This window comes from Archocentrus centrarchus, chromosome 15 (genome assembly GCF_007364275.1).
Source record: "Archocentrus centrarchus isolate MPI-CPG fArcCen1 chromosome 15, fArcCen1, whole genome shotgun sequence".
NCBI lineage: Eukaryota > Metazoa > Chordata > Actinopteri > Cichliformes > Cichlidae > Archocentrus > Archocentrus centrarchus.
Window position 1 is genome coordinate 27,767,714 of NC_044360.1, and position 64,848 is coordinate 27,832,561.

The 64,848-nt window shown below is 41.2% G+C and overlaps 5 protein-coding genes, 2 non-coding genes and 1 pseudogene across 7 annotated transcripts; 4 read left to right on the top strand and 4 right to left on the bottom strand.

Annotated features, from left to right (window-relative positions):
• Positions 1-26,979: 26,979 nt before the first annotated feature.
• On the bottom strand, positions 26,980-27,073 carry trnai-uau (transfer RNA isoleucine (anticodon UAU)). Its single transcript has 2 exons — positions 27,036-27,073; positions 26,980-27,015 (listed from the first exon to the last, which is right to left on the bottom strand). It is a non-coding gene; the product is annotated as a tRNA-Ile (tRNA).
• Positions 27,074-30,921: 3,848 nt separating this feature from the next.
• hcar1-3 (hydroxycarboxylic acid receptor 1-3) lies at positions 30,922-34,547 on the bottom strand. Its single transcript, XM_030748519.1, has 2 exons — positions 34,410-34,547; positions 30,922-33,857 (listed from the first exon to the last, which is right to left on the bottom strand). The coding sequence occupies exon 2, from the start codon at positions 33,815-33,817 to the stop codon at positions 32,849-32,851; it is 969 nt and encodes a 322-aa protein (XP_030604379.1). The 5' UTR covers positions 33,818-33,857; positions 34,410-34,547; the 3' UTR covers positions 30,922-32,848.
• A 3,177-nt stretch (positions 34,548-37,724) lies between these two features.
• LOC115793674 (transmembrane protein 229B-like) lies at positions 37,725-40,051 on the top strand. Its single transcript, XM_030748753.1, has 2 exons — positions 37,725-37,826; positions 39,570-40,051. The coding sequence occupies exons 1-2, from the start codon at positions 37,778-37,780 to the stop codon at positions 40,049-40,051; spliced, it is 531 nt and encodes a 176-aa protein (XP_030604613.1). The 5' UTR covers positions 37,725-37,777.
• A 2,634-nt stretch (positions 40,052-42,685) lies between these two features.
• On the bottom strand, positions 42,686-48,231 carry haao (3-hydroxyanthranilate 3,4-dioxygenase). Its single transcript, XM_030748273.1, has 10 exons — positions 48,066-48,231; positions 47,806-47,884; positions 46,611-46,694; positions 45,632-45,738; positions 44,691-44,780; positions 44,561-44,604; positions 44,324-44,469; positions 43,359-43,427; positions 43,153-43,235; positions 42,686-43,018 (listed from the first exon to the last, which is right to left on the bottom strand). Exons 1-10 carry the CDS (start codon positions 48,152-48,154, stop codon positions 42,946-42,948), a joined length of 864 nt encoding a protein of 287 aa, XP_030604133.1. The 5' UTR covers positions 48,155-48,231; the 3' UTR covers positions 42,686-42,945.
• Positions 48,232-52,366: 4,135 nt separating this feature from the next.
• LOC115793606 (tropomyosin-1-like) lies at positions 52,367-53,900 on the top strand. The gene has a single exon (XM_030748654.1). The coding sequence runs from the start codon at positions 52,479-52,481 to the stop codon at positions 53,505-53,507; it is 1,029 nt and encodes a 342-aa protein (XP_030604514.1). The 5' UTR covers positions 52,367-52,478; the 3' UTR covers positions 53,508-53,900.
• A 509-nt stretch (positions 53,901-54,409) lies between these two features.
• On the bottom strand, positions 54,410-58,116 carry LOC115793608 (protein FAM49A-like; annotated as a pseudogene).
• A 988-nt stretch (positions 58,117-59,104) lies between these two features.
• Positions 59,105-59,177, top strand: trnaa-agc (transfer RNA alanine (anticodon AGC)). The gene has a single exon. It is a non-coding gene; the product is annotated as a tRNA-Ala (tRNA).
• Positions 59,178-61,462: 2,285 nt separating this feature from the next.
• On the top strand, positions 61,463-64,454 carry LOC115793609 (cingulin-like protein 1). The gene is made up of 2 exons (XM_030748656.1): positions 61,463-62,145; positions 62,500-64,454. Exons 1-2 carry the CDS (start codon positions 61,948-61,950, stop codon positions 64,069-64,071), a joined length of 1,770 nt encoding a protein of 589 aa, XP_030604516.1. The 5' UTR covers positions 61,463-61,947; the 3' UTR covers positions 64,072-64,454.
• The last annotated feature ends 394 nt before the right edge of the window (positions 64,455-64,848 follow it).

Consider the following 64,848-nt stretch of genomic DNA (forward strand, 5'->3'; position numbering starts at 1 on the left):
CCAAACCCAGGCCCAAACACCGTAACATACAGTAAATATTAAAATGATGACTGGCGAAGATATCGAATATAAACAGAAACCCGCAGAATTACATACCAGTCAATCAATGCCTGCAGGGACCAAATTGGCTGGTACGGGGTTCCCCAGCTACTACCTACAAGCAGTGGCGGATCTAGGATTTTTCTGAGTAAGGGGCCATCAAGGGGCCACAGTATTCATAGAGGGGCCAAGTATTTGTGGTAGATGTGGTGATATAAAAATGAAAGCCATTACATTAAAGTTATGGTAAATCTTATAACCATGAGGTGTAAGAATTCAGTGAACTTATGTGCCATTACACTAAATAACAATATCAGACATTTCATACATTACAGCATTAACTGTTGTTGCTCTCTCTAAATGATTTCTGACCTGATGAAAAGGGGCTGGAGGTGTCCTGCTCCTGACCAGCCTCTGGTCTATTGTGTTCTGCTGCTCTCTCCCTCCTCTCACCCTGCTCATTTTCAGCTGGCAGACTCACTCTTTTGCTCAGAAACTGCTGAATTCCCACCTGAGACTGACCCTCTCTTTTCATATTCTTCTCTATCACTGCCAAACATTATAGTTAATGTTAACACACAAATGCAAATTACAAAGAAGTACATGAATTCCTGTTACATGAATTAGTGAAATGCTAACGTCCATGTCCAAACACAAGAATGGCCTCAGTTAACATTACTCTTAACTAACTTTGCTTCTTAAATTAATGTTTGTCAGACTTACGCTGTGTGACAGCTGTGAGTAAAAAGGGATTTATGACTTATCATTACCAGCAAACTCCTCAAAATGTAGACTGGCATCGATTGTCGGTTAAAAAACTTTCTCAGCGAGATCGTTCAAATCTTCTTTTGCTTTTGTAAGCTTTATTCACACGGGACATTCCTATTTGGCTCATTAGCGCTACTGATGTTTCAGCATGGAATTGCATCCACCTATAATTTGATCCTTGCTCCCAGACAAAGGACAGATGAGTGACAGGACAGGAGCACATCAGGGGGCCAATCAGATTTCAGATGGGGCCAATGCCCCTGTGGCCCCGCCCCTAGAACCGCCACTGCCTACAAGTTAAAAGACAAATAAGCTACAGGATAAAAATCACATTGCAATGAAAGGAGTCATACCATACCCGAAGCTTATGGAGGGGGGGGGGCTCCGAACAAGGTTACCACCAGCGTACTCTGCTACAGCTAGGAGAAACATGAATGAGAACCCAGAAGTGTGTGCGTCACCGAGAGCAAGATCACAATATGGTATTACACGCCACCCTTTTATACCATGACCGCCCAGTCATAGCAGCCAACCAATTAGAATCCATTCTGCTACATAAGCTTAGATCCAGCAACTGGAAGTTAGCTTAGTCCTTAGATTAAGAAGAATTTGCAACAATGCTAGAGGGTTATTGAGCTACATTAGTAATTATGTTCACCAGTTTACCATGACAGTATGCTAATACAATGTGCTAATATGTTCTCATTAGTACACACATTAGTAAACACACAGTACAGCTAATTCTTGTGGAAATGTCGTTACTATTGTGGGTTTCTTGTCACAGAACAAAGTATTGGACCGATTAATGGTACCAAATAAAACATTTGTAATATCTCCAAAGATTTTGAAATGCTGTGGGGAGCTATTTCTACCAATATGCTGACAATATCTTTCCCAGAGCCATGTGAGTTTGGAGGGGAATCCATTTTTAATGGAAGTTTGTAAGCCTTTAATACAGGATTTAATACAAGATCTTCTTTTTGATTAAATTTCAAATTCAGTTTTCCTCATTTGGAAAGTTATTAGATAACATGATAGATATTATGTTAAACAAATACAAACCACTGCACAGAAGCAGGCACCTGTGCTCATGCTCTTCTGCTAAATTTTAATAGGCAGGCCACATACCAGTGTGACAGGCTGCTTTCCATAAAACAGTTAAAGGAGTCCTGTGATCACCTGCGGCAGACGGGTGGAAATCTCATCTGATGTTACATGAGCGCTGAGAGATGGACAGATTGGAAGATGAAGAGCTGGATTCCTCGAACACAATCACCCACAATCACACACCTGAGATCAGAACATCACCTGGAGAGAAGCTCACATACACACAAACACACCCCGCAGAGGCAAACACACTCCACATGTACAAAACACTGAAATGAGTGTAAACTGCACTGGCGTAAACCTCAGGGATTATACTGAATATACTGCAGTGACACCAGACCTGAAAAGCATTGTTGGGATTTGTTTCATTTCAGTGGTCGCATCAGGTACATGGTGATGTTACACAGAAGTGTATGACTGTCCTGGGAGCATCTAAGCTTTCCAGGTAGTCATTCCAGAGCAAATGAACTTTTAAAAGTCAGGTTTATTTTGGATGTTGCAATTCAGGGCCCTCTGCATCAGCTGCTACAGGCTAATGTGGACACAAAGAGTCAGGGTGCCGGCATCCCCTTGTAAGCATTTCTGTGGGCAGCTATGGCTCTTAAGTGGTCAAGGCAGATGCAAAAGCAGTCAGAATGAGAGTGGCATGGCAATCTAAGGTCCTCATTAGCACAGATGATTCAGCCCCTTTTCACAAGGCCATGCTGTGTACGGGAATTGCATGTATGTGTGTGTGCTTGAGTAGGTGTGAGAGCACCATCCATTACAGTACAATGGAAGGTTGTGACCCACATATTTCCAGAGAGTGAATTTGTTCCAGCAGCTCCAGTGTAGGAGTCAAGAACTGATGTATCATTGCACTCCTGCTGCTGCTGTCACTTCAAAATAAACAGCTTTGAATCCAGGTTTAAATTTATGTGCAGCTACTGAATCTCCAGAGGTCAGAGGTCAGCGAGGGAGGCTGCAGGTGACCACAGGTGTGTGTGTGCATGTAATCACAGAGGTGTATTTTACTGGTAGGAGGGGGTCAAAGGTCAAAACCAATAGTAAAGCAGAGACGATGACTGATTAAACCTGTTTCACTGAAAAAAGAAAGAGGAAATCATGTCTGAAATATGTATCTACTATGTTGAACAGATATCAACTGAAGTTGAGCCAGGGCCATGCTTTCCTGTAATTTGTAACACAAGATGGTCTAATGAGTCAGCCAGCTAAATATTAATTCTTTAGCAGCAGCGATTGCCACTGATACACCTGTTAACACAGAGCATATTACGACTGAGACGTCAGCTCAAACGTACTTTGAATTACCGTAATTACGAGACTGTTTCTCCTATCAGAAAAATTCACATGGTTTCTGATAGCTGAGAAATTGCGCTCACACCCAACATTGGGTTTTACAGTAATTCTTGCAGGAAGTCCATGAACAGCCGGACATTTGAAGTGAGTTCTGTCGCCGATGACAGGTTTGGTATTAAAGGGTTAAAGGTACTTTAGTTATTGCCTTCTGCAAGTCATTAAGAGCGTATTCTAATATATAATAGTGGAAATGCATTTTAAAAGAAAAGAACAGCAGCACACATCCACAAACCTTAAAAAAAAAAACCATTAGTAAAAGACTGCCCCCTGGTGGTGGCTTTGGTTAAAACTTGCAGAAGGCAATTACAAAAAGTACCTTTAATACTTAACCGGTTGTTGAGCTTTTCACAGCCCATTGCTACAAGGAAACAACACTGATGATACTTCTTAGATCTGTGATTAAACCATAACAGCAAAATTGCAGGGCTGGAAAACCCTAAACAATGAGTTGAAAGATACTAAAGGGCTTCCAGGAGGAAAAGAATAGAATCAGGTTATTATACTGTGGGTTTGTCACTGTAGCAACACTTTTCCACACTACACATAGTCATTTGCTCCATTGTTAATGTAAACATATTTGTTGGAGCCATTTCAAGGTGTTTTAGAAGGTTTGTTTTAGCCATTGGTGGGGCGGGCCCCCCGGATGGGATGCTATACTGGTGCATGGATGACAACTATAGAGTGAACCTGAAGGTGAACATGCTTGTTGATGCTGTTGTTGACTGTTTCTACACCAAAATTAAAGTTGGATCCTTTTTTTTTAATCATTAATGAATTGATAAAAAGAAAAGGATAAAAGAAAAAATGGATGGTTGGTGGGCATGACCCTTTTTTGGCTTCTAAGGGGAGGAATGCTGGAAAAACTATAAGAACCACTGGCTTGAGCCTTCAGAAAACCCTTCTATAGTGTACCTTAATACCTTTAAGGTTTGGAATTTGTCAGGTATTTTAATATACTTTCAAACCATATACATGTGCATTTTGAGAAGAGGGTTTAGGTCACTAGAAGGCATCGCCAGCTACATAGGCCCAATAATCTCAATAAACATCTTTGATATGAAAAAGCAATCCCATGGGAAAAGCTTTGGTTGCATTACGCTGTTCCTCCCAGCTCGTGACGTTTACATCTTTGTCCAACTTCTACCGGTCTTTCTGACCACTTTCCCGTGTTAACTTAAAAGCTAAGACCAAAAGTTTACTCTTGACCTGGGAAGCGGGCCTTGCGGTGGAACTGTTTTGTAAATGACTTTTTTCCACCTTTCAAACTCAATCTTTGTTTTCAGAATTACTGAAGGGACACTTTAAGGGGAAACTGTTTCATAGCACTTGAAAAAAGGCAAAAGCAAGAATAAAATGAGATGATTGTGTCAAAATACTGTATCATATTATATTTTGTATCTTATGTCAAAACACAACAATGGAAAGACCATGCTGCTTCCTCCCTGCAGCTGACAACTGAAGCTTAACTTATTAGACCCCTTTAATTAATGCAACTAGTGGAACGATGAAAAATAGGCTCCGCTCCCTTGGGTAACCTGAAGCCACACAAGACACACACACACACACGTGCGCGCACACGTGCACACACACACACACACACACACACACACACACACACACCAACCAGCCTGTGTCTGGCCACCTGAAGCATTATGGGATATTGGAACAGCTGCCCCCCATCCTCTCCATGTCTCTCGTTCCCCTCCACCCAACCCCATTAAAAAACTCCAGCTCTTGGAGGAAACACCCACTTCCTCTACATTCCTGAAGGATTTTCCATACAGAGAATAGTAAACAAACCTGTGAACAAAGAGCGGGAGCAGGGGGTAGGGAGGGGCACGCAGACAAGTTAATGTTATTTCCTTTGAGTAGTAAATCAAACTACACGACGAGGAGGAGGTGGAGAAGCAGATTTCTTTTTGTGAGGCTGTGGAGGTGTTTACCATCAGCACTGATGGTAGTAGAAACAGCAGAGGGACCAAAAGGCCTGGGCGAAGTCCTGCACCACCCTCTTCATCCTCCCACTTACCTTTACCCACACAAACACACACCGCCTGGCACCGCAGAGGGAGGAGAGAGAGGAGCTGGCAGGTGGTGGAAGGCCTCCTTATCAGTTTTCAGTATGGGAACCTCTGTGTGGTTCACTGACTCATGTCAAAAATCTGAACCTGACGCAGAGGCAGCACTCGAAAGTGTGTGTGTGTGTGAAAGGAGAAGAGAGAAAGTGGTGAATCTGGAGAAACAGGAAGAGAAACAGTCTGGCGTTAACTGACAAACAGCAAATCAGACGGTTAGACCAAGAAACAGGCAGGCAAAGATCAGATTTGTTAAGTGGTGTGTGTGTGTGTGTGTGTGTGTGTGTGTGTGTGTGTGTGTGTGTGTGTGTGTGTGTGTGTGTGTGTGTGTGTGTGTGTGTGTGTGATGCCAGGCGCCCACTGGCGACATTTAGCATTTTCCCCAACAGAGCAGGTGAGTCTTTGAATTTTCCAGTACTGAGAGGTCACGCTGGCATACAGGTGTTGACTTTTTAAAGTGCTGATTTGTACAGTTGTCAAAAGTTTCCTGCTGGCATGTACACACACACACACAAAATTCTGGCCCACGCACACCACTGGGCATTGAAAAAAGTCAGCTTCCTTCTTTAAAGGTCACTCCATTCACTGCTGAAAATTTCAGAAGGCATGTAAAATCTGACATCCACCTAGCATCCAGAAACAATACTTCACTCCCCCACCACCCCGGTCCTATCTCAGACAATATCGGCAGGCCTCATATAACACAGGAGGCCTGTTAAAACTATGTTCCAGTGTCACGGAGGCTGGCATTAGATGTGTGAATGACTCATCTTCTATCCTGCTATCTAGCAAGAACCTCCTAAATGTGAGTCCTGACCTGCTGCTTGGTCTGATGATGTGCTTTGTTTTTTCATTTTTTTTTTTTCCTTTTGCTCAATCCCTCTGGCAGAGGCCGGAGTGTAGCTGCTGATCCTGCCCCGGCTTGCACACAGGAATGTACTATTGAGAAAGCGCTCCACCGCAAACCCTCCCAGCCATTCCAACCCGTAATCAGATCCAGCCTGTCATCCCCCATCCCCAACCCGTCTCCAATCTCTTTCTCTCTCTTTCTTTTTTCTCCCCTCAGTACCTCTCTCTATCTAAATGACATGCACACATACAGAACACAAACACCCACACACAGAACAAGCACTCAGACACACACACACACGGAATCACAGACATCAATTTGTAGACATGTAAGCTTGTGAAAACACTGTTCCAAAGTGACTAGTGAATGCATCTGATGGAAAGGAGAGGACGCCCACGAAAAGAATGAGCTGATACTCTAATTAAATCAAAGAATTCCTCATATTCATAGCATTTCTTCCATATTTACTTGTAAGTGAGTAATGGATACTATAAAAGCAGGGTTACACCAGAAAGTACCGCAGCAAAATAAGAAAGGAGATGGGAACACGCTAACACAAATACATTATAAGGGAGAGACTTGACACTCAAGGAACCCTGAATAGAAATCTATGGGAGAATTCTAGAAACTCTAAAGATGGCACCCTGCCACAAAGAGCCAATCAAGAGTCAAAAAAGAGACCCGTTATAGCACTGACAAATACACAGTAGTTGTTGAGAATGGTTTCAGGTAGTTACGGGTTTATCTTGGCTCATGTAAATAATATAAACAGATAAACAGTGGTCAACAGTGGTTTATCATTCAAGATTCAGCAACTAATGAAGCTGTAATGTTGATTTGACTGGTGAGTCTATTGAGACTTTGTGGTCACATGATCATTAACCATGTGAGGTTAACTTGTCAGCCATTTTGGATCTGTAACAATCATCGTGACAATGTAGGTGTCAAGTGAATAAGGCCCCAGTAACACAGGCCTAGAGACTGGTCTGCAACCATCTTACAACCACCAACTATTAGATAAATAGGTGAGTTCCCTGACCGGTTGGTGAGTTTTTTCTGGAGGTTGATGGCAGTCACTGAGAAATCGCTTGCTACAGCCTCGTTCACACAGGCCTTACAGATCCATCAGTGACCCCCCCTAGCAAAGGAAAAGTATATATTTCCCAATTGGTTGGCAAAAACCTCTTTGCTATTGCTTTGCTTGATTGCCCCTGTCACCTGTAGTTTACACAGAAAACTGCAAACACCCACCGGCTACCCCCGAGTGGTAGTGAAATTGTGAAAAGTGTGATGAAGGTGCAAACTGGAAATGGAGACTGTTTACCTTCCCAGTAAGAGATGCGCCTTTTGAAATGAGTTAGCTAGAGCACCGAGGATATGTATATAGTTAGACTACAGAAGCACTCTGATCCTAGCCAGTTTGATATCATTTCTTTCTTTACCCTGGCTGTGTTTCTCATGATTGTTTGAATTAATACTGACATATCAAAAATATGAGAAAGTAAGAAGCTTCCCAAGCTAGTGAACATCATCTGGCAAAGAGTCAGTTAGCAAGCTTGGTCACCATGTTGAGTACAGACCGTTTGTTCAAAAGACACAAATATACCACCAGGTTTATAACGGTCTCATTCCTCTTTCGTGAATAATAGCAACATTAGACTTCTGTGAGGTTCTCAACCCTACACACTGTAGCTAAAAGCTAGACTTAGCCACAGCACAACATAACATAATCCAGCATTTAGACTAGAAGCTTGGCTTTTCTAATGATTAGCAAAAGTAGAGTAAGTAACAGGGCTGCTAAAGGAAACTCTGTTATAATTATGGTATGATAATGACATAATTACATAACATCAGTGTGGTTCCTACGGTACCCTCTGTTGGCCACATTCTCTCGGGTTCAGCAAAATTCTACGTGAATCACTTCTATGTATCATCACCAGTTTTTTCCAGATTTTATCACCAGTGGGACAGAGTACATCTTATATTAGACCAACACTCAGGTTTATTTATATAGACTTTCCATAGGTTTTGAATTTCAAATGCGGTTCACATCTCGGTCTGATTCTGACATTTAATGAATGCAGCGAGTTACTTTCCCCACTTTTAATGTTTCATCAGTTTCCCCTGCATGGAGAGTTTTGGTAACACTTGTGTGTATATGATTACAATGACAAATCTATTGTTATAAAAAGTGGTCAGGAGTAAATGTTTCAGTTTGCATGTTTGAGTCTTAGTTAGTCAGTGACCAGTTTTCCTTCCTCTGTCTCTTAAACCTAAATCTCCTCATCTCTTTCCACCTGACTGCTATGATTGCTGCTGATCCTTCCCTCTTCATCTCACCATCTCCAGACCTCCCTCCATCTCCTTTCTCTTTCTGTCTTTTCACTGAGGCGAGATGGGGAATATTTCTTTAAGCTCCCTTTTCTCTCTTCTTCTCTCAGGAAACTCTGACTGCGGGGCTATTTTGCTGGCTTTCAATAAGCTCTTGGATCCTGCACCTCTCTGAAAAACCGCAGCTTCGATTACACAGAATGAAGCACCACACAACCCTGGGCAACCGAAAGGTGTTTTCAATAATTACTTATTATATGTGTTTGGCGAATCAGAAACATCTGCGGCAAATTTGACTGAAAGAGCCCCAAAACATTCTTAAAATAGGAGTGACGCACGCAGGCTCTAAGACACACACGAGCTCTCTCTCGCACACACACTGGATGGCTACACTGTGCCATTGTCAGTATGGGTCTATTTGCAGGCTGTTTTTTTAGCTGGCCACAGCTGCGGAAATGAATATCAAATGTGGTTCTGCTCCCATAAATCAAAACCGTTTGCCGTGTTCTGACTTTCTTTCCCCCGTTTAAAGTCAATTCACTGGGGTAGTGTGCATTACACTTACATCCCATGGCTTAACTCTTTCCTCTTGCAGTCAGAGAGGAGAGTTCAGGAGCTGGAGGTTAGGAAGACATAAGGGGGAAGGGGGGATATAATAAAGCTTGTTTTGAGTATACACCTATTTGAATGCTCACCATGTATTATGTATGGCATCAAAAAGCCTGAGAAGGCAACTTTCAAGGCTGAAAGTGTGGGAAATGAAAGGTATGAAGATTACAGAAGGAATGACATGTAGTGGAAACGACTGTGGTGCTCAGTATGAATAATGTAAATCATTTGGTTTCTCTTCAGTGTTTTCTTTCTGATGTGCCTTTGTCCCTCTGAGCGAGATTAGCCACATCTTTTCACATGTCGGTGTGCTGTCTGGAATAATATGTCTTAGGCCTGGATGTAGTTTTATGGTTAAAATTAGATCTTTAGGTTCAGATCTGTGTATATCTGTTGAATTTCCATAGATGGATGTTTTCCATTGGTTAATGAGGTCCCTTTGAGTCCACATCCCAACAAACAGTACAAACACACAGTCATGTGACCAGGATCACTAAAACCAGTATTAAAGGTTTAAGAAAAAGCTACCTTCAAAATTTAGCTTTCAGCAGGTGTTAAAAATGAACCAGGGATTCAGCCAAACCTGATGGAATGAGAAAAGCCTTTCCAAAGTTTAGACGCCACATCCTAAAAATTCTTTGGATTTAAAATAAACAGGGAACAGTAAAAATGGCCTAATCAGATCACCAGAGCCTGGATACACAGGACTTTGGGATTAACAAAATTTTAAAATAAATCCTAAATTTCAATGTAAGCCAATGAAGGGAGGTATAAATAGGGGTGAAGTGTGATTGCTGGCGAGTTTTGGATAGCAGCCTAGCTGCTGAATTCTGGGAGAATTGAGAAATGCACTTGAAGAGGGAGCTACAGTAGTATAGTTGTAAGAGGATTATGAGTATATACTAAAAGTTATTGGGATATTATACAGTATATGGATTAAAGTATTGAGCAACACAATTTCTTAATCTTTAAATTGAAGTGTTTTCAGTCCTGTTGCCACTGGCAGGTAGAATCTATTAATCATGTAGACTGAAGGAATTCCTGGTTCCTTCAGTCTACATGTCAAAGTATCCTTGGGCAAGATACTGAACCCCAAGTTGCCTCCAATGCATCCACTGGAATACAAATGTGACTGTGAATCTTAGAAAAAAGTTCTTAAAGTCAGAGGATGACTGGGTGAATGAGGCTTGTAGTAGAAAGTGCTCTGAGTGCTCAGCTAGAAGAGAATTCTTGTATTGAGAAAAGCTAAGTATATGTACCAGTCCATTTTACTATTTACAGAATTTGACCATAGGTCTGTAATAGGATACCCAAGTTGCAACAAGTCAGTTTGTGAAATTTCTTCCCTCCCAGATGTTCCACAATCAACATCCAAGATTTTAAACAGTATTATTGCAAAGTGGGAGCATTTAAGAACCACAGCAACTCAGCCAACAAGTGGTAGAGTAGTTAAAATTACAGAGCGGGGTTTCTGAGTGCTGAGGCACACAGTGTGTAAAAGTTACCAACGCTCTGCTGACTCAATAACCGCAGAGTTCACAGCCTCCTCTGGCATTAACATCAGCACAAAAGCTTTGTGCCGGCCCGGGAGCTTCATGGCATGGGTTTCTATGGCCAAGCAGCTCCTGTAGGTGTAATGTGTAGGTAGCCCAGTACTTTTGTCCATTAGGTTGTTACAGTGTTTCTCAGATGAAATAGAAAGGATTGAATGAGATTAAAGTGCTGGTCAAAATATCAAATAAACCAGTACCAAATAATCCCAACATTCTCAGCAGATCAATATTGCCTGCTTGGAGACCAGTCTTTAACAAAGGTAGGCCCAGCCTGAAGCATAGCTCCTAAAATGTTTCTAAAATTAAATGCTTACCAGATAATAGAATAAAATCATATTATTGTCCCATTAGCAAACAAAGCCAACTGCATGCACAACCTGGAGAGCTTTTTTTCCCCAGCTCTTCATTGAATGAAATGACCCTGAAATCAAAGTGTGACAGGAAGACCATCATATTTTTCCAGAAAACACAGACGCATTTTGCTGTGTCACTTTCCGCTGGGACCGGACCTTTTAGGTAATCGGAGACATAACTGCCAATCTTCTGGGGCCCTTGATGGTAATAATAACACCAAATGTGTGTGTGTATGCAGGTGAAGGAGGGCCTACCACTGAAAGCGCCGGAGGTCCTTCTGGACTCGGCTTTACTTCTGCTTTTCTGGGATTAGAGGGGATCCAACACTGTCAAAATCTTATCTTAACCTACCGGCCAGGCCAAACCAACACACACACTCCAGATCAAGCTGGGGGACAATAGACCTGGCCATGTGTTGTTTTAACAGGTCTGGATGCTTGCTAAAGGGGGATTGGGGATGCCTGCTCTGATGTCCAAAAGCCTGGGAGGGTGAGGGAGTGAAGCACTGCCAACGGGGAGTGTGTGTGATTGTATTTGCATGCGTGTGTTCAAGTAGGGCAGGGTGAAGAGGAGTCACATGAGGCCACGTATGTGAGTGTGTATGTTTGGGACAGTGGAATGTGAGGGAGAAGAGGGGGGACATGCAGCAAGGGACATCCCATTAATACCAGACTTAATCTCTACCCTAGGCACACACACACACACACACACACACAGAGACTGACAGCCAGACAGAACGTAGGTTGTTGGGGTGAAATCCATGTTTTCATTCCAACCTAAATGGAAAGGAAGAGGAAATGTTTTTGTTCCATGTAATATAACCAATACCTACATTTACACTGCCAGAAAGACACACACTCATCAGCATAACGTCTTCCTCTCTCTGTTTGACCACTTTTTATAGATTCATCACACTCAGGGCATTTCTGTAATGAAACTACTTTGATCATGAACCATCTTCCCCAGTATTTTTCCACTGAGTCAAATGTTAGCAAACCAAATGTAACCAAACAAATTGAGCCACGTAATAATGAGCGCATCCATACGGTAACAGTAGATATTTTAAGTTCTGAGAACATTTTCAAAAACTCAAAAATCTTACTGGTTTATATTTAGCCGATCTCCCATTCAAAGCGATAATCTCAGGCATGTTCAGATAGCTTCCACAGCAGCTCCTATATTTGGATCCCTCCCTGTGAGTTGCAGTCTGACCTCTTGCACTGTGAGTGCCGTAATTTCTCTCTAAGAGAATAAACATCAACTCCTGTTTCAAACTAATACCACTTTGTCATTGGGGGGGGGGGGGGGGGGGGGGGGGGGGGGGGGGGGTTAACTGTTTGTGTAGAAAGCTGTTTTTAGCAGTTTTTAGTCCACAGTTTCCGAGTTTTCACCATCATGCATCTAACTGAGAAAAGGCTTGATACTCCCAGATCACTCCTAGTAGATGTAAAATAGGTTTTGTTATTATGCTTATTTTCATGTGTTGGTTTTATTACCTGTGGTTCATCTGGTTAATTCCTGGTTGACATGCAGCTGTGGTTTGGCTAGCTTTGATAGCTGCTGTCCCCTACAATTAGCACCTAATTACATTAGATGATGAGTAAGAATTTAAGGACTTGTGAGTGAAGTATTACACCCAATACCTGTAAGTTCCCTCCAGAGTATTGAATTAAAAATACCCACATTCATCTGTGGTTCAACTACTGAGTCACTGTCACGCAACTTTGACCACAGTGTGCGTGCTTTTTTACAAACAAGCCAAAAAATAAGGGTGACGGAGCCTCTGAATGTTCAGCATTTGTATTGTAAAATCATTTCCCAGCAGCAGTTTCCCAAGCTCCAGACTTTTTGAATGCACATGCAAGAGTGGATGGTCAAATAAATTCCAGATTGCACCTTTAAACTCCTTTCAGTGAAAATGACTGCTTCACCCGTATTGTGCTGTCAGGCCTCATAAATTTCCCCTGAAAGCATGTTCTTTGCATGCAGCCTAATGCGTTTAAGTCTCGAGTCTGGGCAACATGTGCAAGCAAGCGACTACTTATGCTCTTCTCAGGCACACGCTGAACCCCACCCTCAACCCCATCTACCCCCCAGCCTTAACTTATTAAGAAGGGCCAATTTACAGCTGATCTTGATCTGTAATTGGCGGTTTCACCAGGAGTGATAATGCAGCAGTGTCAGCCCTTTGCTCTGTAATTAAACTGGAAATTATCTGCTTGTGTGTGCGTGTGTGCGTGCGTGTGTGTGTGTGTGTGTGTTGGTCTTTTGTCATAATTACGTATGTGTGAGAATGTGTATGCCAGTCTCCATCAATATGTGTTTGTGTATACAGTAGGAAAGGACAGAGCCGCTGTGATGTGAAGTTCCATAGCTGTGGCTCCGGCTCCTCTAAGCCAAGAATGGCAACAATAACAACCCCCTGAGCTCTGGAAGGAGTGATGTCAGCCTCTCTCCTCCCTTTACACGCGCGCGCGCACACACACACACACACACACACACACACACACACACACACACACACACACACACACAAAACTGATGCCCCCTGGATCCTTCACATCAGACACTGGCACACCATACTGGCCTACCTTGGCCAATCCTTACAAAACACACACACACACACACACACACACACACACACACACACACACACACACACACACACACACACACACACAGCTTCCTTCGCTTTGCTCTCTAACCCTTCCTCTGCTGAATAGCTGCATTCATAGCTGTCTGCATCGACACATAAGACTCTATTAATAAAACAGCAAGGGCCCGCTGAGTGACACCTGCCCAACCCTGCCAATGTACACCTAAGCTCACTCCAGCAACAAGTGTTATCATAGTCTGCCCTAAGAACGGTGTCATAAAAATATGTTAAAATAAAATACAGGAAAAATAAAGATCCTGGAGGGTCGTTTTCGTGTGAAGGGAAGGGGGAGGATAGTCGCACTGCACTGCAGCTTAGAGGCAGGATGGCAGGGCAACAAGTATAACAGTATCTAAAGCCAGGTGTGAGTGCATGGCCTGCACATTGTAAACGTCCAGCGTGGAGAGTTGGAGGTGATAGCCAGCCTGTATATGGGGCGGAGAAGAATGGTGCTACATAGAGAGCCAATGGAATAACACTAGTGGGAGCATTTTAGCGAGCTGCCGCAGCATGGAGCCAATGGAAAATGAAGCTATGCCATGCTAGTGGATGTGCCAGAGTGAGAAAGGAGAGGAAGCAGTTGATGAATAAGATGATGACGACAATGAAGAGCAGACCTTAATAAAAAAAATGAAAATAGCTGAAAAGGAAGCAAGGGTATGCACAGTTGGTCCCAGAGTGGGTGCTACAGTGACCTAGAATCCATATGGACTGGCTGGCATCATCAGGGATTAAAACTAGTCTTTAATCATCATTGTTTAACTGGGCTGCTAATGTATGTACCACTCTAAAAAAGCAGGTAAAGAACACCTGTCATGGCAGCATGCAGCGGTAACACATGCAAAGGAATGGGCTTAACAAATCACAGCTACCATTTGCCATTTGTCTTGGTAACGCAACATCTTTGGCATTGCTGCCAATGTCAGCAAATTCCAGTTTTAAGACCTCAAAGAGCAACTTCATGCACTGTTTAAATTTGGACACGCCCATTTGACAAATCCAAACAAACGCATTCAAAACTTGGCACACACAACTGCTCCAGTCACGCAGAATTTATAATACTGCACTTACATATGTAACTCACACCCCAGTCTATGGTGGTGGGGCATGACTGCTGTTAGGCTTTTGAAGGGAGGCATGACAGAAAGGGTTTGACAACCACTGGTCTTATTTACGAGTCTGAACCAAAAGCATTAACAGTGACTTCATTCCTCTCCACGGTCACTGATACACTTTTAATTATAAGTTTTCATGCACGTGTCCTGCCTTTACTACATGTGTGTTTTTTTCAAGTCAAACTTTTTAAGTGTGCCTGGCCGATGCGGAACCCCATTTCCAAAATAGTTGGGATGCTTTCTAAATGCCAATAAGAGCATAATGCAATGACTGTCAAATCATTTCAAGCCTGTTTTTAATTCAAAACAGAAGAGAGGCAGCTTATAAAATGCTGAAACTGAGAATTTTGTTCTAAGACCTAGAAACATGACCACCTTCTCTGGGCCTAAGCCTTTCTGAGATGGACGGAGGATCATACTGTTCTCCATTTTAAATTGAAAAGTTGGAACTTTTAGCTGGACTGCCCCCTCATATCAGACATCCCATTCGGAAAGTCAGAGCAGCCACACCAACCCACAATCCAAGATGGCAGCAGCGTGCTTAAACAGGAAGTAAAATGATAAAACTTGTGATCTGTACTGATAGTGTTGTCTTTTTATGACTCGCTGTATAAGTTGCACACAGCACCCACACGCTCTATCCATGAAAGTGCTGCAGCTGTGCAAATCATGGAAAAGTGGAACAATCCGACTTGTGGTCAGCACAAGCCAGCACCCGTGCTGTGGGTTTCGTTAGTGAAAATGGGAAACTTGTACATCTGTGAAAACACCATTAATGCTGAACATGCTATCCTAACAATGCTTATTTCAGAGAAGGCCTTGCTTATCTCAGCAAGACAATACCAAAGTACATATAATAAAATAGCATTGCTCTCAAGAGAAAGAGCCCAGGTGCTTAACCGGCCTGTCTGCAGTCTAGATCTGTTACTCATTTACAACATTTGGTGCATTATGAAACATAAAATATGACAAAGGAGGCCAAAAACACATTGACAGCTGAAATTCTGTATCAAGCAAAGATGGGAAAATATTTTGCTTTCCAAACTACAGCGTTTGGTCTCTTCATTTCCCAAACATTCACAGAGTGCTGTTGCAACTTTTTAAAGATGTGTTACTGGCATAAAAATGAAAATGAACACATTTTAGAAAAAAAACAATAAAAATTCTCAGTTGCAACATTTAACACTGAGAAGTGAAAGTATTGCCAATTAAATACAGGCTTTAAATGTTTTACAAATGATTGCATTTTTTTTCCTTTGAGATTCTCGTGTGAGAGGTCCTTTAACAGGGTTGTAGATCCTCCTTTAATGTTGCTATGGCTGTGGAAGAGGGATATTCAGTCCAGCTATAAGGCCTTAAACTGCCCCTTTTTGGAAAAACCTCTGAATCCCTCAGAACTCAGATATACTCCATATGATACACTTGCAGTACCCAACATATGAGCCCTGGTGTTACATGGGAGGAGGTCAGAGAGGGGATGACAACCTGGAGCCAGAAAACATGAGTTTTCAGCCTGAGTTCTAAGCTCTGCCTCTGATGGGAACATCAAGATCTCTTTTACAGCAAGAGACTGGCCTGTAGTATTTTCACACAACACATGCCACTCTGTGCCATCTATCAGCGCTTAGCTCTCATTGAAATACATGGGATATTGAGAGTTTTTTTGGGGGGGGGGGTTTGGACAGATCTCATATTCTGGCATATTACAGTGCCTGAGCAGTACTATGCAGCACCTGTAAGTCCACTTGCCTTCCTGCCTGTAACCACACTGGGTGGAGGGAGACGGCTGCAGAGTTTTCCCAGGCTCAGCCAAGGTGAATATAAAGGCTGCAGTGTTCGCTCTCTGACTGCATCTCCCGCTCGATCTCTTTGAACTGGGCAGTCATGTCAGCAGCTCCCAGCCCCCAGCCACCATATCGCCCTTCATGTGCCCACGAGGAGTGATAGGCTGGGTGCCGACAGATCCACACAACGTACAGGACTAAGGCAGAGACACACATGCTGGGTTTTGCCCCGTCTGCCAACAGGAGACGCCAATAGAGCCATGTGCAGAACACATGGGAAAGAGAGAGAGCCTGGGTCTTGGCTTTATCTTGCATTTAGCAAGCACAAACTGGATTTGAACCAAACCCGGCCCTTACAACAATAACAATAAATGTCCTCTTCTTAGCATCCCTCCGCCTAATTAAACCACATAAAAGCAGTGCATTCTGCTACTCTTTGCATCTTGCTCTCAGTGTAAAGCAATCAACACTTGTAAGATAGCAAGTAGCCAGCTTTTTAGAAGAAAAGCAGGAGAAGTCTGAACGATAACCGCAAACTCAGCCCCAGCTTCACCGGTCAGCACAGGAAGAGCAGCTGCAGCTGTGCTCGAAGCCAGCAGCTGGATATGATCGGAGCCCAACCTTTGAAAATAAATAAAAAGCACTAAATGCATCAAGTGTCACATCATTTCTTGCTTTGCTTTCTTTAGCTGCAGTCTCTCTCTTATCTGGCGACACATTGTAATTGATCTGGTCCAGCACACCAACTGTTACTAGGATTGAGAGGAAAGTAGAGCATATTACAATGGAAGACAAGTATTGTGTTACAAAAGTATTGTAAAGTAACACAAAACACTCCTCAGAAAATTGAATGCTGTAATCTTTGGTGAGCTTTGGCTCACTATGGATACTCCGAACACTATGGCTAAAGCTAGCAAATAAAAGTTCCCCATCAGGTGGATGAATCATCCAGCAGTCTCAAAGTGACTCAAAGTGTAGGTGAATCAAGAAGACAAAAGCACATCCAACCCGGTACTAGCAAGATGTACCTAGTAAAGTGTCTGGTGAGTGTTTAGCCAAGGGGCGAGCTCTGGAGCTGAAGAATGAAGCCAAAGTGGAACACAGACCGCCAATATATAACTTTACTGCATTAAAAGAAAAAAACAGCTTAGTACAAATGAAACTTTTGGCCTCCGTGGATGTTTCCTCCCTCATAACAACGCTGAGTGGGGCATTGGCAAATCCTAAATTGCCCATAGGTGTGAATGTGAGTGTGAATGGTTGTCTGTCTCTCTGTGTTGCTCCTGGGACAGGCTGACAGGCTGGCAACCTGTACAGGATGTACCCTGCCTCTCGCCCTATGACACGTTCCAGCCCACCCCCCACCCCCATGTCAGAAGTTTTTGTTTCAGTTTTGAAAAATTAAATTCTAGTGTTTTATTAGTAGCGGTGGTCAAAATGTTAATGGAGAGCTGGACAAGGTCCAGTTAAGCTAACATGCTACAAGTCTACCGCTGATATGCCCAGAGCCGGGGACAGAGGTATCTCATACCAATAATGGTAAGTATGTCCAAGGGCCAGAAACCATATGGCCAGCATACTCTGCACTCCTATCTTACAGAGCAGCATTTATTAAGGTTGTTGGATTCATGTAATTGTGTACTTTACAGTCGCGTGCAAGGGATTCATTTTATGGCACAGGATTAAAGTGAAGTGCTGCTTTCTGCCCCTAGATGCACATGTGTCTCTGGGATGACATCCATATGTCCTACAAATAACTCATTGATTTGTTTGCAATGCCCCCACCACCACCACCACACACACACACACACACACACACACACACACACACAAAAATCCTAACAGGCCCATTTGACTCCCTCACAGACAGTCCTACCCCATTACACATTTTATATATTCTAAATAAGAAACCTTGACGTGCAATAGTGAGAACCATATGCTGTCATTTTATACACAAAACTACACATAAACATCAGAGAAGGAGCAGATTATGTATTCGGTTGTAAAAACATGTTAGAATATGCCCAGCCGCGCCAACTGCCTTTACTTAGCCAAACGCACATACACACAGATGCCTATTCCTTCCAACACATACAGTAAATACACAAACACACTAATCAGGCATCCTTCCCTTCTTTTCCGGCCACAGTGACGTTAAGCTGGCAGCGCAGCAGGTAGAGTACACAATCACACTGGCACAGGATCAGACAGTCTGCTTCCTCTATCAAAGGTCATCATTCTTATTTATGCTATCCGTATCTGACTCATGTTGTCGTTGTTACACAGCGAGCAAAAATGGACACAATGGATGTATTATAAATGATCGGCTCCATATTAAGAATTTGGAGGACTGATGAAATGCACCTGGCTCATGCCAAAATGAAGATTATGGTGTTTGTTATAGCAACAAAGCAGCAAACACACAAGTCATGGTGACCGGAGGGAAGTGTGTGTGTGTGTGTGTGTGTGTGTGTGTGTGTGTGTGTGTGTGTGTGTGTGTGTGTGTGTGTATGTGTGTGTGTGTTTATGTGGTAAAAACAGATGTTTTAAGGACTTTAGAGATCTTACACATGTATGTGCGTGTTTATCTGCTTATGCAAACTGTTCATGGGAAAAAATAGAACAGCAATGAAGGAGACAACTGTGAGGACTCACATCTCCAAACTCTCATCCCTCTTCCTGCAGTGATCTCAGGTCAGTCCAACCCAGAGTGCTGCTTGGCTCCAACTCTCAGGAAGGACCTTTTTAGAGATTCTGGCCCTTCATCAGGTCGCACACTATTCCTGTTCCAGAGGACTCTCTGCACACATAAATCAAACACACCTCCCCCCACCTTCCCATACATGTGACATATATCTGGATGGGCAGGCCGGTCTTAGAGGATGTGGTCTCTCACCAGGCACTGTTAGGCCAGAATCCCAAGTCCAGGGGAGCGGGGCGGAGGGTGGGATACAAACAAACCCTCCAACGTGGATGATAATACTCCCGATGCAACCTTTGGAGAAATGAGAGCTTTAAATCTTGCTAGGAATATATAGGAAGATGCAGAACTAAAGGTGGTTCAAGTTTCCTGGCAGTTATGAGAGTGAAATAGTTTCCTGAACATAAAATGAATGCATTCATGTGCATCTATAACACTGATTCATACAACATGTTGCATATCTAACCCAAGAGGCCGTAAATGTGGAGCGAAGTGCTGCAAATCCTTTAAATCCACTGTAATTTCCAAGAAGAATGTGTGTGTGTGTGTGTGTGTGTGTGTGTGTGTGTGTGTGTGTGTGTGTGTGTGTGTGTGTGTGTGTGTGTGTGTGTGTGTGTGTGTGTGTGTGTGTGTGTGTGTGCGTGTGTGTGTGACAGAGAGCGACAGACTGGAGTTGGCAAAGGAGCCAGCCTGTTGGAGGGATGTTTAATTAGGTTAAGGAGGTGCAGCAGGGATGACAGCCAGCTAGCATTATACACCCTTGTCCCCAACAGACACACACACACACACACACACACTTGTTAACTCTTCACTTCTTAAGTGCATCTGGCTCCTGGGGTGCAGCACAGTGTTCAGTCCACATAAAACTTGGACTACTGTTACAGGCTTTCCAGCTCCAACCTGCTGCTGGACTCACTTTTCTTTATTCCTGAGTGAGAATGTGCAGCACAAATTACAAAACCTGGCGTCCTCACATTTATTTTTAGTTTCTAATTAACTTGACGGAGCAAATATGGGACTGTAGAGTAAGTCATCTGATCCTTGCATTTCCTTCAAACATAAAATGTATTTGAGCATGTGGGCAACAACAGAAAATTCAATGGAGTGCAATATTTAAAATTTGCAAGTAGATAAATCACATTGTTCAATCCAGGAAGCGATTTGATTTTAACCAGATGTTAAACTTCCACCTATGACCTGTTGAGGGTTAGCAGTAGGTTCACATCTACCCCTTTGTATGGAGCTTTTACCTATTTGGCATACTGAAAGGGAGCATTATAACAGGAAATCTTAAACTATAGTTGCTTAGCATGTGGCCAAAATGCAACCCTAAATGGTTAGGAGTAAAGTTCAAAAGATATGAATACTTCTATAAAAGGCAAACATGTCCCAGCCTCTGCAGGGTGTTCATAAGGAAAGGTAAAGGTTCCCTCTTGAGCAGTGTTGTATGAGCTGTTGCAAGTGACACAATACACAGTCTTACCAATGTTACTGGTCCACTGTGGCAAGTGGCAGTAATGTGCCAAGATATACATCAATGCAAGGACAAAATCAGTGGGGAAGACTCTGGATATTCATTATTTATGATAATACAGAAGGTGAAATGTGCTGTGGTACAGAAGCTTTGGGAAACTTTGACAGAATCAAGTTCATTAAATAATATTTAGTCACAATGTTTCTTTTTACTCTATGTAATAAACTGCCAGAACTTCAGTACATATCCAGGTCTGTACCTTTTAATACCACAGCTGTTTGAAGCCAGAGTTCTGAAAATAAATGAAAGTACTTTGTTGGCATAAGAAGTTTGTTTCAATAAGAGTGCTGCTAAAATAAATTGATGCTAACTCAGCTCTGGCTGTAGTGTAATCCTCTTGATTACAGGCTCATCTTTTAGTCATATTCGCCTTATTGTTCATCCATTTTCTTCAGCTTATCCATGGAAGTGGCAGAAGGGTAATCAGGGAATGCTAGACCTGCTTCTCCCCAGTATAATTTTCCAGTTCTGCCTTGTTAATCCCAAAACACGCCAAGACACTTTTTTAAGTTTTACGTCTACCTGTAGGTTTCCCCACCACCTGGATGTGCCTGGAAAACCCAGGAGGCATCATAATCACCTCAGCTGGCCCTTTTCGACATGAAAATGTGGATCTAGTCCTGATGTGTGAGGCTTCACCCTATCTTTAAGGCTGAGTCCAAACACCCTGTGGAGGAAACTAATTTGGGCCGCTTGTATCCACAATCCTGTTCTTCTGATCGCTCCCTAGAGCTCATGACCAAATAGTACTTGGAACACAGTAAGTAAATCCAAAGCTTTCCCTTCCGACTCGGAACTCTCTTCATCATGACAATCTGGTACAATGTCTGCATTACTGCTGACACTGCATTTGTCTGTCTAACCATCTCACTGTCCAATTTACCACCACTGGCAGACAAGAACTCAAGGTATTAGACCTGGGAACACCTGCTCAGAGGGCACAATCCACCATTTTCTCAAGGAACAGTTGGGGTGAGAAAGTTGGACAACCTCAGAATTACTTTCCTGCTGTAGCCTTTGAGACCTATAATAAGACAAGTCTGCCAGACCATATCGTTACAGTTATACATACTGTAGTACCATCATGTGGAATATTTCAACTCACTATACATCAATAGAACCTTCAGAACCCTAATTATAATAATATGTATGAAGGAAATCCATAATAACTACATAAGGTAACTAAAGAGTGCACTAACCCACAAAGAAACTGAAAACTATTTTCTGTATCTGCATATTATGCTACATACAGAAATGCTATAGCTGTACATGCTAATGAAAATGATAAAGTGCAATGGAGCACATTTTGTTGTTAGCGCTTTCTACGCAATTTTTGCAAACCCGTTAGAGGAAGGATACAGCGTTCTGGGACACGTCGAATGCATGATATGTAAGTGTTTTATATGCAAAAAGACTTATTGCTCTATCATATGTGGTTGCAATTTTACCTGCATTTAAATTTAGTTGGCAGTCGGGAGCGCCGGCGATCCGGCAGGTCACAACTTGGCCATTTTGCCTTTACGCGGGAGGAGTCATTACTTTTGACTCTACTCTGGAAAATGGTGGCTTAGCACTTTGTAAATAATATTATTTACCATAATATTGTGAGGACAGCCCTTTGTGCGACTTTGCTGTTGTGCTACTTTCAATCTGAAGATCTCTTACACAATGCCCCATTTCCAGCCACACAGACACACACACCAGCAAACTATCAGCTGCTGATTCAGATGATGATAACAAAGTGCTGGAGACATTCACAGTTTACCTTGGGAAAGCAGAAGTTTAAAAAAAAAAATGTAAATAGCACATCTGGGATTTCTTCACCAGATGACTCCCAACATTCACACACTTCCACTGAAAGACCAGTCACATACATAATTGACTTCCCAGGAACAAACCATTATCTCACGTCCTCCTCAAAAACGTATTCAGCCCTCCCTGGCTGTAGGTCAAATCAAGCTCACACACATCTCCCCTTCTGACAAGACACACCTTCGACCTGAAGTTTCACTGGTGCACAGCCAGGAAAAATGACATCATTTCCTTTTGGTGACTTGACAGGCACTCCATCAGTAAAGTCCCTCCGGGTTTGAGAGAGCAGTGGAAGAAAAAAACAAAACAATAATGATAATAATTATGCCTTCACACGTAATGAACAGCAGAGCCCACGGGCCACAATACATAACAGCTGGGCCTGGGAGCTGTCAGACAGTTAGATAGTGAGTGAGCACTCACTGCTAACCAAAGACAGATGTGAATTACAGCTTGTGACACATAGCTGTGTGGTTAGTAACAGCCCAGGGGCAGCAAGGGATCTAAAGATCCTAATATAGTGCCGCAAGATGCATTTCAAAATTGAAACGCTGAACTGAAGTTGAGGGAATTTCACTGCATGGGGATCTTCCTGCAGCGCTTCTTGTGGGAAGCAATCATTCTAAAGTTGGCAGTCTTAACAGATAAATAAATTGCAGTCGTGTGAAATGTATTTAGCGTGTATCCAATAAAAGCCTTGATGGTTAATAGGATATTGTATCATAAAAGGTCACGCCAATTTTTGCACTGATTTGTGCATACAAGCCAGATCAGAGGAGACATCCAAGGTCTTGCCACAGACTCGCAATTATTGCTATTTGCTGTTTATTCTCATCATCACACTCACCACTCTTCCTTTCACATCAGATGTTTTGTCCAATCACTTATTTTCTCACTGTTGAATATCAGTCACACTCATGAACTCACACACCTGCAAGCTTTAAATCACTTAAATCACTCCGCTTTGAAATCCCAACAAACCAAAGCTACTGTGCCGATAAAGGCATGGCGACCTGCTTACTTCGCAGACAGTACACCAAGTGGAATGTGTTGGTTAATCTACCAGTACTAACGATACTATACAGGTTGTTCAAACATATAAAATGGAATGCAAAAGATGCGTGTGTAATATTGCACAGCTGCTAGTATGACATGCATCATGTTACACAATGTCCTAATGTTTAAAAATCAAACAAAAAATATGACATTTGGATCCATGCTAACACCTCAGCCAAAGTCCTTCTAGAGGCAAGTCTCATCACTTGGCATCCATCTTGAAGTCTGGTTATTTGGGCAATTATTTTTGGACCTGTATGTAAATAACCTTTAATTTTAACTGTCAGATCTTTATACCATACCAATACCATCATCGTATACCAGATTTTAATTCCAGTGCCATATCTCTGTCTCAACATAAACTAGATTATGTGGCAGAAGCCCAGAAGGCTCCATGCTAATATGTCAAAATATGCTAAGCTGAGGGACGGTGGGACTCTTGCTTATATTTTGCCAAACATTATGTTGAGCGAGAGTGGGAACTGCACTGGTACTGTAGCAGCCTTTACATTTTTTGAGTGACATCAGGCCCCATGCTAACGCTCCAAGCTTTTATTAAGCTGAATTAAAGAAGACTCCAAGGAGAAACATCTGTGACTGAAAAATGAAGACAACAAAGTATCAAGAACTGCAGTTATCTTGAATGGTCAGTTGAGGCTAGTTTAAAAAGTGAGTCAATCCCCACAAACGCCCATGATGAAATACCAGCTATAAAGTTAAATAATAATTTTTTTACAACCTGACAGAAAAACAGGCCATTAAAATGCCCACTTTGATTGACAGTTTTCATTTTGTCTTGTTCAGACATTCGTGCACTTAAAAATCAAACTCCAAGGAGTTATGTGCTCCGTTTTTCCTGGTAAGTACATAAGGATAAAGTCTGCTTTTCCAAATCCAAAAGTAGCGTGACCTTTGATATTACAGTGAACTGCAAATGCACCTAGCTAACCATGTCAGCTAGCTAGCCTTATCCCTCTTATCCAAATATATTATCAAGTTTCAGAAGAACCAAGAAAACACCAGGCTTCAAATAGTCTACACAAACTAACTGAGAATATATACAGTGACTTTGTTCATCTCTTATATGAGAATTTTGTGAATATCATCCATGAAATGCTGACCTAGTGTATCAGCACTTTATGCACACACCCCTCCACATAAGTGTGTCATCCTGCTGGCTGATGCTAATATGGCGTCGAGCAAGCTTAAGGGGCACCTGAAAATCAAAACAGCCCTTTTGAGAGAAACTTGGCCTTTTTCAAGAGTGCTTCATCTGAACAGGAAATGAGACTGTTGACCCATGGAGGCACTGTTACAAATAAAAGCCTCATGCTAGATCCTGACATGGAAACATGCTGTCGAGTGCCTTTATATAAAAATGCAATCAGAAGAAAAACTGTCGTCATGTCAGATGACATAGAGGTATTTTGGTGCAAATATGACAGTAGGTGTGTCGTAACATTCCGGTTTGTCCTTTGGTGTGTTTGGGCTAATCAAGTTTGAGATCCACTGCTGTAGCACATAGATTTAGTGGCACTGAGCCAACACTTTAAAACTGTTTTGTAGCTTATATGTTTTCCTTGTGCTTTTGGTTGGTCATAGTCTCCCTTTTCTGTTTTCTCTAACTACTATATTCTAATGTCGAAACAAAGTGTTGTGAAGTACTGCTACATGAATAAAATAGAATTAAATTAATGATTTAGTATGAACTGCATTGACTGCATTTAGCTTCAGTGCTGCTATTTTCTTTATCTGCATCACAGTTCCTCTCACATAATTATAGTATTGCTGCTTATCTTCTAATGATAACAGGAGATCACTGTTTACTTAACCATTTTGCTTTTCCTGCTCCGACACATTTATTCTAATATAGATAAAGCACATGTTGAGAGAATAAAGCTGGTTCTCACTGGATGCTTAAGTGAGGGGAGAAGGGGGTGAAAAGATAACACTGGCCGAATGAAAGGACACTCCTGCAAATGTTTGGACAAACAGGCATGCTGCGGTGATGATAGGCACTGCAATGAAAATGTAAGACAAACTAACAAGTGTGTTTGCTTGGACTGGAGGAGACATGGGTAATGTCTTGAACAGTGTTAAATTTCATGGTGCAAGTCTTTGAGTAGACTGTTTTCTACTTCAGCTACAATCTTATGCATATGATTTGAGTTTTGCATCGCATCGTTATCTATCCCCTACCCGCCCATTTTTATAACACTGCAAATATAGTCTGCCAACTTTTTTTCCCCCTGCACTACTCGTACGCATTTTAATGTGCAGAAAAGATGAACCTCCAAAGGAGCAGTCAGATGACTCACTCCAAAAGACAGTTTCGCCTGTGTTTTAAAAATACAACGAGCTATGCAGACGTCCATATGTGCAAGCTTGTGCAGAATGTGCAGACAAATGAGAACACACAGAGTACAGACGTGTGTGTGGGGGTGGGGGGGGGGGGGGGGGCTTGTTTTCATTCAAACAGCAGAGATAGCCAGTCAGATTCAAATGGCAGTAAAAAGGAGAGCAGCTCAGTCCAAACGTTGGACAACTACGACATCTAGTGGTAGAAAAGCTGAGAGGTCATGTCAAGGAAACATTTCTCACTGATCAGTTAGTCCGTTTTTGTATTCCCCACGTGAGGTTTAAACCGTGTTACGGTGTTCAAATCAGGAGTTTGAGAATAAGATCTTTACTGGAAATAATTAGGTCCAGTGACCTAAATGTGAGGCCTAGGGGAGGGGCAGGACACGTTTAATGAATAAACTTTTTATATCAAATTTATAATGCAAAGATGAGCAAATCTTCAAGGGATCATCTATTACTTCAAGTATTAGTTTATAAAAAATTTTTAAAAAAGAGTGTTTGAGATACATTCACATAATGTTAAAAATGTTACCATCTCAAAAATCACACTTCCCTCTCAGTGAGTCTGCGCAAAGGTGGGGAGCTGCTGCCGCCTACTGGCGGTGAGGGGGAAATATCACTTAAGTGTCGAAATACTACATGCTTCTGTAATCACATGTTAAACTATGATTTAGATAAAATGTAACTATTAATGATAGAGATAAATAATGACTTTCAGATTAAAAACTGGGTTTGCCATAATGTAATTTTGTATTATCTTTAAGTTTAAATGGAGCCAATGTACAGACTTTGTATGACAGTATGACTAAACGGGTTTAGTGTGTTTCTTAATAACTTTTATTACCTCGTGGTTTCGATGATAGTGTAGGTGGGTCATTGTTGATACAAAATGAAACACGTGAAGTATCAAAAGGCTGCTCCAGGTGAGGCTCGAACTCACAACCTCGGCATTGCTCTACAGTGTACTGTCATATAAGTACCGCGCGCTAACCGATTGCGCCACTGGAGCTCACTACATTAGGCCCGCAGTTGCGTTTATAACCCTGACGCGGCCGAGTGTGTGTGTCTTTCGCAGTCTGTATTGTTATAATGTTGCTGTATCGATTCTCTATATTGAGGCACAAACGTTTATATTTTAGAGGCGATAACGAGCAACGTAGGATTTACTGAGCAGTGTTGAATTGTTACCTACGTTGTTACACGAGAAGCTATTAAGACGTATTTAGCGGCGTTGCAGAACAGACAAAATAGTACAAAGAGAAGCACCATAATAGAAATACATTTTACTTTATGCCCAAACATGTCAGATACAAGCTACAAGGTTTTAGTGACGTTCTGGCTCTCCATTGGATCACTGTTCGGTCAGTGACATAAATGAGCGACGTGACCCGGAAGTGCTTGTGTGGCGGGCAGAAAAAGCCCTGGCTGAATTTCTTGGTGCTTTTTGCGAACAGCGTAAGGCAAAGCAGCAACACCTAAGCAGAGGACATAAATGTTGGGTGCAGTGTAAACTGAATTATGACAAGCCTTAAATTAACTGTCATTAAAGCTTCTAAACATATCAGGTTGTGGCATGAAATGGAAGATGTGCTGTCAATGAACATTTGCATGATCAGCACTACTTGTCACATATATTGATCATTTATTACATGAATGATCAAACTGTGCGCTTCACTCTGAATCTCCTTTCATAAATGTTGGTCCGGTGTATTATCTCCTAATGAAAGTAATGAAGACGTATTGAAGCAAAAGTATTTTAGACCTATTTCTAAGCTGCCATTTTTGCCAAGATTTTAGAAAAGACTGTGGCCGCTCAGCTGATTCATTTTATGAATGATCTTTTAAGTTTTTAATCTGGTTTCTGCTCCCATCATAGCACAGACTACTCTGGTCAAGGTCTCAAATGATCTGCTGTCCACTGCTTACTCTGTGCCGCTCTCTATTTGAATTTGACCTTTATCTCCTTTAACTAGTTTATTTCATATCTAACAAACAGGACTTCATCTTCTTATGCTTTTTTCTCATCTGGGGTCCCCCAGGGGTCTATTATGGGTCCCCTTTCATTTATATTACCCCTCATGCAAATATTGTGGAGACATGGCCTAGGTTTTCACTGCTGTGCAGACTCACAACCCTCATGTTCCATTAAAACCTGTCATTCCTGATGCCTGAAAACTGAAATTATTATAATTATATTCTCTTCCCGTAGCACTAGCAAGACTATTAAGCTTTCCTCTAGTCTGGGTCTTGTATCAATAAATATCTGCAAAAATGCTCACAAACTAGGGGTAATCAGTCTTCTAGCCATACCTGTCAAGTTTTGTATTTAAAAATTCGTGAAATTTTCCGCCGCTGAAAATAGAAGTCGCTATATGACGTCATTGCGTAATTTGCATAATTGGTCATTTGCATGTAGTTGCAATCGAGGGGGAACGTATCTGATGGCTCTAATGCACTCCTGTGTTTGACCTTTCACGGTGTCCGTAGTGCGTAGGTTACGTGCGCGGAAGAAGCACGCGCTTTTTTTGCCGCGTGGGCGGTGAGGAAACGCTAGGGAAACAGTATATGATGGGGACACGCGAATCGACGTAACACCGGAACCCCCCCCCCCCCCCCCCACCCCCTTCAGTACCGAGGGGCTCCGTCAAAAATGTCTTTTATGCTTTAATTCCTGTATGGCGACTAAAAATAGACCTGCAGTAGAAAAAACGTAATTTGGAGGATGCTTGTGAATGAAAAGCATTATAGCGTTAAACGCATATGCAGCCCCCAGTTTTCAACAAAAACACAGCAGCAGCTGTTTTATGTGGTTTGTCTGCACATGCGCAGCAAGTGCAAAGAGGCGGAGCAAAGAGAAACGTTTTTCTAGCGTCCAAAGCAGCAGGGCTTGTTCCTGTAACCACCTTAAAACCTTTACTAGGAAACAGCTGGAGGTCCTTCAACAGCTGATCAGCAACATGAAGAAAAGAGAACTTTGTAGCTGCTCCATCCACCACTGTTTGTTTCAAACAGTGAAAAATCTGCAATGCGGAAGTTAAAATATGCAGATTAATTGTTAATATGAAAAATTATTTCTTATCTGATTACTTGATTAATGGAAGGAGTAAGTGATAGAATACTGGATTACTAAAATAAATAAATAATAAGGCCTGATTTAGAGTTCTGCGTCGGTCCTACGTACATAACTGAAAATCCTCTCTGAACCTAACCTGACATGCACCTCGAGAACTATAACTACACGTCCACAAAGACTGATTACTGCCTAGGCTTCAGAGGTGCTTTCCAGTTACACAGGTAGGCCCGTCACTCAATTAACAAGTGGGAGCAGCACAAAGCAAGTTAATTGCATTTTAAATGCTCAAATGCAATCTGAGCCCTTGCAGATTTTTGTACTGCACAAAGGTGCAACCATCGCTATCCTTGCATCTGTCCATTGCCAGTTTGTGTGGTTTTTCCTTCTGAGCCCTTGCAGCTTTTTGCACCATCTCTTTAACGTCCTCATACTCAACACTACATCGTGTTTATGTACTAAAAGAGAAATAATAAAATAATTTCCTTGTTACTATAACTGATTCTAAAGTATAGTTTCACTAACTCATAATACAAGACATTCTGGAGGCTTAAGCAGATGTGGTGTGGCAGTTGTTTGAATTAAAAATTACTTTAATCTGCACTTTTTTCTCAAAATAGTATTTTGACTTTTTGGACTTTAAATTTAAATTTGGACTTTCTTCTCAAAATGCTTTTTTTTTTCTCAATGTGGCCCTAATATTCCTTCGTACATGCATTTCTTGGCACTTCAGCTAAAATCTTTCAGCATTCACACTGCATTTTCTGCAGGAAATGCTTTTTCTAGTGTGTGCTATTTTTCACATAAATATGAACAGGCATACAACACAACATAGCATGCATATAGACAGGCTACAATTAATTCAAAATGCTGCTGCTAGGCTTTTAAAACATACCAAAAGGAGAAATCATATTACACCAGTCTTTGTAGCTCTTCGCTGGCTTCCTGTTAGTTTTAGAATTGATTTAAAGATTTTATTTCCTGATTTTTAAAGCCTTATAATCACGCTCCTGCTTACATCTGCAAACTGTTGACTTCATAAAGCGCCTTGAGGCAACTGTTTGTTGTGATTTGGCGCTAAATAAATAAAACTGAACTGAATTGAATTGAATATGAGCCTGAATGCTGCCTGAGATCTTCTGGTATGACTTTGTTTGTGGTCCCAAAGGCTCATCTGGTCACTAAAGGTGATTGAGCCGTTGCAGCTCGGGCCCCATGACTGTGGAACTCCCTCTCTGAAGATTTTGGGCTGGAAACCTCTGTGGCCTCTTTTCAATCTCTTCATAAAGATTATTTTTTTTGTTTGGCTTTTTTCAAACTGCTAATGTCGTGTTGGAATCATCTATATTTTAAGATGTGGGATAGAGTGTGTACTTGTTCCTCACTGAGGAAACTTCGTTGTTTCCACTGAACTTTAAATTGTTTTTATTTCCATTGAAGCTGTTTTTCAACTTTCAAATATTTTTTTATTCTTTAACACTTTGTTACTTTGCTTTGAAAAGTGCTTTATAAATTAAAATAAAGTAAAAGTAATCTTTTTAAAGTTTGACCAGCTCTTATGGCTGCCGCACAGATTCTTCATGGTCAGTTCATTCACTGAGGAACCTTCCTGAGAAAAACTGCCCCTGTGTCCACTCATGCAGAAGCAATGATAGAACAGGAATGAAGCAGTTTCATTATTTTGAATTTGTCTTCCTCTTTATTGAAATGCAGAACCATGTTTGCCACAATAACAGTGTATGAAAAAAATGAAAAACGTCATCTATGCCTTAGATAACACTGGCAGGAACACACATACAGTTACATCAACAACAACAATGACACCTCAAAGACCACAAGCACACATCAGTAATAGCATTTACTAGGGGGCATTAGTGCATTAAGGCAAATGATCAGCACAGTTGTCTACAGTGTTAATAAATATTCCCTGTAAAGTCCATCTAATTGTCAGTGTCTGCTGACCCCACAGGTGTCAGTAACTAAAACGAGGATTGTAGTGCATATTTATAGAGCTTGAGTACAGAATTACAACATGGAGGAACCTGATTGGATAAACCTTTTAGTGGGGACACAACCTACCTGTGAAAGAGGTGTAAGGATGCATGGTGGTATAGCATGAGAACAGAAGAGTGCACAGGTATGCTCTAGTTACACTGAAACAAGTGACCATGAGGTGTGACGATGATGAAACTGTCTGGTCAAAAGGAAAGGAGTGACAGCGAGTCCCAGCACTGGTTTGCATTTCAATACTATGTCTAAGCTGTCATCCCCCCTTGAAATGATATTTGCAAAACATCCTTTACTGGCAGCTGAGGGAGGTTATTACCCGCTGTCACCCTCTGCTGGGCGAAGTGGGTAAAGCTGATGGATGGAGATCTGAGAACAGCAACAACAAATAGATTTATTCTGTATTAAAAAATAAAATAAATCAATGCCACATTCATGTTTTATTGCTTTAATTATATTCACATTGCACAATGAACAAAGTGGTGACTGTTCTCAGCTCTGAAGACATATTTCTCAAAACAGCAAAAACCTGAAGCAAAACAAAACAGATGACCTGTACTCATGTCAAAAAGATCAAATTCATTGCCACCAAAATGTTCCTTTGACAGTGTACAAACCGAGATGTTTAGATATTTATCAGATTGTCAGTGGACTGTAGAAGTGCATATCTTATTTTCTAATTTGCTGATTTCAAAGGTTTTACAAGCTACTCTGAAAAAAAGGGAACCTTAACATTTGCATGTGTGAAAATATTTGTTATAATAATCAGACAACACAGAAAGCTACAGTGGAAAAAAAAAACTGAAACAATATGTAGACTACAGTACCAGTATCCAAAGCACTGTGGAAACAATAATAATGTGCACTAGTGTACTACAGTAACAAAATGGTGCTTTGACCAGTATCCATACTCTGCGCTCTCCCACATCATCCCACTTTCTGTTGTCTTCTCCTTGCTACATCACCATAAATCTTTACTCCACTTCTGCTTTCATGGGCTGATCAACTGTTTATCTGAGCATCGTCCTCCATGTTTACAAACCACCGTAACTCTGTTGCATTCAAGCTTGACAAATATGCTCTACAATAGTGGCAATCAAGACATTTATGGGTCTGGCAGCTCTGTGGGCTCGGCAGGTTTTGACATTTAAATGGTTTCTTCCGCATTTGATGACTTATACAATGAAAAATGGAGCCACAGAGGTGTAATACAACCAACCTCTGTTCAAACTGATAACTGTACTTGAGTCATTTACCTTAATGTCATACAACATTTGCACGCAACTTCAGGTGTCATATGAATGTGAAAACACAGGGTTAAATATGCAGCTGGAGAGGTTAGTACTTCACTCACAAGAAACACACTCCCCCGATGAATCAATCGTCTCAAATATAGCAGGAAGCTGATTCAAGCAAACTTTTTCTCTACTTAAATCTTCTCCATTGTTTTATCTAATAAGCATTAGCCAGACTATAAACTTGCCTATTTCAACAAAGTAGAAGGTAGTTTGGGGCATACTGTTATGAAGTTTACCTTACAATGTTTTTTAGTCAGTAACAACATAATAATGCAGCATTAAACAGTTCATGGACTCTCCACATCTTACTTGTAGAGGTCATCGGAGTCTTTAGTATCTTCCGCATGAGCTGCTTCTAAACTTCCATTGAAGTAGCCAATCATTCCATTTAAACATCTATCATGGCCTTTCAGGAGTTGGGGGCTGATCTGCTGACCGGTTTGAAAATCTTCTTGAAGCAGACGGAGTTCTTAAGGGCAACACGAAACATGGAGCTTGAGAAAGTGTAGACGATGGGGTCCAAAGCGCTGTTGAGGTAGGTTAAGACGATGCAAATCTTGAAGAGCTCGGTTGCCTTAGTGTAGGAATAACAGTCATCGGGGTAGAATGTCTTGATGTAGACCGCCACCAGGCCTGTGATGACACTTGGCATGAAGCACAAGGTAAACACCAGAATGATCACCACGACCGCTCTGATGGCCCTCCGTCCCTTCACTTGCCTGTCTAGTCGCCGGCGGCGCAGCTGGCAGGCTATCTGTGCTGAGCAGAAGAGCAGCAAGAACCAGGGGAGGAGGAACTCTGCAATGAAGGCAATGTAATGTAACGTTATCGGCACAGGGTCTTTTTCATAGGAATTGAAGCTGCGACACCTGCCGCTTGCTTCGTGGAAGAGGTTAGCGGTCAGCAGCGGAATCCCACGGGCCACCACAGCAACCCAGATCAGGCCTGCGAGCCAGCCCGCCCGTCCCGAGGTAATTTGGCTGATGCAGTGATGCGGGTGGACCACCTTAAAGTAGCGATCAAGCGCCACTGCTGTCATGAATGCAATGCTGGCAGAGCGATTGACAGTCAGCATGAAGAGGCTGATTCTGCACCAGGCCCGTCCAAACACCCACTTCCCTCGCAGGTGGGTGTCGATGCGGAAAGGCACGTTGATGAGGACCAAGAAGTCAGCAAGAACCAGGTTAAAGAGGAAGAGGGTGTGAGGTTTCCAGGACTTCATGCAACAGCAGAAAATCCATAAGGATACTATGGTTCCTGGCAGGCCCAGAAACTCAATGGCCAAGCCTACTTCCATGAATACATGTTCTTTATCTTTGTTGAGCTGGCTGCAATGTAGTGAAGACTCGTTTTCTGTATTCATTTTAGTTGCGTGCATTCTGAGCTCTTTGGTTCCTTATTTTCAGCAGGTCGTGTGTCTATTTAAAAGAGAGAAGTACAAAGAAAAACATCTAATTTTTTTTAATGCAACAAGTTCAACATTTTGCAAAACACCAGCACCTGATTGTTTACAGTGGCTTCAGATCTGCCTTATTTATCTGTATCACTTTAGACGAAAGCATCTATCAGTGAGATATATCTGAATTATTCTAGTGTTATCAGATATTAGATGTTACATCTAATCCTTACAAAGAAAAGAAACAGGCAAATCCTGTGACTGAAAGCAGGTTTTTTGAAGCAAATCTACATGCCATGCAGGGTTTGTTTTTTTTTAACTTTCGGTCTGAATCTCCCATACAGTATAACAGCACTTTGTAAATTTATAAGTTATGAATAGGCTTTAATAAAAGATACACTTCGCTTTCTATGACAGCATATTATTAAACACAAAAAACATGATTTCACCTTACACCTACCACTTTTGTATTGCAGAGCTCCAGTGTTAATAACTACATACATGCTGTGGATAAAAAAAAAAAAAAATAGTAATAAATCCTAAACAGTTATAAAACAGAAAATTTAGTACTCACCCACAGTCAACACTGAATTTGCGCCTTCCGTAAATGAAGACAATGATGTGGGAAGCTCTTAAGCTTGTGCACTGAAAGTGATCTGATAAGATCGCTGGCAGTTTATAACTGCTGTGTTTGTCTGAGGGCTTGTTAGAACATGAGGGCTGTGAGGGCTCCAGAGAAGTGGCATTACACGTTAACTACTTCTGGTATTATAGATAGTGACGTATAATAGCACCTTTGTGACACATTTCTTGCCTTTATATGACAATAAATATGTCAGAAAATGGTGTGATATTTAATATTTTGAGAGAATCATTAAGTATTTGACCTGCTGGGTAGATCATTCATAACCTCACTGATACCTTTCTATTATTTGCTTATTATGCATGAGGACCACAAAGAGACACCAATCAATCAAAAAGAGAGAACATATCATTAAAGGGATGTAATAAGCAAGAATGCAGAGAATTCTGAATTCTTTCTACATACAGGGACATCTTAGTGGAGGGAAAGTGGGACAAACTGCTCAGGGCTCTGATGTTGGGAGGGGCCATAGCAAGCCTGGACTGAAGCATTTGTTTTCATGTGTGATTTGTTTTTTTTTTTTTTTTCTAAGTAATTTGTTCTATCAGGGTGGCTGCTAATGTGCGCCTCAATAGAAAGCAAATTAAAAGTATCAAGAAAAGAAAAGAAAGGGAGAGAAAGCAAACTGGGGGAAGTCAAACGGTTAACCTGTTAGTTTTGTAGATGTAGATGTGACACGATGTCTACCAGAATAGCCCAGCATAGCTTAACACCATGAGGCAAGGCTTTTGATTTTGAAAACAGCCCGAGAAGCAGCAGCAGATCCCTCTCCAAATGATGTGACACAAGGTGAGCTCATATAGTGGCAACTTAGTTACTCTAAGCAATCATTTGTATAGATAAATGTTTCAAGAGTAAGCGTTGCAACACTCACATCAATTAGCATTACCTCTGTGAGGTAAGCAAGGCATTTCAAGGAAGCCAGCGCATTTCAGGCTGATGAAATAGCATTTTAAAATACCTCAATGACACTGCTTCTTAAGAAACAACTGGAGGAACATTTTGCAACTAATTCATTGAGCACTAGGTCAGTAACATGATTGGGTTTAAAAAGAGCACCTTAAAGAGGCAGTTTCTCAGAGGTAAAGGTGGACAGAGGTTCACTGATCTGCAAAAAAAATGAGTCCGCGAATTGTGGAACAATTTCAGAATAATGTGTAAAACTCTGAAGATATCTCATCATATACAAAATGCCCAACACGGTAAAAAGTAGTCTTGAAAGCATCTTCTGTAACTTGAACTACAACAATTTTGGCAACAGCATGTGGCAACACGATAGGGTCACAACTATGAAAGACACAGTCCTTAAACCTCTTATGTGTGTAGTTGAGGTCAAAAATGCAGGTGGACTCTGGTGATAAGATCACTAGTGTCATGTCACAATGACTACAGAGTAATCACTGCATGGAAAAACTGCGATGCCTTTGAGTTCAAGTTTCACCTCATTTTGCCCCATTTAGTCTCATCTCCCTTTATATCATTGCATCCCATCTGATCTATCACTTCTTGTTTAAACTCGTCACACCGTATCCCATTTCATCTTACTGGAGCTTTTCTCTTCTTCAAATCAGCCAGGACCACCACAGTCAAAGGAAGATTTCTATTTCCTTCTGCAGGAATTTATATCTGCTCTGGCTCCTTTCCTTCCACATGCATACCTGTGAAGCATAAGGCAAGGACAGCAGCAGCAAGACCCCAGCACAGAACAGAGCAGGCAACAATGAAAAGAGATCTGAATAAGTGAAACACAGCATGAAAAAGGGGGGGAGCTGAGGTAGTGTTAGGTTGCAAAGCAGCTTGCAGATTCACAGCGAGGTCAGGCAGAGGCAGCTTAAATAATGTGGCCTGTTTGAGATTTCACAGTTGGATGTGTAGAAGGCTGATCAGCTGGGCCATCAACTGATGTGGGCGGACACCGAGATCTGTTGATCTAGCTAGATTACACCATACCTGACTTCATGGTCCACAAGAACTAACGCGTCTCATCCACTGTCATTTCTTGCTGGCAAATATCAAACGTGTGTTTGCTAGAATCACTGGACTCTGATCTAGAGGGCTGCCATTCATTCAACTGTTTTATTAGCGCACACACAAAACAAACACGCAAGCGCAAGCAGTGGCACCATGTCAGGACTCACATCTGCTCTCAGACACACTTTATGGTTGCAGTGTGTAGTGTGCATGTGTGAAATCAGGCTGTTAAGAGCACTGCATCCATATTTGTACAGTATGTGTTTATTTGTATATTGTCAGCTTTATGAACATGTCAGTTGGTTAATGAGTATACTCCACTATCTTATTTTTATAATAAGAAAAGATAACATTATAACATAGTATAAAGCTCTATAAAAATATTTGAATGTTGGCTATACTTGGACAACACTTATTAGTCTGTGCTGTCGGGTGTACTGCTTTTCCTTTTCACTTTCTATATTCATGTTATCACGCTAATCGTTGCTAATTATTTTAAAGGTATGCATCCAATTAAAGTCCTGAACGAGGACTGCACAAGCAGAAATTTAGGCCTGATGGTGGCGCTAGAGAAAACTGAAGTGACTAGTGTTCTTCCAGATGTTTGTGCCAGATTTTAGCACTTAACGAAGAGGCAATGTCCCCAAAAACTGAAAATGTTGAGCTGTCCGTAGTGCTATAGAAGTAGTGAGTAGGAGTAAAGTCAAAAGGATTTATCTTTTTGGAACAACGGATATCGGAATATCACGCCAGTCCACTTCAGATTTATTGAGGTATTTTAGTTGGAAAAAGTGGCAGACTGACCGACCAACATGCCATCCTTTAATTTTAATATATAATGTAGATATTAAACAGATCTATTAATATGAACTCTGATCAGTTTCTCTAACATACTCAGATACTGTGGCCCACTGATAACTGTCAATCTGACCCACAGCATGACTCAGGTGCAGTATTATATGGGGCTTCTGTGTCTCCCTTTTGAAAACACTCATCATTCCACTTAATTGCTCACTTATTGAATGCTTAAAACATTCAAACTGCCACTGCAGGATCAATACTAGGATTGGTGCACAACACACACACACACACACACACACACATCACACACTTGCTGCTCAGGTGGTCCAGGTTTGCTTTCTGGGTTTTCCCTCAGTTCACAGCTTCAGCCTGTGACGGGGACATCACTGTCTCACTCTGATAACATGGAGCAGCTTAATGTTTAGCCCAGGACACACACACACACACACCTACACACACACGCACACACGCACACACTGGGAAGCAAAGGGATTACAAAGGCACAGAGACCCATTTGCCGACCAGAAATGGACACAAGAAAACTAAATGTGAGGAGAATGCGAGGTGACGATCAAGGTGAGTTATAACTGTTAACAGCATCTTAAAAGGATCTGTAATGACAGCAGAAGAAAAAACTTTATGGCTTGAGGTGGCATTACTTGCCATTGCATCCTTATTTCAGTTGCACTGAGTGGAATAGTGAAGTGATGGGGTTGAATTCAGTGCTAATGATAAACTATTACTGATTGTATTGTTTGAGGACAAATAATTGGCCTTGAAAGTCACCTAGCAGATGATTATAACAGAGTGAGAACTTGTTGAATATTGTCCAAGCCTTTAATTTGCTAAGTAGGGCTATTAGCCAGTTAATCCACATAAGAGCCTGTAGACTGTGCTGCGTGCCCTGAGGAAGAGGAAGTGAATGCATCCTGGAGGTATTATAATGTGAAGTGCAAAATCCAACAAAATTCATGTTTCTTTTCAAAATGTTGTCATTTTTTAAAATAACATTTATGTTAAAATGGGAATCAGGGAAGAAAATGCTGACATTAAACACTTTGTTTAATCTATCAGTAGACTTAACAGGCGTGATTCTACACCTATTCAAAGCAATTATGAATGCAAAATTTATTGCTTATATTGTACGACTTAATGATTGAGAGCATTGAATAATACAAAAATGTAGAAAAATGTATCCATAAGTCATTTTAGGTTTTCCATATGAGTATTTATTTACTTTTCAGACCAGGAAGCTCTGTCCATCCATGCGTGAATTTAAATGTGTCTCTGCATAATTCTCGTGTGAGCACAAAACTAAAATCCAATTATTTAGATTGTTTAAATTTTTATTTACGGCCAATATCGGATTTTTTGGCCAATATCAAACTTGATAAAAGTTAGAACACAAAAACATGAAAGTTGCGCAAAAACTAAACTGCGGTCGTTGCACTTTAGCTAGCTGCCACCCTTAGCTAAAGTGGATATTTTGTGAATGTTGTTTTCTGAAATTATCTGCTTCAACACATCAGAAATTTATCATATCACCTAAATAGACTAAATCTTAAGATTGCTAAAAAAAAAAAAAAAAAAAAGCTATGAAGCCTAGCGTAGTAGATTAACAATATCTACTGTCTCTGCAGCCTCTTTGTCTAAAACCGCTTTGCAGTCCGTGCGGCTGTTAGCCATTTTACTTAACATATATGTGCAAATTTAACTTACAAGCTAGCTTACCATTGCAGAACAGCTGGAGACAGAGGGAAACAGCTAGCCTGACACAGCACAAAGCTAACTCACGAAGCACTTCTACTGGTCACTAATTAGTGCAATTTTTATTTTTACACGGTACAAATGCTACCAAATAAAAGCATTTTATGGGGCGTTGTCTGTCAATGCAATTCTTGGCTGGGCACAGTAAACATTAGTTGTCACTGTTCATTTAGTTGACACGTAGTCAGACAGCTTTAAGAAAAAAATTGCCCCTTGGCAAACAAATAGTCTGACAGCTGGTTTTAATACTTTAACTGTCAAACAATTTAAACAAATAGCATAACAGACAAACAGAGACAGGTTAATGATCTAAAACTCTTTGCCAACTTAATGCTGAGCTGAGCTAACCAGCTGCCATTCATATTTAGGGCAAAGACATGAAAGTGGAATTGATGGGCTCATCACATTGTCTCTCAATAAGAAAGCAAACAAGCATTTTTAGGCTGTGCAGTGTTTTTTGTTTTTTTTTTTAAAAGGGTCGTCAGGTATGAACATGGCATTTTGCCACATACTGAATGGCTTGCAAAAATAATTTCTGTTTCCTTGTGACAGAGAGTGTTAAAGACGAATCCCCAGCAGAGCCGCACGGCAGTGGCCCTGCCCGCCCCGTTCCTGCTCTCGTTCGCCTCTATGTGTATGCGCTGCATGGCTGTTTCTGTGAGGTGGCCTTCACTGCTGTGTGGGACTGGTGCAGCACCCAGGACAGGAGGCTGCCTGGTCACAGCAGCCTGTGGGCACTGCCCATGTATGCCACAGCAATCTATCTCATGGAGAGGCTGAGGGCCCGACTCCTGGCTCAAAATCACCCACTGACTGTGAGACTGATGGCCTACACTGTTTTCATCTACTTATGGGAGTTCAGCTGGGGTGCGGGGCTCAGTTTGTTGGGAGCCTGTCCATGGGACTATTCAGGTTATAGGTACAACCTGGGAGGACTGATAACTCTGGAGTATGCTCTTCCCTGGGCTGTGGCAGCTTTTATAGCAGAGCAGCATGTGATCAGGTTCACTTTAAGGATAAGCCTGCACAACTGAACCGATAATGCAATGATCTGGACTTAAGTGCTTCCAAAACACTCTGTGACAATGTTTATTGGAATAATACCACACTACTGTGAGTTTTGGATATTTTTATATTAAAAGAAAGTTGGTGAGCTGGCTGCCAGACCTGTGTCATATCATATCTCATATCTAAATATGATTTTCAGTTTAATCTTTAAGTTTTTTTTTCAGTTTGTTTTGTTTTTTCTCATATATTGAAAAGAACTATTGTGTTGTTTTTAACAGGCTAATGTAACTGACTATTTAAATGCATTTAAGGAGTAGTGTTGCTTTTGAAAAATAAGGAAAAGTTATCTAAAGCGTGATACCAACAGTCGGTTAAATATAAAGTCGTGTAAACGAATTAGCTAGTTTTAGTATAAATATCAACAAAAGATATCAAAGAGCTAATTTGGGTACTTGGAAAACTAAAATTGTATAAAGAAATACATGGTGTAGTTTTATGGTGAAGTAACTTAGAAAAATAAATGTAAAAATGAATAATGAGCTTTGAACTTTGAAGAAAATAAATGTTTTTAAATTTTTTTCCAAAGAAGGATTTATGCTAAGCTAAAATAAGCCACTCATCACTAGCGCAAAGTGTTTCAAATGTCCCACCGTTCACAGACTTTGCAACAGAGCGAGTTAAATTATCGTGTTAACCGCATGCTGGCTGTGAGGTGCACTTTCTCAGCTTTCTGTTGGACAAACAGTCGCGTAATTACAGAAATGCAAATTGTGCTTGCACAAGTCTGTCAGCGGTGATGTGCTCGGTGTTAAAAGAGTGTTAACAGGTGTATCAGCGGCTCGGTGTTGAAGGTTTAATGGCTTCAGTACAGTCATTTTCACACAACTTTTCATTAGAAGACAATGTCTGAATATTTCCTTTGAAAATTTAGCCTCATTCAAAGTAGAAAGTTATTACAGCAACCCATTCTATAAACGCAAACTTTATGCTAACATACTGTTTAGCTTCAAAGGCAAATTCATATACATAACTCAACACGAAGCTGTCCACAGATGGCTTCACTGCGAAAATAAAATAAATGAAAATAGTAAATCAAAGGAAAAGTTGAAGATGTGGTGGTGGGGAGTAAAAAAGAGAAATGTCCACAACTGCAGCTAAAATGCTAAAAAAAAAAAATGCCAGTCTTTAAACAGGTCAGTCAAAATCACTTACCAACACTCAGTATGTGTTGTAGCATATCGTAGATATTGCCCCATCCAGCTGGGTGTTTTTGGTGTCTTAATTGCAGGTCAAAGGGGAACATTTCTACCTTAGAAACAAGTTACAAAAATTGATTTATTTATTTGTTTTAACCTGGGAACCATTTAGTCATTGAGGCTCTTAATGGCAATGAATCACGCAGCCAAGTACGCTTTGAAATCATTTCCAGTCATCTGTGCACTTCCTGGGGAAAACCCCCTCTCCAATACAGGGATGATAAAATAAAAATCTGGCAAGCTGAGGTAGGTGTGATAACAGTGTTATGTGACAACAAGGTTACGTTCCACATACTCATTGAAACTTGTGTTTTGAAGTAATTTCAGCTGCTAAAACTGCAGCTTATAAGTGACACCCAACTCATTCAAAACTTTTCAAGCTATTGTATTTACAGACAGAATAACATGCACGCATGCAAACACTACCAAAAACACAAGCCCCCTGGCGGAGGTAATTATGTTGTTATTCAATCATCTACATCAAACATGCCTTTTTTCCTCTTGCAACTGCATTAGTGTTACACTGATTATGGCCCAGTTGAAATTGCTCTGTAATGTGCAGGGATTTGAAAAGATGGAGCAGTCTACAACTTTGAAGGAGTGGCAATGTGGACATTACTTTTATTTTTATTGCATAAACACACAAGAAGATAATGGTGTAAATAACATCTGGGACAGAAATAATTGCATTATACTGCTAATATAACATCAGCACTTTGTAGGCATCTGCACAGACAGCACGCCAACACAAAGCTCGCAAATTTAGCTCATTTTGACAAGGCCAAGTTAAAATGTCTCTTAACTTCAACACCACTTATTAAATACTTTGATCCTGATGTAGTTAAGCTTGTAGCATTGTAGCCTCCATTTCTACCTGTACAGTGGTGGTGACCACTTTGAAGTCTCTTTGGGCTTGTTTTCAGCTTTCTTTTGTATTGTTGGCCTTCAAAGATTGTGTCCTCCTTAGGATAGTGATTTGTATTATTGTGTTGGACTGTAGCATGAGGCTTATGTTGCTAACTGGTAATGATATGATATTGCATTTTAGGACACATTATAAACAGTGCATTGGGTCTGGCAGTCTGGTGGCTAATGTGAACAGACTAGCCCACTATGGAGTCAAATTCCCAGCTTACTGTTTCAGTGTCTGGAACCATTCAAATTTTTTTCAAGGGGGTAAAAGATTTAAGAAACAATGCCAGGTTTTATATGTCAGTTTTGTAAGAAACTACAGAATGGGTGTAGGTGACTGTAAAAGCAGTAAGTACTCAACTCTGTGGAAATGTTCATCTGACAACAAGGTGATGTTCTTGATACTTGTTGCAACTTGTGTCCTTTCAGCCACTAGAACTGCAGCTTGTAGCAGCCAACTTAGAAGGAGAAGGCAAATACTCAGACCACATATTTTTATTTCTATAGATATTTATATGTTTTTCTCTCAGCACTCATACAATTACATGCAGTGATTTATGAATGTGAGAATGCAGCTTCATTTTTTAATTGCTCATTAATACTGAGATGGGTTATTGTTTACCTTTATTATATGGTTTGCGGTTCCCTACGTGTTTATACATAATACCTTTCACTGCTAGAGCTCTTTCTAAAGAATATGACCTCCCCTCCCAGCATGCATTATAACGCAGGTGTGGTTTGGGGGCTGATGCTCAGGGTCTCTTCCGCTCGGGGTTTTGGATCACAACCAGGGCAACAGTGCCCTCACCCCTCTGCCACTGGTATCTACAACAGAAAAGATCACTGTCAAGTCACTGCGTGTAAAACTTCCCTGGAATATTTTGAAAGGCTCACTTACACTTTTTATCAAGTAATTTGTGCAATGACTGTAGGAGTTTGACAACTTAATGATGACTTACTGGCTCTGCTCAGGAATGAGCAAACTGTCTCCTGCAGAAAGACTGAATTCCTGCTCTTTCATAGTCACTGTAGAAGATCCTTCCTAAGAAAGAGATGAAGAAGAACAGAGATTACCGTTTGCTGGAAGGAGGCAGAAGGGCAAGCGTGGTTAGATATAGCAGTTTAGTAGTACGACAGACTGTTGGGACAAATTCTGCACACATACCAACTGCCAAACCCACACATCAGTTTGGGGTGCTGTCATCTCTGTGAGTCCAGGTCCAAACACCATTGCCTGTTGGAGAGGCAGAAAAAGAATCTTCTTTATTGCCATTATTATCTGACACATCTGATCTGCTTCTGTTATCTCAACAATAATGCTACCTTTGAGTTGTAAATTTACAATCAAAACATGTTGTTGCATTTTTGATGTTGTGCCAGGAGGGAATGTCCCTTTCTGCCAGATAGGCTTAACTATAGAGTTGTGGTCAGAAGTTTACAGACGCTCATCACGGGCATGAATGTCATAGTGATTTTATTGACTTATTGGTTTTAGTGACTTGAGCCTTAGTGGTTCCTGGGTTGTTCCTGAACATCCTAACCAATTTCCTCTCATCTGAGGGTGACCATTTTGGGCCTTCTAACAGTTATTCTTGGCCAACTGTAATTATTTGAGATGTTGATCTTGGAAATTGCAGTTGTTTAGAAATGGCTCCAAGAGACCATCCTGACTCATGTAAATTTACAATTCTCCTTCTTGGATCTTCACTGAGTTCCTTGGAGTTTCCCACTGTTATGAGAATTGGTCAGTCCAGCGAGTTCTGTCAAACAAATCTTTTTAGCTGGCAAAGAGAAACTACCAGTTGTAGTCAGTCATGTCCACCAACAAGAAGTTAAAAGGCTTTGGCCTTGCCAAACACTGCAACACCTTCAGCACCATTTCTTAAAAATTAAAGTGAATGGATGTATATATTTGAGTCTATATGTATACTTTTGACCCTGTATGGATTAGAGTTAAAGTTATTAAAGATGTATACTGTACAATCATTCCACCCTGGAAAAGACAGTTCAAAGAAATCATTAAAAGCCCCAAACTACCATGACATTACCATGAAAAGTGTATGTAAACCTCTGACCAAGAAGTTCTTATACATCCCATACAAGCTCAGTATTTGACATTAGGTTTCTTACCTCAGTCTCAAACTGAGCTCCAAACATGTCGATGGGCCTTCCACTGCCCAGGGATGACCTCTGTTTGTCCAGCCAGTCTTTGAAGGAGAAGGGTGTCATCACGTTCATGGTGTTCAGCTGGAAAGGAGGTTCCCTGAAGACTTCATCTGTCCATCCAAAGATCAACAGTGACACCAGTTCAAAGTTTACAGGGACTAGCCTTTAGACCAGACTCACAATTTCGTCTGAACAACTCACTTGGATCAGGTTTTCCTGTTTTGCACTGTCTTGATGCCATGAACCTGAAAGTAAAAGCTAACTAACTCAATAAACTTAAAACAAAGAACATGATCTAATGGAGACTTGTAAAGATGGAAAGATGCCTTACTCCTTGATTATTGGCACCAGTTGGGTTCCTAGATCTTCGCAGTAGAACCATCTCTCAAATAGAATGTCAGTGGTGTTGTCTACATAATATCTGAAAGCACAAACACAGGCTAACATAAAAATCAGCAACTCTGTATTTCAGCCTTTTCCTGCTCAGAGATTCCAAAAGAAAAAGCCTTTTACACTACGTTTTAAGACTGCAGTCCAAATGATGCACCCATGGTAGGACGGGCAGTATTGGCAACATCACCACTAAGGTTGAGGTAGAATAACAATTTAGGGCTGCTTTACTGCCTCTAAGTGTAAATAGCTTGCAATCATCACGGGTAATTAGTTCAGATTTTCAATGTATTATAAAGGGTAATATTTAGGAGGTTTTCAGCCAGCTGAAACTGCACGACAAAGACTGTGTTAGACTTGAGTAAATCTACTACACAATGACTTTAGACAGAAAATGTGAACCAGTCCAGGCAGAACCTAGATCTTAACCCAACAGAGATGCTCTGGAATGAGCTCGACAGAGCCATCTGGAGTCTAGTAATTTTGATGATCTGAAGCTGGTCTTAAATGGTCCAGATCTCCTGCTGATCACTTCTTTGAGGGACCTGCTGGTAAAGACGGTTCAGCTCTGAGAATGTTTAATTGAAATTTTCTACAAAGATTCATAAAGATTCTATAAATTCCCTGATGATATAGATATAACTTGTGATTGAATGCATTTTAATTAAAGAAATGGGGTGGGGGGGGGGGGGGGGTCATTTTAGTTTGGTTTGTTTTTTTCCCTGCTTTCTTTTCAGTTGTTTTTTTGTTTTTTTTTTAGATTCTACATTTTATTCCAGCTAAAAATGTTTTCTTTTTATTTAATCTCCCATCCATCATTTTATGCGGCTAACAACTGTCTAAGAAAAAATGCGGAAAAGGGAAGGCATTACACTAGTTAACCTCAGGCAGTCGGTCTCAATGAGCAGTCGTCTCCGTTCCATCACCAGTCCCACAGTGTTGGCCTGTCTCTGGGGGGAGTGAGGGATCCGAGCTGGCAGCAAAAACATCTAGAAATGGAGACAAAAATGAGCGGAATTACACAGTGAAAAATGTCCAACTGGGATAAAGGTCATTACACAAGCATGCTGCAGTTCCTTATTTTTATTAGCAGGAAGCTAGTAAGAGGAACTGGATCAGAAAAATTGTTTACAGGAAGTTTTAGTGCAGTTGTCCATCCCAACCAGCATTACATTATTATATGTAAAATATCTGCCTTGTTTATTTTCTCCTTGAAAGCACAGGTGGTTTCTATTGAGAAATTTGGTCAATTGACAGCAGAGTGCACTGCTCTCTCTCTGCTGATATGGGTCAGTGTAACTCTCTTTCTTTCTCTCATGCTCTCGCTCACCTGACGGTTTATTTATTTGTTTAATTACACTTTGAATCTTGGTGTTTACATACCTGTGTCTATATCTATATATTGTTTTTTTTCATTTATTCACATGCGTGTACCTGCTTGTAATAAATAGAAGTGGTTGTATTACAAACATTAATTTCTATAATTACAAGCCCAGCGCAAATTACTCTGGCCCCCCGCAAAATCGGAATCCTTGTGCTCTGCATGCTAACACCGCTCGAATAATGTTCGACTGGACACTACACTGATTCGCTGCTCCATCTTGAGGTGCAAACTGGTATTGCACAGAGTACAGCCCACCTTTTTTTCATCTTCAGGTGATGTTTCTGCAACACAATACAAAGATGTCTTGGACATAACTTCACAGCTGTTATTGATTCACATTTAGTTACTTTTAGAAGGTTTTAAACTCTTGTTTTATTTATATTTAAAAAGTATCTTTACAGTTAAATTCTATTTAAACGGCCGTTTATGTGTGCAAAGCAAAGATAAAAAGTAATAATAGAACATATTAGATCTTACTTCTCCCTCTTTGATGTGCACATCCTTGTGTTTGCCATTTTCAATCACCTTCAGGCACATGTCCCCCTTCAGCTGGTAGAACAACTACGTAAAACAGGGAGAGAAAGATAAATAAAGAATAGCAGTGGGTTAAATATTTTTCATAAATATTTATTTGCAGGCATTAGCAAGTGTGTAAAAAGCTGTTAGTCACAATTAGCATAAAAAAATCTCAGACCAACTGGTCAGGTCTCATTGTGGGTAATGTAGGTGGCAGAAAGAAGAATGTATGTCAGTACTGAAAGAACCAAGGGGGAGATATAATGCAGAGTGTCCAAACTGCAAGGGTTCAAAAGTAAAAATAAATTTAGCCTCTTAATATGTCTTAAGGGGCAACTGTTAGTCCAGACCTACTGTACTTTAGTCAAAAGTGTTTTTAATGGCATGACTCTATATTCTTTGACCACGCCGCCCATTCATGTGCAAACCTGAAAAGCCAGAGGTGGGTAGAGCAGCAGGAGGACCCCCTAACAGAACAGGCTTTAATGACAAAGAAATGCCAGTTATTAAGTCAGATACAGCAGGAGCAGAGGAAAAGGAAATGGGTGAAAAGTGGCTTACAGATGTGTAGCAACTGTGGCTAAAACAGCTTAAATAGAGCACCGTATATGAGGTAGCCAGGTGGATGTGTAGAAGTGGATCAGCAGAGTTTAATTTTGTACCATTTTTGCTACATCCTGTATTTTTGTGCAATTTCTTGCTCACAGTCGCACTCCGTGTGTTTGTATACATACACTTGACATGCGCCTAAGCACGCAGCTTCCACAACTAAATTATGTGTAACTGTCCATAAAACACTGATCTCTATTTTTAGATGATGTAAAAAATTACCACAACACTAAAAAGCTTATCCAAGTTTCATGATTCAGTAACAGTGAACGTTTAATGTCGAAAGTGGCTGTAAGCTGACACTCTCTATACTTTGACACGGGACCCAGGAAAACCAATAGCAGCTAGGGCCAAAACAGTGGGACCAAGCATTGCAACACTGGTGGAATTTGTCCTAAAAGAGAGAAATGAGTCAACTATGTAGGAAACTGAAAGAACCTAATCAAAAACTAAAGTCTGGACACTGTCTTTTGCAGGTTCTCCTGCTTTCACTGAGCATATGTGCCTCCTGGAATGAGGAAAGAAGAAATGAGTACTTTTCTCTCACCTCCTCCCCCTCCTCTATGTGATAATCCTTCCTGGTGTTAGGGCCTCCGACAAACATGACTAGCAACTGGGAGAAGTGCCTGAGACAAATTAAAATCATGTCAGTGCATGTCCTCTCAGTTCCCCTGTCTGTGCACTAAATCATGAGCTTCCAGACTATCAGCCTCTCATATAAATTACACATTGCTCAATAACTGTAAAATTCAATTAGCATTTGCACAGTAAGAATGCAGTCAAAGCAAGACTAAATGTGTTACTTACATGAGTTTGTTGCACACTGGTGGCAGGAATGCATTCTGGTTTTCTGCAATCCATTTTTCCACATTCACCTGAAGAGTACTGCTACTCATTTTAATTTGATTTGTGCTGCAGTATGAAACGTCTGGGACTGACCTCTCTGCCTGCTGTTATGACTGGTTTAAACACGAGGACACCAAAAGTCCAAAATGCAGAAGTGGGTGTAAGCTAATCAGGGAGGAGCTCCGTTTCTTTGCCAGGTGAAAGGTTGTTGTTTAATAAGTAACATAATGCTGTCCTGCAGACCAAATGAAATCTTTGGCAACGTGCACAAAGCCATGATGGGAACAGTTTTTACGTAGATCTTTACAGGCCAAACACGCACATCCAATAGTTAAAGGGATGCAGGAACAAAGATAGTAACGAGAAGAAGAAGACAGTCCGTACACCGGAATGCTCCTGGAAGATAATTTATTACAAAAGTACCTTCAAAAATGAGTAACTTTTCGGGAAGAAGGGCATGGATGCCCGAAACATTACTCATGTTTGAAGGTACTTTTCTAGTGCATTAATAGTGCATCTGTGAATGCACTATTAATGGGGAACAACATACAATCAGCGGCCACTTTGTACACTTGTTCAACTGCTCAACACAAATATCTAATCAGCAAATGGCAACAGCTCATTGCATTTAAATATGTAGACATGTTCAAGGCGACCTGCTGAAGTTCAAACTGATTATCGGAATGGGGAAGAAAGGTGATTTAATTGGCTTTGAATGTGACAGATGGGCCGGTCTGAGTATTTTAGAAACTGCTGATCTACTGGGATGTTCCCACTCAAGGGTTTCCCATCCAAAAAAGAGGAAATATCCAGTAAGCAGCAGTTCATTGAGTGAAAATGACTTGTTGGTGGCAAAGGTCAAAGGTGAATGGCCATTCTACTCTGAGCTGATAGGAAGGCAACAGTAACTCAAATAACTACGCATTACAACCAAGGGTTGCAGAAAAGCATCTCTGGGGGTATTTTCTTGGCCTACTTTGGAGCCCTTAGTACCAACTGAGCATCATTTAAACATCACAGCCTACCTGAGTGTTGCTGACCATGTGCATCCCTTTCTGACCACAGTGTACCATCTTTGGATGGCTCCTTCCGATAGGATAATGTTCCATGTCACAAAGCTCAAATCATCTCAGACTCATTTCTTGAACTCTAATGGCCTCCACAGTCACCAGATCTCAATCCAGTGGACCACCTTCGGGATGTGGTTGAACAGGAAATTTGCATCATGGATGTGCAGCCGACAAATCTTGCTGAATCGATGCCACAAAGAATTAAGGCAGTTCTGAAGCCAACAGGGGGTCCAACCCAGTACTAGTAAGGTGTACCTAATAAAATGTCTGGTGAGCGTATACAGGTTTCTTACCAACATGTGCTGCCATTCAGGCAAAATCGTGTTTGTTTCAGCAAAATAATGCCAAACCAATAAATAATAAAGTTGATGTTTTGGAACACTGAAGTCAAAGTCCTGAACATAAACCAACAGATGAAGAACATCCCAGAGCTGAATCTGTTAAGCAATTACTGTACTAGAAATATTTAGTTGCAGTTATTGCTGAACAAAGGGGTCACACAAGACACAGAAATGACACAGTCCAACATTTTTTCTAATTTGTTTAATTGCAGAATCTGCAAATGGAGAATTATGTTTGAAGCCTGGACGAGACATGTGGTCATGGGCAAAGAATGCTCTGCAAATTTAAAACTAATTGTCAGCTTTAGGCTGCCTTTCATTCACATATTCAACCACACTTTACAGCCAAGCATGCACTGGTGGAAATTATGATTTGATCCCCTGCTGAATTTCTAAGCTTGCACACCAACAAAGAAACAAAGAATAAAATGACCATCAAAGATCTTGCCTCATTGGGTGAGGATGATCATGAGAAAGGTGGTGGGTCAGCTAAAAATTACACAGTAGCTTGTTAGCTTGTTAATGATCTGAAGGCAGTTGGGACCAAAATCACCAAGCACACCATTGATAACACACACTATGCCATAATGGACTGAAATCTTGCAGTGTCCACAAGGTCCCTCTGTTCAAGAAGGCACAAGAACAGGTCTGTCATCATTGGCCAGTGAACATTTAAATGATTCAGAGAAGTTTTGGGAGAAAGCTCTGTGGTCATATGAAACCAAAATTGAACTTTTTGGCATTAACTCGACCCGCTGTGTTAGGAGGAAGAGAAATGCTGAGTATGACGCGAAGAACACCATTCTTACAGTAAAGCGCAGAGGTGGAAAGATTATTCTTTGGGGATGTTTTTCTGGTAAGGGTACTGCATTGAGGGGTCAATGGACAGGGCCATGTGCCAAAAAAAATCTTGGATGAGAGCCTCCGGAGAAAACTGAAGATGGGTCTTGGATGGGTCTTCCAGCATGACAGTTACCCAAAACATACCACCAAGGCAACAAAGGAGTGCCTAAAGAAGAAGCACATTAATTTCATGGATTGGCCTAGCCAGTCAGCAGACCTCAATCCTACAGAAAATCTATGGAGGGAGCTGAAGCTTTGGGGTGCCAAGCCGCAGCCAAAAAACCTGATTTAGAGAGTTTCTGTAAAAAGGGGTGGGCTAAAATCCCTCCTGAGATGTGGGCAAAACTTGGTGACCAACTTCAAGAAACACCTTACTTCAAGGACTAAGTATTTCAATCAATGACATGCTAATCAATTTATAACTTATTTTTTTCTGGATTTTTCATTGATATTCTGTCTCTCTCCATTAAAATGAATCAAAGAAATTAAAGAGATTTTGCCTACTGTACATAAAGCCACAAGATAAGTGTAGTGAAAGTGAAAGTGGCTATTTAACATGTGCAGTATCACATCTGCTGCACAAAAAGTGTGTTTAGAGTTTAACAAGGAATCAACTAATAATCGTTCGACCACAACAAAGTCAAAACAATCTATGATGTTCAAACCGTTGTTAATCAAAGCTCTGCCACATCCACACACTCCCCACCAAATAATGAAAGGAGTTGAGTGTCCTGAAAAACAAACTTTAAGTGTTTTCGATTTTCTTGACAAGATATGTTGAACAAGATTCATAAAAAGAGCAGTTTTTTTCCTTTTACTACAGTTTTGTGACTAATGCTTTACTGACTAATTACAAAATTTCAATGAGCAAGTAGTACTTCAGAAATTTGAGAGCCCATTGATACAAAGTTCTGTTCAAAGGAGCTGTTCAAAGATATTTAGTAGGCAAAAACACCACCTCCTAGTGGACGAACCTGAAATGACCGCTTTACAAGGAGCTCACATTTTCTTAAATACAGCATACTGCAAGATATCAGGAACATAAGCAGTGGCGCAAAACTTTGGTATGTACTATATGCAATGCATAGAGGCGCCGCACAGGGGGGCGAAAATTAATTTCTCTATTCATTTTCTGTATTTAACAGCTGTGCATAGGTGAAGCTGACCTTAGAACAGATTAGGTTAAAACTGCACACATAGTTCTTTTCTGTAAATCTAATTTTTTCCAGTAATGGCACAATGAAATGAAATGCTCCATTAAAAAAATAATAAAGCGTTGCTGCCATTCCAGCAATAGATTCAATTTGTACTGAATAAACAACTAAATGGCCATAAACTGAACTGTCATAATCTGCACAAACTCCACATTTTCATCTTCATTTTTCTGTCTCCTGCATTTTGTCCGTCAGGCTGCAGCTCTATAAGTCGTGAGGAGTTAATGTTAACTGTAAAATCAGGATTTAGCTTCATTTGATGGAAATTCAAGTTGTGTAAATGACGACACAGTCAGAATTTTTTATATAAACTTTTATTCACTCTATGATGATGATGACAGTGGGTCAAGATGATTAAAGTGACTCATCATGCTCCACACTGACACGTGCGCTCCTCCATCCATCGGATTCAAATAGCGGCGCTGCTCTTTATTTACCCGTTGCCATGGTGAATCCTGGTGCCACTGATGATGGCAGGGTGCACTCAAACTGAAGTTCTAATGTGTACAGGTGTGGATCCAGGTGCTTCTGATTATGCTGCTATAACAATGGGTCAGACTCACCTCAGATCACCCAGAACACTTCCTCTATTTCCCACGTCTTTTTCAGCAACTCGAATCACGCAATGAGTCAGTCACGTGATTGCAGAAAACAACACGGGGCCTCCTTTGGCTTTTGTCACGTGATCAAAACCGTACGTGCTTCCGCACAGGCTTCATTTAGACACGCCCCCTCTATTCTATTTTTGTGACGTCATTCTGTTCGGCTCAAAACATCAGAGGCGCTTCGTTCGAAGCTCAAATCTATAAGAAGTCAGAGAAGCATTAACACAGCTGACAGAGTTTTATTTTTGCAGCGTTCAAACTTTTGGAAACATTTACAGCGTCAGTGTATCAAAATTGCAACATGTCTCAGCACCCAAGACGGAGACATTCTGCTGACATTGAATCCTTCAGGAGGGCATTAGATTGCACGAAGAAGGAAAATCAAGACCTGCACAATATCATTAAAAAAATGCAGGAGGAGAAAAGTCAGCTGGAGGACAAGAATAGTCAGCTGGAGGACAAGAATAGACAGCTGGAGGACAAGAATAGACAGCTGGAGGACAAGAATAGTCAGCTGGAGGACAAGAATAGACAGCTGGAGGCCCAAATTAAAAACCTCCCAGAAATTTCCTCACAGGACCAACCAGGTCAAGATCTGCAGTACAAGCCTGACTTGCAGGTCTTAAATGCCGGTTGGGAGATTCTGCTTAAAAAATCACAGCAGCATATCACAGGCCTGTTGATAGAAAGGAAAGTATTGCAATATCGTCTCGAAATATTACAGAACATCACCGAAGAGAAAAAACAAGCGTTAGTAATTGCTGATGAGATGGGAAACCTGGCTAAAAAAACTATGGGAATGAAACAGAATTTGGAGAAAACCCTTGATGAAACACAGCAAATGAATAGACAACTGTTTAAAGAGAAGCAGCAACAGGACGTTGAGCACAGGGAGATGGAGTGCGAGCTTGAATACATCAAAGCAAAACACCAACGGACACAACAGAAGCTTCAAGACTTGGAAAAAATACACAAAGAGACGCAAAAGACACAACAGAAGCTTCACAAAGGTGAGGAAAAAACTAAAGGTTTGCAGGTAACTCTTGATGGAGCACTGCAGAGAAATGCAGAAGTGCAAAGAGAGAAGGAGCAACAGGTAGAAGAGATCAGGAGGGCAATGAAAGCACAGGGTAAGAAATATAAAGACCTGAAGGTAAAGCATTCTGAAAAGGAGAAAGAGTTAGAAGAACTCCACAAAAAATGCACCAAACTGGAAGAAGAGAATACACAATTCTTCAGTGAGGTCAAAAGACTCATCCTCCAAAACAAAGATTTAGAGGAATACCGCCAGAAAAAGAAGAGAAAGTGTTTCTTTTCTTTTTTCAGCTGAGGTTCTGCTGCTTCTCCCGCTCAACCTGAAGAAACATAGGCTGCTCTTCCTCCACCGTTCCTCCATCTCCTTCATTTTCCCCTCTCCCATCTCTTCACCTTTCAGGAGATTAAAAAAGAAGAAGCGTCACTGGCTGCTTCACCTAATTGGCCACAAAATTCACCAACAGCATGTCCTAAACATCACATTTATATAAATATGTCATTGGACTTATCAGTGGTAGGTTAAAAGACCATTCCTCGTTTCCATCACGCCCCCCCCAGCCGGTCGCAGCAGATGGCTGCCCCTTCCTGAGCCTGGTTCTGCCCGAGGTTTCTTCCTTTAAAAAGGGAGTTTTTCCTCGCCACTGTCGCCAAGCGCTTGCTCACAGGGGATCTTCTGATTGCTGGGGGGCTCTTTAAAACCAAAAACTGATAAGTTCACTGGCATCAAATATGAGACTCAGCAAATATGTAAATACATGGGAATCATGTATTTTAAACATGGATTGTATAAATATAATTTGAAATCAAATAAAAAAAAAAAATCAAAACATCTGTGTCAATGTGTATACGTTCATTTATACTGTATAAGAATTCCTGTTTTACAGTAAAATATGGCAAATGTGTTTCTATGCCAAAACTTCAAAAACAGACATTTGAGGAAAATGGTCATCAAAGCTGACCTTCATATCTCCAGCCTAACTCTTTACTGGTAGAGCTAAACCACCAGTACTGTGGTACTGAGAGCAGCTGGCTTCTTATTAGTGGACATGCGCATCAATATTGTCAGCAAATCAAAAGCTGCAAATCCTACTGTGTGTGTGTGTGTGTGTGTGTGTGTGTGTGTGTGTGTGTGTGTGTGTGTGTGTGTGTGTGTGTGTGTGTGTGTGTGTGTGTGTGTGAGAAAGAGAGAATCCTAATTCACGGTGTCTCTAGCATGACTTTACAGACGCTGGCCATGGTGCTGAGGCAGCCTGTTGTGTTCTCCAGTGGAAGAATCTTGTTCTGAACAAAGTACAAATCACACATGATCACAAATCATTACGATAACATCAGTTATCGTAATGAGCCAGCAGTGGTCGTTACAAATATTTTCAGACCTGAAATAAAAACAGAGGCTGTGGAAACAGGCGTATGAACCCTGCTGCACGAATAAAAGAGCAACTTTAGACATTAATCTCTAGCCATGATTCTGTTGTGCAGCAGATAACATTGTATGAACATGTAGAAGTCGACTTCAGAAGTCTGAAAGTCAGTATTTTTTTTTTTTTTTTTTGCAAACACAGTAGGTCACAGTAAGTAAGTAATACTGTTTGTTTCAGTCACGTGTTGTGGATAGACCCCTTACACTCCTCACTGCTTAACAACAAACACGCTCTCTTAGTCAGACTGCTCACAGTCATGTGCTGTCAGCACTTTTACCTCTGTCACAAAGTTTGTGGTTGCATTGCTGAGTGTTTTCAGCATGGGCGTGGCCTCCGTATAGAACAGAGACATCCTGTTAGCCATCTCATTGTTGACTTCACTCTCAATGTCCAACTGTGGGTGCAGAAACCAGAGATGTATAGTAATGAAGTAGAACTACTTAAGTACTGTACTTAAAATGCAATATCTGTACTTTATTGGAGTACATATTTTTTCCCCTACTTTCACTTTTACTCCACTATATATTTTTGATTAATTTAATACTTTTACTCCGATACATTTTTCACGTGCTGAATCGTTACTCGTTACTATTATGAAAACGTTATTAATCATCCCCAAGTCATAGTATCAATGCCAGAGCGGTAGATGGCGCTGTCACGGTTTATGAAGCTGGCTCATCATTGGGCGATTTGAGCGATCAAGCCTATAAAAAAAACGCAGGCTTCGTCTCCGCCTTTTGCGCTGTTGCTTGTAAGTATTGAGGACAGAACGCGTCAGCTTACTGTCCGATATCGAGATGGATGACGTCCCAGGAACACCTTGTCCAGGTTTGTCTTTTAGCTGCTCTGTGGACTGCCCCTCTGGCCTTTTGAGATGTTTTATTTGTGTTTGTTTTTTTGTAAACACTTGTATGGCCTTTTATCATTGTACTCCAGCTTCAGCCAAATACATTGTGCCTTTCAAATGTTTGAAATTATATAAACAATGATAATCAAACTTTTGACTGCCTTTCTTTAATATACACAGTACTTGTACTTTTACTTGTACTTGTACTTTCGGTACTTGAGTAGCAATTTTTGAAATACTTCTACTTGCAATACTTAAGTACCAAAAAAAATGAAGTACTTCTGTACTTCCACTTGAGTATGGTGTTGAAAGAACACTTCAACTTTTACTCAAGTCAATTTTTTTATATAGTACTTGTACTTCTACTCCACTCCTCTACTCCAGTACTTTATACATCTCTGGCAGAAACAAACAGGAGGCTCCAGTTTTATTCCACACTGATGAGCGTCATGTAGCCTTGTACAAGACTGAGTGTGTGTATGAGTTTAACTCGAGTGTTTCCACAGACCTCGAGCTCATCAAAGCGTAGAGTGAAGTGGAGGATCTCAGCGAACTGTTTGCCCAGCGCCTGCTTCCTCTCCAGGTGCTGAGTGGGCGTGAGGGGCGGACATGTCAGGGACTCCGGCAGGGACTCCTCTGTACGCACACAGGCGCACGTGCGCACACACACACACACACACACACACACACACACACACACAAGACGTCAACTAATTTTAAAAAGCGAATTCAATCTTTATTCATCACCTAAAAAGTGACTCATTAAGATGAAACCTATGGCATAACCTGTTGACTAACAAAAGGAAGTAATAATCCTGTCCCAACACATTTGTTCAGCAGTGTGACTGCACCTACTTTGAGAGAGAAGCTGTAAAAACGTCTCAAGCTTGATGACCAACGGGGCAGACAGAGTTCCACTCTCGCTCCTGCAGGCTGGGGTTTTGAATCGCCTGGAAACAAAGAAACAACAAAACAGAATCAAACACATCCATCAAACATCACACACACACATCTCAACGGGGACTTAACAGCATCGAGAAATTGCACTCACACAAATCTAAAATGGTAAAAAAGGGTAGTGGTTGATTTGCAGCATTCACATCAGTTTCAGCTGTGTGGTGGCAGGTGTCTCAGTAAATATGTAAGTGCAGATTTTCTTTTCTTTTTTTAACGTTTTCTTGTCTTATTGTATCCATAATGTGAATCAGCGTGGCATTTGTTCTTTGAGCTGAGCTACAGATGTCGATCATGTCACCAAAATCCATTCTTACATTATATAATTTTCTATGCATGCAGTACTTCTGTTCCATTGACCACTGAAATGAAAGTCATGGCTTTCTTTTCATTCATATAGATCAGGGCTTTAAAATAACTTATAATACTCACAAAACAACAATAATAATCAGGGGTGTAGCACAGAACTCTGGGTCCTATATAGAAGCAGTCTCTGTGGGCCCCCTTCCTTTCTTGATCTTTTCTCATGCATCTTTTGATTTTATTTATTTATTTAATTTACTTATTTTAACAAATAATCTCCTGTGGTCCTTAGGGTAGCCAGTGATGAACTATTCATTTACCATATCTAATAAATCTAGGATAGGCCCATAAGTCTGCACAGTTTGAAATATCCCCACAATAGTGCATTATTTTCTTCATTTTCATTCAAGTAAAAAATGATATTCTTAGTTTTCTAACACATTAAGAACATGCGTAGGCTGCTGTGCTGCATAACAAAGACATCAACTGTATCCAAGTGAACAAGAACACGACCAGCTTTCTTGACATACAGCGCAATGGTTCAAAAGCATAAAGGCCCAAAACAAAGAAAAGATAAATCATTCAAATGGAACAAATCTGTCTGCTCTTCATTCTTCCCATCACCCTCAGGGCAACCTTCATTTTCCTTGCTCTCTTCACTTCCATCGTCCTCTGTCATGTCTGTTTGCTCACTATCTGCTAAACAGAAAGACCTGTACAAGAATGAATCATAAAGGCACACATAAAGGCACACCATGATAATTGAATAGTTGAACATATAGAAATAGAAATACAAATCCCTTTATTTGTCCCACAATGGGGAAATTTCAGTGTAGTAGCAGCAAGCTATTGTACAGACACACGATACTATAAACACAATAAAAAAACACAATAAGAAAGTATTAAAAGATAAAAATAATTAAGAAAATACAAATACAGAATTACAAATAAAACTGTATACACTATGTGCAGTATAGACTATGTATACACTATGTATAGTATAGACAATATAGAGATTGCGATCAGTATAGACAGTACAGACAATGTGACCAATCAAATGTCAGTAGTGTAGATACGTACATAGCAAAACACTCTTATGTCTGGGAGCAGTGCTGGTTAAAAAGTCTCACTACTGCAGGCAGGAAGGACCTGCGATAGCGCTCTCTCAAACATTTGGGGTGCAACAGTCTGTCTCTGATGGAGCTCCTCAAGGCTGTCACAGTTCCATACATGGGGTGGGAGTCATTTGACAGCATAGAGTACAACCTTCTTGTCATCCTCCTCTCCCTCACCACCTCCACAGTGTCCAGAGAGCAGCCCAGGACAGAACTGGCCTTATTGATGAGCCTATCCAGTCTCTTCCTGTCAGCAGCAGTCATACTGCTCCCCCAACACACCACACTGTAAAAAAGAGCTGATGCCACCACAGAGTCATAAAATGTTTTCAGGAGTGCCCCCTGCACTCCAAAGGACCTCAGGCTCCTGAGCAGGTAGAGTCTGCTCTGACCTTTCTTATAAAGTGCATTGGTGTTGTCTGACCAGTTCAGTTTATTGTTTAGATGAACACCCAGATACTGCCCAGATAAAGTGAGCAGCAGTTCTCCAGGTGAAACTCTTTCTGATGACAGAGCTCGTGCACAAGACATCAAACCTTGAAGCAAGTGGGCTACAGAAGCAGAAGACCACACTGTGTGCCACTGTCAGATAAGAACAAGAAACTGAGGCTACAATTCGCACGTTCTCACCGAACTGGATAACACAAGATAAAAAACATTGCCTGGTCTGATGAGTCTTGATTTCTGCACTGACAATCGGATGGTAGGTTCAGAATTTGGTATAAACAACAAGAAAGTATGGATTCATCCTACCTTGTATTAACAATTCTGGCTGGTGGTGCTTTAAACATGCTTTTTATCAGAGCTAAATGTAGCCCAGCTTGCAGTAAATTGCCATAAACCCATGTTCTGCTCCAGAAATTTTGCACAATGAAAGGGAAAAACCCTACAAACATGGCTTCTACCTATTACCCCTGCCGGGGCAGAGGCCGTCAACAAGCGATCTCCAGCCATCCTGGTCCTGGGCCTTTCTCTCCAGCTGGTTCCAGCTGTACCCCATTCTCTCGGTGTCAGCATCAAGGTCACGGCACAGGGATTTTCTGGGCCATCCTCTGTTTCTCTTTCCTTGGGGGTTCCAGGTAAGGGCTTGGTTGGTTATGTTGGAGGCTGGCTTATTATTATTATTATTAACAACACTATACTACCCTTTATATAAGGTGTCACAGCACATTTCAGTCACTCAATACTGCATTATTTTAGGGTCATTAAGAATCTTTGTGATGTTTGTCGCTACGTCGCTCACCATGAACATGGGGGATTAGCTCAAATGGTAGAGCGCTCGCTTAGCATGCGAGAGGTAGCGGGATCGATGCCCGCATCCTCCAATTACCAATTGTTACTGGGGCATATATTTCCTTGCGTACTACTATAGTAGTAATCAGTACTGGCACCACCTGTTTCATGTTTTACACACTTGGCTTATGGTGCATTTTTGTTGCAGTTCAAACAGTATCATGGCTTAGTGGAAACACCCATTCATAACGCTGCCCCACCAGTCAATGCAAATACTAATAATAACGGAAATGTAAATGCAAAAAAATGACAAGCCCACAAAAATATTTAGTTTAAACTAATAATTTAACTTTTTGAGCAACAGTAAAGTGAAATGAAGGAATTTAAATAATAAGTGTGTGTGTGTGTTGCTGTTTAAGCCTTTAGTTTTCTCCGTGTTCGTTTCATCGAACAGGAATGACAAAAAGATCAGAATAAGGAGTCCAACTATTAAATTTAATAAAGCCGTTTCAAACAGTTCAGATATCTGGGTCAGACTTCATGCCATGAGATGGCATGAAGTACTGGCACATTCTAATTCAACTTACAGTTTCATATAGTCACAGCATATCAGTCTTGATTACATCATTTACAAAACAGAATGTGGAAAGCAGAGAATTTCAACAACAGGGTGACCTCGAAGTCTCCATTTCTATCATTGTGTAGTCTTCATCAGTGTGGTTCATTGTACAGTCAGAATACAAAGTTCATGATGACACAGAACATTATAAGCTTCTGTATTTTTAATCAGTTATGTTATTTTCCAGACAAATTTGCTCAGGGAAGTAAATGTATGTAAGACATATATGTGGCATATACCATGAATAATACAACAGAAGGTAATATGAAAAAACTGAACACTTTAAATATTTAATTATATTTGATGTATTCATTGAATTTATCTTGAACAACGTTTTAAAGGTATCCATTTGAAGATCAACTTCCAACAGCAGTAACTTGAGGTCCTCTCTAACAGCTGTGCCAGCACTTCCTATTCTGATCCTTAATCTGAATACCAATACGAATACCTTTATTAGTCCCACAATGGGGAAATTACAGTTAACAGAACACCCATCCAAGAAATACAAACACAGAGACAAACAAAAACAGGGGGGGACAGGTGTCTGAGGTCATGCAGCCGTTTTACCGGCGCTACCTTTAGCAGGAAAACAGAAGGAGATACACTGGGATAAGTAGGTTCAAAAAAATCATCTCGTACTATGTTCGGGAAAAGAAATCCTGGTATCAATATATATGCCACGTCCACACAGTGCAGCCAGGAACGTTATTTTCCATCCCCACAGGAATCCATAACATAGCCAGCCGGGTGTGTAGTCGGACCAGAGGAAAGAGGGTTCCCCTTCTCCCATTCTCCTCGTGATGAGAATTTGGCCATCAGTAGTGTTGAGAGACCAGCTGACAAGATCCATAATTTAATTTGCAGTTCGGGGATGTGTGAAGAGATGCTCTAAGCAGCGAAGCAGCAACAAGCAGGGGCAGATAGGGAAGGCTGGGGAGAAGAGAAAAATGCGTCCGTCTTCACCGAGAGCATGTGATGCAGAGGGGCATCTTGCAACAGATATGCCTCAGCAGCAGTGGTGCAAAAAGTGGGTATGAGCTATATGCAATGCAAAGGGGTGCCGCACAGGGAGGCGCCAAAGCGATGAGGGGAAATTGTTTCTCTAGTCGGCATTTTCTGTATTTAACAGCTGTACATATGATATGATCAATAACAGAAGGCACGGCGCTGATCAGGCGCCCCGTGCTCCTTTAGGCGCTCCAGCGCGCGCTTTCGAGAACGCGCTCGATCGCGACATGTCTGTTTGCTCACTATCTGCTGTGTGTGTGTGTGTGTGTGTGTGTGTGTGTGTGTGTGTGTGTGTGTGTGTGTGTGTGTGTGTGTGTGTGTGCGAGATTGGGGGCAGGGGGTGGGGGGCTAAAAATGTATCTGCATACACCTCAGAAAGTATATAGCTGCGCTCCTGATAACAAGGTATTGTTATTGAAATGAAATTCCAGAAAACCTATGGTCCACCAGCTGGTGTTATTGTTAGACTGTAAATGAAGACTTATATGTGCATACATCCATGTGGACCATAGGTTTTTGGACAGAAACAAATGTATTTTGTCCAGAAAAGAGCTTGTGAAAATTGAGGGAATATTTAAAAGTGGCTATACCACTTCTTAAATATTTGATAAAATGTCTTCCATTAACCCCATTCAATAAAAGCTGTGTGTACACTTCAAGCATAGACAGAGTGGGTCAAGATGATTAAAGTGACTCATCATGCTCCACACTGACACGTGCGCTCCTCCATCCATCGGATTCAAATAGCGGCGCTGCTCTTTATTTACCCGTTGCCATGGTGAATCCTGGTGCCACTGATGATGGCAGGGTGCACTCAAACTGAAGTTCTAATGTGTACAGGTGTGGATCCAGGTGCTTCTGATTATGCTGCTATAACAATGGGTCAGACTCACCTCAGATCACCCAGAACACTTCCTCTATTTCCCACGTCTTTTTCAGCAACTCGAATCACGCAATGAGTCAGTCACGTGATTGCAGAAACAACACGGGGCCTCCTTTGGCTTTTGTCACGTGATCAAAACCGTACGTGCTTCCGCACAGGTTTCATTTAGACACGCCCCCTCTATTCTATTTTTGTGACGTCATTCTTTTCGGCTCAAAACATCAGAGGCGCTTCGTTCGAAGCTCAAATCTATAAGAAGCCAGAGAAGCATTAACACAGCTGACAGAGTTTAATTTTTGCAGCGTTCAAACTTTTGGAAACATTTACAGCGTCAGTGTATCAAAATTGCAACATGTCTCAGCACCCAAGACAGAGTCATTCTGCTGACATTGAATCCTTCAGAAGGGCATTAGATTGCACGAAGAAGGAAAATCAAGACCTGCACAATATCATTAAAAAAATGCAGGAGGAGAAAAGTCAGCTGGAGGACAAGAATAGTCAGCTGGAGGACAAGAATAGACAGCTGGAGGACAAGAATAGACAGCTGGAGGACAAGAATACACAGCTGGAGGACAAGAATAGTCAGCTGGAGGACAAGAATAGACAGCTGGAGGACAAGAATAGACAGCTGGAGGACAAGAATAGACAGCTGGAGGACAAGAATAGTCAGCTGGAGGACAAGAATAGACAGCTGGAGGACAAGAATAGACAGCTGGAGGACAAGAATAGTCAGCTGCAGGACAAGAATAGTCAGCTGGAGGACAAGAATAGACAGCTGGAGGACAAGAATAGACAGCTGGAGGACAAGAATAGACAGCTGGAGGACAAGAATAGACAGCTGGAGGACAAGAATAGTCAGCTGGAGGACAAGAATAGTCAGCTGGAGGACAAGAATAGACAGCTGGAGGACAAGAATAGACAGCTGGAGGACAAGAATAGACAGCTGGAGGACAAGAATAGTCAGCTGGAGGACAAGAATAGTCAGCTGGAGGACAAGAATAGTCAGCTGGAGGACAAGAATAGACAGCTGGAGGCCCAAATTAAAAACCTCCCAGAAATTTCCTCACAGGACCAACCAGGTCAAGATCTGCAGTACAAGCCTGACTTGCAGGTCTTAAATGCCGGTTGGGAGATTCTGCTTAAACAATCACAGCAGCAAATCACAGGCCTGTTGGAAGGAAAGAAAAAATTGCAACAGCGTCTCCAAAAATTAGAGAACATCGCTGAAGAGAAAAAACAGGTGGAAGCATTAGCTGATGAGATGGCAGGCCTGTTTGAAAAAACTGAGGAAAAAAATGAAGATTTGCAGAAAAAGCTTGACGAAGCACTGCAAACGAATAGACAAATGATTAAAGAGAAGCAGCAACAGGAAGCCGAGCACAGGGAGATGGCTTGCGAGCTTGAAGACGTGAAAGCAAAACACCAAGAGACACAACAGAAGCTTCAAGACGTGGAAAAAATACACAAAGAGACGCAACAATGGCTGGAGGACAAGACCAGACAGCTGGAGTGCCAAATTAAAGACCTCCCAGAAATTTCCCAACAGGACCAACCAGGTCAAGATCTGCAGTACAAGCCTGAATTACAGGTCTTAAATGAAGTTTGGGAGATTCTGCTTAACCAATCACAGCAGCATATCACAGGCCTGTTGGTAGGAAATAAAAAATTGCAACAGCGTTTCCAAGAATTAGAGGGCATCGCTGAAGTGCAAAAACAAATGGAAGCGGCAATTAATGAGATCACAGGCCTGTATGTAGAAACTGAGGAAAAAAATATAAATTTGCAGAGAAAGCTTGACGAAGCACTGCAAACAAATAGACAAATGATTAAAGAGAAGCAGCAACAGGAAGCCGAGCACAGGGAGATGGCTTGCGAGCTTGAAGACGTGAAAGCAAAACACCAAGAGACACAACAGAAGCTTCAAGACGTGGAAAAAATACACAAAGAGACGCAACACAGGCTGGAGGACAAGACCAGACAGCTGGAGGCCCAAATTAAAGACCTCCCAGAAATTTCCTCACAGGACCAAAGTGGTAAACATCTGCAGTACAAGCCTGAATTACAGGTCTTAAATGAAGTTTGGGGACTTCTGCTTAACCAATCACAGCAGCATATCACAGGCCTGTTGGTAGGAAATAAAAAATTGCAACAGCGTTTCCAAGAATTAGAGGGCATCGCTGAAGAGAAAAAACAAATGGAAGCGGCAGTTGATGAGATGGCAGGCCTGTATGTAGAAACTGAGGAAAAAAATATAAATTTGCAGAGAAAGCTTGACGAAGCACTGCAAACAAATAGAGAAATGATAAAAGAGAAGCAACAACAGGAAGCCGAACACAGAGAGATGAAGTGCGAGCTTGAAGACATCAAAGCGAAGCATGAAGAGACACAACAGAAGCTTCAAGACTTGGAAAAAAATACACAAAGAGATGCAACACAGGCTGGAGGACAAGACCAGACAGCTGGAGGCCCAAATTAAAGACCTCCCAGAAATTTCCTCACAGGACCAAACTGGTAAACATCTGCAGTACAACCCTGAATTACAGGTCTTAAATGAAATTTGGGGGCTTCTGCTTAACCAATCACAGCAGCATATCACAGGCCTGTTGGTAGGAAATAAAAAATTGCAACAGCGTTTCCAAGAATTAGAGGGCATCGCTGAAGAGAAAAAACAAATGGAAGCGGCAGTTGATGAGATGGCAGGCCTGTATGTAGAAACTGAGGAAAAAAATATAAATTTGCAGAGAAAGCTTGACGAAGCACTGCAAACAAATAGAGAAATGATAAAAGAGAAGCAACAACAGGAAGCCGAGCACAGGGAGATGAAGTGCGAGCTTGAAGACATCAAAGCGAAGCATGAAGAGACACAACAGAAGCTTCGGGATGTGGAAGAAGCTATTCTTCCAAGCTTCAAGAGTTAGAAGAAAAACACAACCAGACAAAATACAAGCTTAAAGAGCTGGAAGAAAGGTGTGAAGCAACACAACAGAAGCTTCACAAAGGTGAGGAAAAAACTAAAGGTTTGCAGGTAACTCTTGATGGAGCACTGCAGAGAAATGCAGAACTGCAAAGAGAGAAGGAGCAACAGGTAGAAGAGATCAGGAGGGCAATGAAAGCACAGGGTAAGAAATATAAAGACCTGAAGGTAAAGCATTCTGAAAAGGAGAAAGAGTTAGAAGAACTCCACAAAAAATGCACCAAACTGGAAGAAGAGAATGCACAAATCTTCAGTGAGGTCAAAAGACTCATCCTCCAA

What these genes read in the sequence shown, in the direction of transcription:
- hcar1-3 (XM_030748519.1), bottom strand. Translation starts at nt 33,817, where the DNA reads ATGCACGCAACTAAAATGAATACAGAAAACGAGTCTTCACTACATTGC.
- LOC115793674 (XM_030748753.1), top strand. Translation starts at nt 37,778, where the DNA reads ATGGACACAAGAAAACTAAATGTGAGGAGAATGCGAGGTGACGATCAA. An exon ending in AATGCGAGGTGACGATCAAG is followed by an intron (nt 37,827 to 39,569) that starts GTGAGTTATAAC and finishes TCCTTGTGACAG; the next exon opens with AGAGTGTTAAAGACGAATCC.
- haao (XM_030748273.1), bottom strand. Translation starts at nt 48,154, where the DNA reads ATGAGTAGCAGTACTCTTCAGGTGAATGTGGAAAAATGGATTGCAGAA. An exon ending in CCAGTGTGCAACAAACTCAT is followed by an intron (nt 47,885 to 48,065) that starts GTAAGTAACACA and finishes AATTTGTCTCAG; the next exon opens with GCACTTCTCCCAGTTGCTAG. An exon ending in CTGGTGCCAATAATCAAGGA is followed by an intron (nt 44,605 to 44,690) that starts GTAAGGCATCTT and finishes TTTTACTTTCAG; the next exon opens with GTTCATGGCATCAAGACAGT.
- LOC115793606 (XM_030748654.1), top strand. Translation starts at nt 52,479, where the DNA reads ATGTCTCAGCACCCAAGACGGAGACATTCTGCTGACATTGAATCCTTC.
- LOC115793609 (XM_030748656.1), top strand. Translation starts at nt 61,948, where the DNA reads ATGTCTCAGCACCCAAGACAGAGTCATTCTGCTGACATTGAATCCTTC. An exon ending in ACAAGAATAGACAGCTGGAG is followed by an intron (nt 62,146 to 62,499) that starts GACAAGAATACA and finishes AATAGACAGCTG; the next exon opens with GAGGACAAGAATAGACAGCT.